Source organism: Equus przewalskii, chromosome 9, assembly GCF_037783145.1.
Source record: "Equus przewalskii isolate Varuska chromosome 9, EquPr2, whole genome shotgun sequence".
NCBI lineage: Eukaryota > Metazoa > Chordata > Mammalia > Perissodactyla > Equidae > Equus > Equus przewalskii.
The window spans coordinates 10,512,482-10,581,014 of NC_091839.1; the positions used below are offsets into that span (position 1 = coordinate 10,512,482).

The 68,533-nt window shown below is 54.6% G+C and overlaps 3 protein-coding genes and 3 long non-coding RNA genes across 13 annotated transcripts in view; 2 read left to right on the top strand and 4 right to left on the bottom strand.

Moving 5' to 3' along the window:
- Positions 1–1,360: 1,360 nt before the first annotated feature.
- Positions 1,361–7,058, top strand: LOC139073493 (uncharacterized). Its single transcript, XR_011522290.1, has 2 exons — positions 1,361–6,040; positions 6,473–7,058. It is a non-coding gene; the product is annotated as an uncharacterized lncRNA (long non-coding RNA).
- A 2,673-nt stretch (positions 7,059–9,731) lies between these two features.
- On the bottom strand, positions 9,732–12,698 carry LOC139073492 (uncharacterized). The gene is made up of 2 exons (XR_011522289.1): positions 12,513–12,698; positions 9,732–10,100 (listed from the first exon to the last, which is right to left on the bottom strand). It is a non-coding gene; the product is annotated as an uncharacterized lncRNA (long non-coding RNA).
- An 857-nt stretch (positions 12,699–13,555) lies between these two features.
- DYRK1B (dual specificity tyrosine phosphorylation regulated kinase 1B) lies at positions 13,556–22,204 on the bottom strand. 7 transcript variants are annotated; one of them, XM_070557743.1, is made up of 12 exons: positions 21,982–22,174; positions 19,753–19,916; positions 18,617–18,736; positions 18,328–18,516; positions 17,810–17,957; positions 16,486–16,772; positions 15,667–15,813; positions 15,448–15,588; positions 15,113–15,148; positions 14,833–15,028; positions 14,388–14,494; positions 13,556–14,288 (listed from the first exon to the last, which is right to left on the bottom strand). In XM_070557743.1, exons 2-12 carry the CDS (start codon positions 19,813–19,815, stop codon positions 13,917–13,919), a joined length of 1,806 nt encoding a protein of 601 aa, XP_070413844.1. In that variant the 5' UTR covers positions 19,816–19,916; positions 21,982–22,174; the 3' UTR covers positions 13,556–13,916. The 7 variants fall into 7 exon arrangements, with proteins under 7 accessions (XP_070413844.1, XP_070413840.1, XP_070413845.1 ...); XM_070557739.1 differs by lacking the exon at positions 21,982–22,174 and adding an exon at positions 21,202–21,482; XM_070557744.1 differs by lacking the exon at positions 15,113–15,148 and having other exon boundaries at positions 21,982–22,204.
- A 213-nt stretch (positions 22,205–22,417) lies between these two features.
- On the bottom strand, positions 22,418–31,754 carry FBL (fibrillarin). 2 transcript variants are annotated; one of them, XM_008532083.2, is made up of 9 exons: positions 31,622–31,754; positions 27,065–27,220; positions 26,858–26,959; positions 26,658–26,752; positions 25,634–25,804; positions 25,031–25,163; positions 23,885–23,997; positions 22,624–22,769; positions 22,418–22,519 (listed from the first exon to the last, which is right to left on the bottom strand). In XM_008532083.2, exons 1-9 carry the CDS (start codon positions 31,629–31,631, stop codon positions 22,495–22,497), a joined length of 951 nt encoding a protein of 316 aa, XP_008530305.2. In that variant the 5' UTR covers positions 31,632–31,754; the 3' UTR covers positions 22,418–22,494. The 2 variants fall into 2 exon arrangements, with proteins under 2 accessions (XP_008530305.2, XP_008530304.2); XM_008532082.2 differs by having other exon boundaries at positions 26,858–27,220.
- An 8,684-nt stretch (positions 31,755–40,438) lies between these two features.
- Positions 40,439–68,533, bottom strand: part of FCGBP (Fc gamma binding protein) — a 40,948-nt gene continuing 12,853 nt past the window's right edge. Inside the window, exons 6-20 of the mRNA XM_070632771.1 lie at positions 67,123–67,690; positions 61,768–62,360; positions 58,922–59,504; positions 58,614–58,813; positions 57,285–57,426; positions 54,839–55,176; positions 52,522–53,095; positions 51,692–52,308; positions 50,723–51,266; positions 49,079–49,650; positions 48,202–48,775; positions 47,000–47,199; positions 45,183–45,566; positions 40,742–41,013; positions 40,439–40,617 (exon numbers count right to left, since the gene is read on the bottom strand). Coding sequence (XP_070488872.1) covers positions 40,608–40,617; positions 40,742–41,013; positions 45,183–45,566; positions 47,000–47,199; positions 48,202–48,775; positions 49,079–49,650; positions 50,723–51,266; positions 51,692–52,308; positions 52,522–53,095; positions 54,839–55,176; positions 57,285–57,426; positions 58,614–58,813; positions 58,922–59,504; positions 61,768–62,360; positions 67,123–67,690 — 6,171 coding nt within the window. The 3' untranslated portion in view covers positions 40,439–40,607. The remainder of the gene's footprint in view (positions 40,618–40,741; positions 41,014–45,182; positions 45,567–46,999; positions 47,200–48,201; positions 48,776–49,078; positions 49,651–50,722; positions 51,267–51,691; positions 52,309–52,521; positions 53,096–54,838; positions 55,177–57,284; positions 57,427–58,613; positions 58,814–58,921; positions 59,505–61,767; positions 62,361–67,122; positions 67,691–68,533) is intronic.
- Positions 50,101–51,431, top strand: LOC139085458 (uncharacterized). The gene is made up of 2 exons (XR_011543763.1): positions 50,101–50,177; positions 50,586–51,431. It is a non-coding gene; the product is annotated as an uncharacterized lncRNA (long non-coding RNA).

Genomic DNA, 68,533 nt, shown 5'->3' on the forward strand with positions numbered 1-68,533 from the left:
AAATCCAGAGGTAGAGTGTTCCAGGGATCTTAAATTCAAACATTTACAAAATTTTAATTAAATTATACTTCAATAAAAATTTTACTTAAAAATACATATATTTATGGGTGCCCACTAATTGCAAGGCACAGTTCCAGGAGCTGAAGATATAGCAAAGTCCTTTAGGTGGCTGAGTGACATTATCAAGAACTTAGGTCCTTTTTCTTTCTGCCCTGCCATGCTCAGCCTGGCAGCTGAGTCACCAGATGGTGGCATCTACCCTGACATCACCTCCTTACACAGCATGTCCAGAGGCAGAACAAGAAATTTATTCTGGCTTCTCTTTTTTTTTTTTTTGGCGAGGAAGATTTGCCCTGAGCTAACATCCGCTGCCAATCCTCTTTTTTTTTTTTTGCTTGAGGAAGATTAGCCCTGAGCTAACATCTGTGCTAGTCTTCCTCTACTTTGTATGTGGGTCGCCACCACAGCACAGCTGATGAGCGGAGTGGGTCTGTGCCCAGGATCTGAAGCTACAAACCCTGGGCCACCAAAGCGGAGTGCATGGAACTTTAACCACTCACCCATGGGGCCGGCCCTCTTGTTCTCTCTTTAATTCAACTTTATTGAGGTATAATTTATGTGCAACAAAATATACCCATCTTAAGCATATAATGCAACAAATCCTTAAGGATCCGTTGCCCCTTGCTACTTTAAGATAGTTTCATCACGTATTTTTGTATGCCTAAACAATGTTTTGAGCTTTATAAAAATACTATCATTCTATATGGACTCTTCTGAATTTTGCTGTATTCATTCAACATTATTTTCTTGAGCATTTGTAGATCCTCCCTTTTCACTGCTGTATAATACTCTGCTGTGTGAATATACCACAATTTATTTATCCATTCTCCTTTTAATGGATATCAGCTTTGTTTCTTTTTGCTGTCAAACAGTGTTATTGCACACTTTCTTGGACATCTCACCTGGTGCCCATGCTCAGGATTCTCCCGGGTAAGTACCTGGGGATGGAGAGCCCGAGTGCAGGAGACTCATTTCTTTAATCCCAAGCTATTCTCCAGAGGGCTGTAGTAATTTGCCTCCCCCACCAGTGGACGAGATGTCCTGCTGATCCCCATCCTCACCCACAGTCATCTTAACTGTTGTCAACTTGAGGGTGTAAAGTAGAATCTCAGTGTGGCCCTTTTTTTTTTCCTCTAGATGTTTACATAAGGAGGGGCTGGCTTTTAGTCAGATGGGTGGGATCAAAAGATAGAGCAGGAAAGGAACACAGAGAGAGACTGTAATTACGACTGCATGATGGGTAGGGACAGTGGGCAGGCGGGGATGAAAAGAGGCGGCATGTGACGGACAGGAGGGCGTGGGAACCGAGGCGGAGACGGTGCTGAAAGCGCAGAGGGCAGTGGGGGCACCTGAGCAGCTGGCGTGAGAGGCAGCTGACCTCCGCGTGCACTTAACGTCTTTCCCCGCTGACTGACGAGGTCCGGCATCTTTTCCTATCAGATTAATCACAGAGCTAGGGAAGCAAGAGAATCTCAAAGGAGAAGACCAACAGACTGTTTCTTCATGACTATTTCTTCAACGTTTCTATGCAATTGAAAGAAAGAAAAGAATACGGGCAATCTCAGACTGGGAAAAATCTTCACCAGAATCTGTGTTGTCCTAACAGCAGCTGATAGAAATGAACAAAGAAAAGGTAAGTCCCCACTCAGACATCCGGTACCAGCAGAGGACGAATCCCGAGAGAGGCGCTCTGGGGCAGCTCAGGGCCGAGGCAGGACGATTCTGCAGAGACTGCGGAGAGCACTGCACGTCTCCTGAACATCCCGTGAGACGCTTCAGGCAGCCCCCCAGGCTCCGCTGGTGTCAGGGGACACAACCCAGGCCTCCACAGCTGACCTCACAGGCCGGTTCAAGAGCTGTCGGATTTGCAAGACCCACATCTTACTTGTCGTTTCTTAAGTCAGTGAATGGAGATTTACCGACTCTGTGCCGGATGCTAGAGGTGAAGTGGCGACCAGGACAGACTTTGTTCCCGTCCTCATGGAGATGTCCACGTAAAGAGGGGGACAGATATTTAGATGCTGACATCACAGATGGGCAGGGTTAGGCTGGAGGAAACCCAGAGAGCTGTGGAAGCCCACAACAGACACCCGACCCCAGCCCCCCGGGGGGATCCCGGAGGGCTTCCCGGAGGAGGAGACATTCTAAAGGAGGCCTGAAAGATGTATGGAATTAGTTGTGAGGAGGAGGTTGGGAGAAAGAAGAGTGCTCCAAAAAGCATGTACAAGTGCGCAGAGGTGAGATGGAGTCTGGAATGTTCTAGACCAGCACGATCCAACAGAAACATAATGAGACCCACAAATGTGAGCCACAAACATAATTTTAAATTTTCTGGTAGCTACATTAAAAGAAAAAGAAACAAGTGAAATTAATTTTAATAATATATTTTATTTAATCCGATATATCCAAAATATTACATGTGATCAGATTAACATGTGATCAATACAAAAATTATTGAGATATTTTACATTCTGTTTTTTGGACTGAGTCTTTGAAACCTGGTGGGTATTTTACACTTAAAGTCATCTCGGCTCACATTAGCCGCACTGCAGGTGCCCAGCAGCCACGGGAGGTAGGTGGCTGCTGTCCTGAACACAGCAAGACCCTGGCTACTCAAAACATTGGCATCACTGGGGCGCTTGTCAGAGACGTGGAACTTCAGGCCCCTCCGACCCCTCCCGAGACCCAGTGACTCAAGAATCTGCATTTTAACAAGCCCCCAGGGGATCTATACACATGGCAGTTTGAAAACAACGGGTCCAGTCCTGCCCAAAACACTTCTGTCGCTTCCTATTGCCTTCATGATAAATGCCCAGCTATTGACTCTGGCAAACACTCATTCATTCATGCCTCACTGGGACTGAGCACCTGCTGATGTGGGGCCCTGTGCTGGGTGACGCAGGGGACACGGCGGGGATGAAGACAGACCTGATTCCTGCCCCATGGAGCTCCCGGGCAACTGATAGATAAGTACACAAATCTCTGTTTCGTTTTGACTCTCACACGTAACGTGCCTGAGGGGAAGCTACAGCGCGCAGTTGGTGGGACAGGAGGCCTGACCTGGTTTGGGTGGCGGGGGCATCCAGAAAAGAACCCAAATAAGGGAAGAGGCTACAACCATGGCAAGAAGCCACTGCAGATTAAATGTCCCGCTGCGGGTGACGGGGCTGCCAAGCGGCACCAGGCTGGCCACAGTCACGAAGAGGGATGGTTTTCAGGCTTCAGAGCGCCGGGGAGAAAGGCCTGGAGGATGGGGTTACAGGAAAGGGGCCAGGGAGAGCCAGCGGATGGTGTCCCACACGCACAGATCCCTCTGCTTCTGGAAACTGGGGGAGTGGGAACAGAGGCTCAGGGAGGACTCGGAGCAAGGAATTGTGGGTTACCTTTCCTTTAAAAGAAACTGTCTTAAAAAGATGTATCTAGATTCGCTTCAAAATAACTGAGCAGGGAAGAAAAATGTGCAGGACATGGACGGCACAGAAATGGCCCCCTCACAGTGACTGTAGCAGCTGGATGATGGGGACGTGGGCGTTCATTACACTTTTCTCTCTGCTTTTGTGTACGTTGGAAATTGTCCCTAAAAAAGCAGTTAAAAGTGTTTTTCTTTACAAATAATTGGGGATGTCAAAAAAGATTTTTAGCAGCTGGAGAGGAAAGTAATTGAAGCCCTTCTTCCAAAAAGAAGCGACTGCACCAGCAGCAACGTGAGCATCTCCTTTGAGAACGGAATCCAGGGGAAAGGTGCTTAAAGGCACAGACAGTGGAAGCAACCAGGACCCGGGTTCAAGCCTCAGTGCTGCCACTGTCTAGCGATGGAACCTGGGGGAAGGGCCTTCAGTTCTGAATGCCGCACGGACCACCTGGCACGACGACAGCAGCTCCGTCCTGAGGGCTGGGTGGGGACCACGGAATCAATGCACGTCAAGAGCTGACGAGGTGCCTGGCGCGAAGGTGGTGCTGTGTAAATGTTGCCATTTATTATTAAAGCATGTGCTGGTCAGATTTAAAACTGCAAAAGGTCTCGAAACGGATGCATTCACGGCTCCTTTCCACGGAATTCACCGTCCCGGTAGCCACTTGTATCAGAGTAGAAGCCAAGAATTCTCCCAACACCAATGTACCGGAGGAACCTTCCTTCACACGGATGAAGTCCTTCTATGTAATTTAGTTGTTCCTAACGCTTGTAAGATACCATTTAGATAAATCACATGAGTCATGTTTACAAAAACTGTGAAAATTAACGGTAGAAAATTCCCTCAGTTGGCGTGATTTAAAAGGAAGCTTACAGGCACCCCTTAAAGGTCACTGTGGCGTCGCGGTCACCGTGCCCAGAGAAACACATCTCTACTCTCTGCTTGCTGCTCTGGAATCTTGAAAGAGATAAGATGATTCCTGAAAGTCTTTTCCTCTTAAACTCAAAGATGATGTGACTGTTTCTTGTTTACTTAACTTCTTCCCCCACAACAGCTACTGGTGTCACATTACTGTGCGATGAAAACATGTTCCCTGCAAACATTTTTTAACAGTAAAGCTCCCCCCGTGCTTCCTACACTCAGAAATGCCCACTGCTGACATTTACTCGCCATCCCTACAGAGGATGATGTCTGGGACTGTCTCAAAACAATGTGAGCGGGGAGAAAGTGGGCGGGCGCGGACTGGGCAGGGCCGGCAGGGCTGAGGGTTGCTGGCGCAGGGTCCACGCGGAGGCCCGGGTGGTGCACGGGTCACGTTCAAGGAAACAAGAAGTTCAGTGTCTGAAGCTTAGGCAGTCAGGACACAGGCCGAGGTGATGGTCAGGGGCCAGTGGCACCGAGCCTTGGGTTAAGGAGTTAGGACCTTGTCCTGAGGACACTGGAGAAACACGGGAAAGCTCCAGGCAGGAGGACTTGATCAGATCTGCGTTCCACAAAAGTCCCTCTAAGGGCCAAGTGGAGGTGGGTTACAGAGAGACGGGAGGCCAGGGCCCGGGAGGAGGCCAGGCAGAGACAAGGTGGGAGAGGACAGGGTGGACCAAGGCAGGGCCATGAAAGGCGAGAAGGGGGCAGATGGGGGAGACAGCCAGGAGTCCTGGTGGACAAGCTAGGGAGACTGACGGGTGGAGCTGGTGGCCGGGGTGGGGAGCGAGGCATCAAAGACGGGCTCGGGGCTCTCTCGTGAGCCTGGGGTACGGAGGGGCCACTCCTGAGACAGGGGCCGAGAGGAGGAGCAGGTTTGCAATTTGGGACAAGGTGAGTGTTCGGGGCACAGGGATCATCCAGGGCTGAGGGCAGGAGGGGGCTTCGTGAGGCCTCAGGACCCCCAGGTCTGGGGCTCAGGGAGCAGGTCAGAACTGAGGGCAGAGAGTGGGCGCCATCAGCACAGAGACAGGAAAGAGACCATAAAAGAGTGTAAGATGGCCCAGGGGGGAGGACAGAAGAGCCCCCACATTTAAGGGATCCGTGAAAACAGGAACTTCCTGCAAAGAAGCAAGACAGAGGAGAAAGCTCAGGGGCCAGCATCATCACAGAAACGGAGGGGAGACTGTCCTTATAGAAGGCGGGAACGGCCAGCGCTGCTAGCGTCTGCCAAGGGGGCCCACAAGACAGACACGAAGAGTGACCACAGAGCCAGGCTTCTCACGGTCGGAGAAGGAAGTCACTAAGTAAGCCAGGGAGAGGCGAGGACCAACCCTCGGGCTGGTCAGAGCTATCAGTACAGACTCACGTTTCTCTTCATGCACAGATGTCTGTATCTATCCACATACAGAGTATAGACATGGGTATACTGGGTTTGTACACAGACATGTATTTCCCAGCTCTGTCAGCTGACGGGGACTAGAAACAGTGACAGCCCAGCAGCAATGACCACGCTCAGTGCCCAGACCTGGGTGTCTAAGTCCACCTCCAACAGAAGGAACCAGGGCCCCCTGGAGAAATGGCGATCCCAGGGCCGGAGCAGGGAAAACACAAGACAAGCCTGGAGCATCTCACAGCGCCAGGAGGTAAGGAGGTGCTCAAGGGAGGGAAAAAAAAAAAACACAGGAGGAAACCTGAAAGAGCCCCATGGCCCAAACTGGAACAATCTGACTGAAAAAATTAATTGCGATATTCTTGGGTTACACCCAAAGAATAAAAAAAACATCCGTGAGTCCAGACTGATATAAATTAACGACTGTACAAAGAAAATAAACAGGGTAGTGGGGACAAATCTTCCTACAGAAGAATCCCAAATAATAACTGCAGAAGAAATGAAGGAAATAGGAAATCGCCACTGGAACACCACAGTAGTAACTGCCGTGGACGAACGCTAAAACGAGCCGTGGAACTGAGGACAGCAGGGCCTTTGCACGGCTGCCACGTATCTTCCCGTGTTTATTAGTTACTGTGGTGGTCTTAACACATGCAGACAAATTCTTTGATATTTTTCCCTCCAGGAGCTGGAGCTTAATTCTCCTCCCTCCGAGTGTGGGCTGGATTTCGTGACAGAGTAAAGAGAGGGAAAAACAGCGATGCTCCAGCCGAGGAACCCGGCAGACGCCACCGGAATGAAGGGAGCCAGGTCAACACCAGCTGAGGGGTCCTCCTCCTCACACCTATGATCCCGATCTAACCGCGAGGAAAACGTCAGACAGATCAGACTGAGGGACATTCTAGAAAACACCTGACCGGTACTCCTCAAACTGTCACGGGCATGAGAAACAAGGAGAGACCGGGGAACTGTCACAGGTTGGAGGAGACCAAGGAGACGGGACGAATAAACGCAGCGTGGCATCCTGGATTGGATCCTGGAACAGAAGGAGGACGTTGGCGGAAAAACGGGTGGAAGATGGATAAAGTCTGGAATCCAATTAATAGACTACTAATTCATGCTAAATTCTTTGTTTTGACAAAGGTACTGTAATTATGTAGGATGTTAATAAGCTGGGTGTAGGGTATAAGGGAAGTCTCTGTTCCAAATTTGCAGCTTTTCTGTAAATCTAAAATTATTAAATAAAAACAGCTTTCTTAAGTGCCTACCAACCTGGCTGCACGCAGAGGCCTGCAGCGCCCGCCCCCTCCCACATCTGCCCCTTTAGCTCTCGCCTCACGTGTCCTCCACCCCAGGACGTCCTTCCTGTTACCTTGAATCGTGCCAGGCGCTCCCTCTGGGCCCCACAGCCTGTCTGGCGAGGGTCTCCGCTCGGGCTGTGCTCTGAGGGTGGCGTGGAGGCTGTCTCAGTCATCGCTGTGTCCCTCGAGAGCGAGGAGTAATGAGTGGCTCCCCGGCCGCTGTGGGGGGACCTGCGGCAGGCAGCGGCCGTACTGGCTCCCGTCACTTCCCCCGACTCGACGCTGCCCCTCTGAGCCCAGTGCCGCTGGAGCCCACCTTCCTGGGCTCCCCGCCCCCAGCCACCCAAGGCAGGGCGCATCTGAGGCTATGTAAATGGCCTGTCCCCCCTAGCCATGAAAACAGGGTCAAATCACCCCCCCGCCCCACGCCTGCCCCCACTCCGCCTGTCAGCAATGCTTTGTGACTGCGACTATTTGAGACGTCACTGCGGGAATCCTCCAGCTACAGCAGGTTGAGCACCCCGGCTGTGCGACTCCTGTCTGAGGAATTTCAAATGGGGACAGAGGGGCTGTGGGGCACAGCACTGGAGGGGCACCCAGAGTCGAGGCAGGAGTCCACCCGGGGCCAGGCCAGTTGCCTGCAAACAGAGGAAGCAGCAGAGAGGCGGAGAGCACAGAGCCCAGGGAAGGAGGAAAGCAGAGCCCCTGCCCCATGTCCCAACGCTGTCCCATTCTCACGAGGCCCTCGTCCAGCCGACCGTCCTCACCCACCATCAGGCTGCTGGGGACCTGCCCTCGCAGCATCTCCCGACGACTGCCCCTCTTGCCCCGCCCTGCTCCAGGCCACTGCCATCTCTCTCCTGGATCGCTCCAGCACCGCCTCGCGGGCCCCTGCTCCCACTCCCTGACCTCGTTTCCATCTACACTCCCCTCCTTAGTAACCTCATCCTGGGCCTTAACGCTACGAAGATGAAAGTGACTCCCAATCTGCATCTCCAGCCCAGACCTGGGCCCTGAATGCCAGCGTCGTAGGCCGCCCTGCGGGCCCAGCGAGGCCACTGGGAGGCTCACACCACAGCCCTAGTCTTCCGCGGCTCCTGGCCTCCTTCCTTCCCGGCGCAGGCTAAACGCCTAAGGGTTGCTGACTCCCCCTCCGCACCCCACGCCTATGCCCCCCAATCCTGCCCACTCTTCCTTCAAACTACATTCAGTCTCCGACCGTGTCTCCCCACCTCCACCGCGGCCACTGCGGCCAGGCCGCCACCGTCCCTCAGCTGCACTAGTGTGGCAGCCTCCACACTGGAGTCCCGCTCCAGCCTGGAGCCCACACAGCAGCCGGCGACGCGAGACCGCAGCACTGTGGAGTTCAGAAGGCTCCGACTGCCTGTCCTTTCACTGAGAAGCCACTGCAAGTCCTCTGGCGGCCCAGCCAGCCCTGCGTGCCTGGCCCTCGGCTCCACCCCTCCCAGCTGCTCACTCCGGCCCAGTTCACTCCTCCAACACACCAAGCTGACCTCAGGGCCTTTGAACTCGCTGTTTTTTTCTACTTGGAATGTCCTTCTTCCCAAAATATACACACAGCTGGCTTCCTCCCTTTGTGTCAGGTCCTCTTCCATCGACACTTTCTCAAAGATGTCTTATTTGACTCCTCCACCTAAAATGGTAGCTCTGTCCCTCTCCAGCCCTCCTCCCCTCAAGCTTATCATCAATATTTATTTTCTTATCACCCACCTTCCCCACTAGAACGTAAGCTCCATGAGGACAGGGCTTTTGAGGGGTTTGTTTACTGTTATAACAGCAGCACCTGAAACAGTGCTTGGCATGGAGTAAGTATTCAATATCTGACGAATCAACAAATAAATGAATAAAACCGTGGAATCAGTTAGGATGTTGGTTCCAAGTAATAGAAAGCCTGATTCAACTTAAATGATACAAAAAGACTAATGATACAAATTAATGGCTTAAATGATGCAAAAAGATTTATTGTATTCCCTAATGACAAAGTCCAGAAGTAATCTCACTTCAGGTAAGGCCTGATCCAGCACTTCACCAGTATCACCAAGGACATTTCTGTCTTTCCAGTAGGGCTTCCAAGAAAATGGCTTCATCCTTGTGGTGCTAAGATCGCTGTCCACACAACCTGGATGCATGCTTCATAGTAATTATCATCCCTGCCATATAGTAGGTATTTGCTCTCTGTCAGACCCTGCCTCCTGACAGTAACCCCGTGAGATGAATAGTACTATACTCTCCATTTCACAGTGAAGAAACTGAGCCTCAGAGAGGTGAAGTCACATATCTAAAATCATACCACTCGTAAGTGGGTTAATAATGCTTTTATTTGCCCTCCTACCACTTCTGTAACAATCACAGAAATTTTAATACAGAGGAAACGATGCTGATAACAGCAGCTACCACGTACTCAGCCCGACGACGTGCCAGGATATCTTGCTAATGAAGTTAACTTCATTAACTTCTCTGTGCCCTCGTTTCCTCATCAGAATAATGGCAGTAACAACATTACCACACAGGCTGACCATGAGGATTAAATGAGCCAACACATAAAATGGTAAGATCTCAAAAAACGTTAGCTTGTTTCAGTCAGCTATTGCTGGATAACAAATTATCCCAAAACACAGTGGCTTAAAACAGCAACCGTTTATTTGCTCTCGATTCTGTAACTTGGGCAAGGCGCAGAGGGTGAGGTGACTCGGGATGGCTTGTCTCTACGCCACATGTTTTCAGCTGGGAACCAGGCTGGAACATCCAGGACGGCATCACTCACGTCTGGCAGCTCAGCTGAAACAGCGGGACAGCTCTCCTTCCGTGTCTCTCTCAAGCCAGGTAGCTGGACGCCCTCACACAGCGGCCCAGGCCTCCTGGAGTGAGAGCAGAGCTGCCAGGCCTTTTGTGGCCCGGGCCCCCAGCCTGCACAGCATCACTTCCACCACCTTCTACTGGTCCAAACAAATGACAGGGCAGCCCAGGTGAAAGGGGAGGGGACTCCACCTCCTGACGGCAGAAACAGCAAAGAGCGTGCGGCCTTCTTTAGTACCAGCTGTGTCAGTCTCATGCTAACAGCCTCGTCACGGGTCTCTACGTCAGTCCTTCAGCCCCTAAAGTTAACTCCATACGCAACAGCCAGAGGACCTTTCAGCACACGTAACTGAAAACGCCTCCTTCCACTGCCTAGAATTCCCTACAACCTCCACTCCCCAGGCGTAAGGACCCAAACTCCTTCAGCATCTGCGTGGTGCAGCCCTTGGCTCCCCCTCGGCCTCTAGGTGCCCCCCCGACCCTACATCCTGTTACCTCTTAATGGAGCTAAGGCCTATTCCTTCATCGCCTCAAACCTCACTTCCGGGGGCCACGTCAGACTTCCTGTCCAGCGTGTTCCTAGCGCCCTCCCCCTTTCTTCGTAATTTCATGTGTGTGTGATGAGCGCGTGATCTGAACCCCAGCCCGAGACCGAGAGCTCTCTGGGGACAGGGAAACCGTTTTGTTCTCTGCTGTGCTCCCAACGCTGAGCACAGAGCAGAGGCGAGATGAAATATTTGTTGAAGGTCTGAGACCTCAAAAAACTGGAAGGCAGCCCCTTAAAGTTCTGTGGAAAGAAGATCAACAGAGTCCCCAGGATGCCAGGTCAGGGGCTGTGCTCTGAAATCATCCATCCATCCATCCATTCATTCAACAAATAGTTACTGAGCCTGTGTGTGCCAAGAGCTCTCCTAGGTGTTGGATACAAAGCATGAAGTAGTCAACAGCCCCTGCCCTCATGAAGCCTGTGGTCTGCTGGACGAGAGGAGAGACAGACAATAAGTAAGACAGATAAATCAACTATATAGTGTGTTAAGTAATGATACGATAAGTGCTAAGAAAGAAGTTAACGGGAAGTTAACAGATGAATGTTAGTCGTACCATTACAGAAGGTGGTCAAGGAAGATCTCAAGGAGAAGGTGACATCTGAGAAAAGATCTAGAGAAGGTGAAGGGGAGCCTTGACTATTTGGGAGAAGAGTGCTCCAGGTAAAGAGAACAGCAAGCGCAAAGGCCCTGAGGCCAGAGTGGCTGGAGCAGAGTGAACAAGGAGAGAGGAGTAGATGATGTCAGAGAGGTAACGGGAACGGATCACGCAGGGCCTTGAGGCCATGGAGAAGACTCTTGCATTCTCTCTCTGTGACATGGGGCCACATGAGTGTCCTGAACAGGGCAGAGATGTGACCTGATGCAGGTGTTCACAGCATCCCTCTGACTGCATGTGACAAACTGACTGTGAGGAACAAGGGGACCACCGAGGAGGCTGCCATGATGGTCTAGGCAGGAGATGAGGATGGACAGGACAGGGTGACAGGAATGAGCTGGGAGGAAATGGACAGGTTCTGAATATACTTTGAAGGTATTTGCTGATAGACCACACACAGTCATAAGACAAAGGAGAGTCAAGGACAACTCCAAAGCTTTTGGTCTAAGCAATGACAAGGATAGAAGCGGCATTTACTGAGAAGAACGTGGGAGAAACAGGTTTCGGGGAAAAGACCAAGAGCTCAATTTGGCCAAAATAACTCTCAAGATCTCTCTGGACATCCAAGCGGAGATGCAATGTAGGCTGTCAGTGAGCAGGTCTGGGGAGAGGCTCTGGTCTGGAAAGAGAAATTGGGGATAAACGCTTCCATGCTTATCCCACATTTTTTACAGGACCTACACGATTTGGCTCCTGCTGATGTCTTGAGGCTCATCTTGCACCCTGCTAAGTCAGTGGATCACATACACACACACACACACACACACACACAACTCTTGAGCCCTGCACCTCCTAGCTATGTGATCTTGGGCAAGTTACTTAACTTTCTCTGCTCTCAGTATCCTCATCTGCAAAACGGCGATCATAATGGTACCTGCCTCCTAGGACAGTTCATTAAAAAAAATTTTTTTATTAAGCATCTACAGTATGCCAGGCACTGTTCTAGGTGCCGGAAATATTCTTTTCCCGCCTCTCTCCGCCGCGTCCTTCCACACAGCCTGTCAGCTCGGCCTCTTGCCGAGGAGCCTGCCGCAGCCGCCACCCCGGGCTCCCGACCTAGTGTCTCTCCCCTCAATCCACTCCCAGATGGCAGCAAACTGGGCCAGGCTCCTTCCCTTTAGAAACCCTCCCGTGGCTCTTCACTGCCATCAGGACAAAGTCCAAGCCCTCTAAATGGCCAACAAAATCTTCCACGATCTCATTCATACAGAACTTTCAATAAGATCTCCACCGACACCAGATCACCTGCAGCTCCCATCCGCACCGCAGGCTGCTCCGCATCGCACCCCCGCCACCCCCGGACACCCTTCCGTCTTCGGCCTCTGCTCACAGCTCCCCTCCTCCGGGAGCTTCCCCACCGCGCGCGGTGCGGGGTCCCTCCGCGTCCCACGACGCGTCCGTTACCTCACACACGCAGGGAGGCAGCGGGGCCCTTGCCTGTCCCTCCTGTCGACCGGGCTTCCCGCGAGCCGGGCCAGAGCGGCTACCGATGCCTCTCGGAGCAGGGCCGTTTCCGGCCTCAGCGCCTACACTCCGCTCGGTACCCACGAACGCCGCCGGCCTGCTCTCCCGGCACGGCCCGGAGACCCCGCCCTCCGCATGCCACGAGAACGCGACACCCGAGCTGGCCAGAACCACCCAATCACGGCCTTCTCCTCCTCTACAGCCCGCCTCCTGCATCCGGGCCCCGGGCGGCTTCTGACCACTGATAGGCTGCCTGAGGGCCCGCCCCTAACACGTGGGCGCGAAGAATTCTGGTCTTTGTAGTCCCCAAACGAAGGGCCAGAAAGCCACTGCTAGGCGTAACTCCGTTTCCCAAGAAGCGACGCACCCCGATGCTAGGAGATCGTGCCCTTTGAATCAGGCAGCTCTGGATTGGCCGGTTGGGAGACAGAAGTTTCCGAATTGCCATTGAAACAGGCCCACTTACCTGCAACCTTGGGAATATCTTTTTGCCTACGAGTCTCGTGCTTCGCAATGGTTCCAAAGGTGAGACCAGACGTGTGGGGTGTAAGGTCTGTGCCCATGGCCTGCCTGCCGTTCCCCAGATGGCACCACTGAGGCCTGCTATGTGCATTGAGCACCTTCTGGATGTCTGCCTGGCATAAGGGACACTCCTGTGCAGACTCTGTGGAAGCCCTGGCTTATTAGGGTAGAACCTGATGTTTCCCAGAGACAGGCCAGAGCTGGGCCTTTACCGTTTCGGGGTCTCAGTTGACCCTGGAAAAAGCAAATGTGGGCTAGGGTCCTCTCCAGGATCTCTGTCCAGGACTCCACAGACCCCAGACCTGCCGCAGCCCCGTTTCTGCACCAACAGCCATCACTTCCTCAGGGACGCGTCCCACACGACCAAGCTCTTCCAGCACCCCTTCCCAAATACCGTTCCCTGCCGTGCCTCTGAGGGCCAGGTGAGGGGGGCCGAGGGCCTGCAAACGCTCAGGCGGGCATGTGAGAAAGCTCTTTACTGGGGGGTACAGCAAGGAGGAGCAAGGCCATCTCCCCCTACCTGCCCCCACCCCCTCCTAGGGCCCTTGGGTGAGGGGGGTCTCCCCTCACTGGACCACCACTGTCTTTGGTACAATAAATAGAAAACAAGGGGGGAAGGGGGCTAAGGGTCCAGTCCTTAGTGGGGAGGGTGCGCCTAAACCCCTCTCCTTGACCCCCTGCCCCAGGCCCCAATCAGTGCAGGCCTCACCCACCCCAGCTGGGTAGCAGCAATTCCAGTCAAGGGGAGAGATGAGGATGGGAGCCCAGGGCCCCCAGATGGGGGGGTATGGCTTCAGGAGGGGCCCCAGGGAGGGGGCAGGGTCATGAGCTGGCTGCCGTGCTCTGGGGTACACCACGGAGGCCCAAACGAGGCCCCAGAGTGGCAGGGTCATCAGGGGGTGGGAGGGGTGGACGACCTCCTGTCATCCGAGTCCGGAGGGCTGAGGCAGCCGGGTGCTGAGGGGCAGGCGCTGGGTGAGGCGGGGAGCAGTCCGGAGGGCCGCCCACCAGGCTCACATCCATCAGCTCTGGGGGTGGTGGTGAGGTTGGTGATGGGGGACGGCCAAGGCATCGGGGTTGGGGGGGTAACTGGGCCCCGGCCCCGGGCAGTGAGGAGGCGGAGGCAGGGGCCTGATGCGTCTTGTGGGGCACGTCACCTCCTGCCCAGGGGCGCAGCGGCTGGGAGGCTGGGACCTAAAGGAACAGAGGAACAAGGAGTGGGTGATGGAGACCCCGGTCCTGAAGCCCTAGACACCCTGCCACCCACCTTCACAGTCCCCAAGGCCCCAGTACCTGGGGGCTGTTCATCTCACAGTCAGTGATGGGGGGCCCAGGGCCCCCACAGTATCGGTTACTGTAGCGGTAGGTCCGGTTGTCACTGGAGGAGCCACTGGAGCCTCCTGGAAGTGCCAGAGGAGGAGAGAAGAGGCCGTAGGTGAGGAGAGGCCTCTGGGTTTTTGGGTGGCTGAGTCTGGTATGGCCCAGGCCCAGGTTTGGGCTTTGGGATGAGTGCTCATTTGAAGGTTTGTGCTCAATTTTGAGATCAGGGGTCAGAGTTCGGTTTTGGGTGTCAGAGTCAGAACCAGTTTTAGAGGCCTGAGCCCAAGCCCGTCGGAGCTCTCCTGCCTCACTCATTTTGGAGTTCAGATCATACGGTTTCAAAGCAAGTCCCCCAGGTCAAGGCCAACTAGAGCTGCCCCCCCGCCCTGTTCTGCCCCACCTGGCACTGGGCACCCACCAGAGCTGGAGATGGAGCTGGCGGTGCTGGAGGAGGGGCAGGTGTCGAGGGGCGCGGGCGAGGTGGAGGCACTGCTGCCTGCCGGGCCCGTGTTGGTGGCCTCATCAGCCGTGCGGCGGAAGAAGCCGTGCTGCAGAGCCCCCAGCGGGCTGATGCGGGCAGCGGGCTCATACTCCAGCATGCGCAGCACCAGGTCCTGGAAGCGGAGGTAGTCGGCGGGGCTGTGGCCCGGCTCCCCCGCCCGCCGGCCCCCGGGCCCGCCCGTCTGCACGCCCAGCACCTCCTGCAGCCGCCGTGTCCCGGGGCCCTGGTAATCCTGGCAGGGAGGGGGTGGGAGGGGGGGCAAGAGAGTGGCCGTCAGTGGGCGGGAGGGGCAGGGAGACACACACGGGGAAACAGAGGCACAAGAGAGAAAGTGGAAAGAGAAAAGCTAAGAAGAGCTGTGGGGTGGGTAGGAGAGAGGGGGTGGGCTGGGGAGGAAGGAAAGGACAGACAAGGGGGAGAGGAAGGAAGGGAAAGACACAAGGGAGAGGAAGCAGGGGGAGAGGGAGGCCCAAGTGCGAGAGAGTGAGGGGCCACCGGGGTGGGAGGAGCAGCGTGGGGCAGGGGCCGCACCTTCCTGAGTTCCTTTGTCCTTCGTAGGGTCCAGCCACCCCCAGGTAGCCGTTCAAAGTACTTGCGAGCCTTGGGCGCCTGGTCCAGCATGGGGGCTGGTGGGATGCCCAGCACCTCCACAATCCGGCTCATCTGGTCCACCTGCGAGCGGGCGGGCAGGCTCAGCAGGCTGCCAGGCGTCCACCGCCTCGGCGCACCCCCACCCCCCCGAGAGCACACCTCATTGGAGCCACTGAAGAGGGGCTCTCCGGTGTGCATCTCCACTAGGATGCAGCCCAGGGACCACATGTCGATGGCCAGGTCATAGGGTGTGCCCAGGAGCACCTCAGGCGACCGGTAGAAGCGGCTCTGGATGTACTGGTAGATCTGGGGGAGGAGGGCAGGAGTCAGAGGTCCTGGTCTCCCCTACTGCTGCCACGGACACCCCCAGGCTAGGACGAGCCTCCTGCCTCCACAACCTCGGATGGGGCTCCAAACCCTGAGAACAGCGCCAGCTTTTCAGGAGCCACCACCACCATCTTAGTTATCGGTCTCAGGAGTCTGCTGGCCTCGTCTGACCCTGATCTCCAGCCCCAGGCTTGACCCTGGGCGCCTCTTGGTCACCAGCAGCTGGCAGTCTGCAGGCCCAGGCCCTTCTCGCCCTCCCAATCCAGACCCTCTTCAAGCCACTACCAGCGTTATCCAATGCCAGCTGACATGAAGCTGCGGCGTTCCCCGCCCATCCCCAGCTTTAAGAGAACGGGGTGGACAAAACTGAGCCAAGTGCCACCCAAGGCTCAAAGCCAGCCCAGCTTCCCCCTGCCCACAGCTGGCAGCCTCAGCTGCACCCTTCTCTTTCCTCTGGGCAGGATTCCTTGCGGCCCTCTCCTTCCCCCGCCTCACCCACCGGCCCCACCCTCGCCACCCGCGACACCCCATCCCAAGCACCATCCCTCAGGCATCAGCCACTCGAGGCTGCACCCGACAGTCTCATCGCAGCCTAGCCCACCCCTGGGCCCCGCCGCCCCGCCGCTAGCCCCGCCCCGCGCAGGGCCGCACCCGCTGGCCGAGCTGGCAGGAGCTGCCGAAGTCCACGATCTTGATGGCGCTCCGCTTGGGGTTGCAGAGCAGGATGTTCTCGGGCTTGAGGTCGCAGTGGATGATGCTGAGCTCGGGCGTGGCCAGGAAGAGCAGCGCCGTGCAGAGCTGCTGCGCCAGCTTCCGCGTCAGGTTCAGCGACACGCCGCGGAAGTGCGTGTTGCGTAGGAGGTCGTACAGGTTGTAGGAGAGCAGCTCGAACACCAGGCACAGGTGGTTCCGGAACATGAAGTGCCGCTTCAGGTGCACTGCGGGGAGGGGACGGAAAGGGCCCGAGGAGAGGAAACCGGGGCTCAGAGAGGGCCAGTGGTGGCGCGGGGTACACAGTAATAAGGGGAGAGGCTGGAAGCGGCCTGTGTGTCTGCCTGTCAGCACTGGCCAAATTGTGGTGGGCTAGTCAGGATGTTTTTATGTGGTCTGTAACTTGAATCAAACCAAGAAAAAGTTGGTTTTTTGATTTTTTTGCTGAGGAAAATTCGCCCTGAGCTAACGTCTCTGCCAATCCTCTGCTATTTTGTATGTGGGCTGCCACCACAGTATGGCTGTGCGAGTGGTGTAGGTCTGCTCCCGGGAACCAAACCTGGGCTGCTGGAGTGGAGCATGCCGAACTTAACCACTATGCCACCAGGCCAGCCCCCTGACTGATTTTCTTGATTAAGAAAAGTTAATTCTTTTCAAGTCTCCGTCAAACTTTCTGATTGAACCAGAAAGTTTCCATTTGGTGCTGCAGGCTCTTTCACACCATTCTACACTTCCTCATTTAATTTGATCACATGGTGTTAGTCTCGGTTCTGTTTATTTTTGTGGTGAAAGAGACGTTTTCCGTTTATGGTAAGGATGTATATTCGAAGAAATGCACTCTTTAAATCCACTTGCTTTTTCTACGAGGAATAAGCGGAGGAGAGAGGAAGACGACGGCCCAGGTGTCAAGAGGAAAGGCTCTGGGGCCCACTGCTGGCTCAGACTATGCTCCACCGAGTACAAACTCTGCCACCTTAGGCAAGGACGGCACCTGAATGCCCCCCTTTCTTAGTTTCCAAGCTGTGGACAGTGATGCCCCTCCCTCCGCGGGGCCGTGGCGAGGCTTCAACTAATGGAGGTGTGTGAAGTGCTTACAATGAGCCTGACCCTTCGTGAGCACCCGCTAAACTCGGACCAGCAGCAACATGTGCGTAGAGCAAAAATCACGGAAAAGGCAGGAGACGCACTGATGTCAGGGGACACCAGCCCCTCCCGGATGGGGGGGTGCCCCATCCCTGAGCGGGTCCGCTGCCGCGGGCCTCACCTATGTAGTACTTCATCTCCGTGTCGTGCCGGTTCATCAGCTCCAGCAGCCGCAGCTCGATCTGGGCCTGGTTCAGGAAGGCCTTTTTGTTCTTGATGATCTTGATGGCCACCAGCTCCTGGGTCTGGTGATCATAGGCTTTCACCACCTGCCAGAGCGGGGCACGTCAGAAAGTGGGGGGAGGAGGAGGAGCGGGACAGAGCCAGGCACCAGTCTTCTCCCCCCAGCCAAGGTGACCCCCCAGTATCACTAACAGTAATTCAAAACTGAGTGCCCACCAACAGCCAGGCACTAGTGTAAGCAGTGGACGTGAGATAATAGCATCTAATGTGAGAGTCCTGTTATTTGCACTGTTCTACAGAGAAGGAAACTGAGGCACAGGGAAACCTAGTGACTAGGCTAGGGTGAGTGGCCGAGCACAGAACCGGAAGCTGCTGAAGCCCTGGCTGTGTGGGTCGATGTCAGTGGGTGCCCGTGGCCCCAGTCCCTGGCTCAGGGTGGGGGAGGGCGTCCCGCACCTGGCCGAAGGAGCCTTTGCCAATGAGTGAGTCAATCTCGTAGCGCTCCAGCCAGCGCTCGCCACTGCGCACGATGTAGTCGTGGTTGTCGTCGTCATAGCCGTGGTTCAGGACCTTCTTCTCCTTCTTGGTGCTCGAGTCCTGAGGCGGTGCCTGCTGGGCCCGCCGCTTCTTCTTTGCGTAGTATACCTGCCCAGCCGGCCGGCCGGGAGATGGGGTCTGGTGAGTGGCCTGTCCCAGCAGCCAGGTCCCCTCAGCACCCAGCCCGGGTCCCCCACCGCCTGCCCACCTCATTGATGTGCTTGTAGGTCTTGATGAGGTCCACGGAGAGCTTGCGCAGCGGGGCCGAGGTCGCGTCCCGGAAGGCCAGGGGCAGCCTCCGCGGCAGCAGCCGCACATCAGGCAATACCTGGGGGCGGGGTGTGGGTGGGCACTGAGGACGGCCTTTGCCTCTCACCTCAAGGGGGAGAACTCTGGGCGGCTGGCTCATCATTATCGCGCTCACATTTACGTGGTCACTGTCTCACAACCCAACTAGAACGTACACTCCCCAGTGGCAGAGATTGATCTTGTTCTTGCAGGAGCTCCAGCGCCTGGAGCAGGGCCTGGCACACAGTGGGTCCATGGGAGATCTGCTGAGCGACTGAAGGAGTGCGCTGTTTAACCCTGACCTTTCCTCCTTCACCACACCTTCACTCCTTTCAGAACCTCAGTGGGAGAGATCAGAGAGGAAACCTGGGCTCTGCCCCTCCCGATCCTTTGGCTTGAGACTGTCCATTTGGGGTATCCCATCTTGAGGACCCCCCATCTTGGGGGCCTTCCCAACCCTTGCGCTCACCTCCTCTGTGCATCTTTGCGAGTGTTTGCACCCAAGTCTTGGATCTGGATCCAGCAGCCTGGACCTCCCGCTCCCTCCCGCTTCAGGCTGTGCATTTCAGAGCCTTAGGGATCTCCCCCCTTGAGGATCTTTACCCTGTACCCTTGGCTCTGCTGGCTCTGAGGCCCCTCAGGCTCAGCCTTCCTCCCTCTCATGCCCTCCAGATCTTCCACTCTGGACTTGTTTTGCTTAGTGCACATTTATTGAGTGTCTACTATGTGCCAGGCACTGTCCTCAGCATTGCACAGGCATTTCGGTAACTCATTTCCTCCTCACAACCCTGGGAGGCAGGTATCCTTGGCCCCATTTTAGAGAACAGCAAACTGAAGCGCGGAGAACCACAGCAGTTTAGCACCAGGTCAGGATTTGAACCCAGGCTCTCCAAACCCTGCCTCTGCCAGCCACTCCTCTGTTACCTCCCACCCCCATAGGGCCCCGCATGTCCCCAGAAGATGTCCTGGGCAACCACATTATCTTCGGGCCCCAAGACCCGTCTATCCCCTGTCTCCCCCTGCCCCAGGCAGGTGAGAAGCCAGCCAACCGCGTACCTGCGTGTGCTCCTGGGGCCCCGGGAAGCCAGAGAAGGGACCATGGCCTGGTGGGACGGCCATGGTGGGCTCAGAGGGCCGCAAGGGAGCGAGGCCTGGAGCGGGAGCCCGGCCGGGGGGCGCCTTCTCGCATCCTGCACCTCGGCTGCCACCGCCGCTGAGACCTGAGAGCAGGCGGGAGGCGGGGGCACAACAGAGAAGAAGGGGATGCGTGGGACAGTGCCAGGCGGGAAAGAGGTGGACAGTAGAGAGAAGGCAGGGTACAGAGGGAGGATAAAAAGGGTGCAATGGAGCAACAGGTGGCAAAGAAGAGAGGGGACAGAGAGAAGCGGCGGGGGGTGGGGGTGGGGAAGGGGAGGAGGGACACAGCGGAATACCTCAACAAATGATTACCAGATAAATGAAGTAGGTGGCACCAAGAGGGGAACATGTGAAGGGAACGATGGGGAGCCAGGCAGGGGTGTGGGTCATGGCAGGAAAGGACAGAACGACACCAAGAATTGGGGGAAGGAAGAGGAGAAAAAGATAGAAACCACACATGGTATAGGGAGAAGGGCTCACTCTTTTCTTCCCATGTCTACTCCTGGCCCTTCCCAGGGCCCCTCACACTAAATGCTGCCCTCCCGCAGTCCCCCCTGAACCCCAGAATCACATCTCTTGTCACAGTAAGGTCCCTCCACTTCAAGATCTACCCTTCCCAGTATGTGCCCCAAACCCGAGAACTCTAGGATCCCCCCAGACCACATGAGAGTCCTCTGGGCCCCCTCCAAACCACATCAGGGTCCTTGAGGACCTCCTGACCAGACCAAGGTTATCTGAGAACCTCTCATATATCAGAGTGCCACCGCCACGGCACTCTCATCCACCAGAGCACACTACTCCCAGGGAACTCTCCCCATATCACGCCAAGACCTCTTCAGTATCTCACTTCCTCCCATATCGGGGACCACCCCTTCAGGTAGAGTCCCCATACCGTATTCCAGTTCCCCCAGCCACATCAGGGACCTTCCTCATATTACTCCAAGGTCCCCCTCCCACTCAAGGCCCACTCTTCCAGATGGGCGCAAAGGGGAGGCGTCTCTTCCCATGGTTTAGAGCAATCGGCCTTCTCTCCCCTACACTGGACTCTCCTCCCCTCCCCACCATCCAATATGCCTACCGGAGCCCTTTCTCCAGTCACTTCTCTCTACACCAGGGTCAATCCACAACTGTGCCCATTCCTAGAAGGCGTCCCTAGCCAAATTCCCAAAATATCACAGAGTTCTCCCCTCCAGAGTATCGGCCACACGAAAATCCTCTCCCCATGGGCCTTCTCCCATGGCAACCCTCTTCTGTGCCAAGCCTTCCCACTCCACGACCCTTCCTCTCTCTTGGAGCTCCCCCCCAAAACCACTTCTTCCTCGGGGCCCTCCCACACCAGGACCGTCTCTCCCAGCCGCCACCCCCTACCCGGGTCAGGGCTGGCGCGGGGCCCACGGGGGGCTGGGGCGCGGTGGGGCCCCCAGTGGGGTGGGCGAGCGGCCAGCATGGCGGCGGTGGCGGCGGTGCGGAGACGGCCGCCTGTCCCGGCCCGGCCGGCCCGGCAAGCCCCGCGGCGGGGAGGGCAAGCGGGACAGGCGGCCCGGTGGGTGACAACAGCAGCCGCCGCCGCCGGGGGCGGGGAGAGGAGGGGACGAGGGTCAGCCCGGGGCACGCGGGGGAAGGGGAAAGCAGGTGGACGGGGGAGGGGCGGCTTAACCCTCGCCCCGCCGGCCCCGCCCCGCGCAGCCACCCGCCCCCGGGGACCCCGGCGTCCCGCCCCCCACCCTAGAGGCCCGCCCCAGCCCGCGGAGCCCCGGCGGGCGGGGTCCGACTGAGTTTGGCAGTCCGCACCTGCCATGGCAACAACCGTGCCATTGGCCGCTGCTGCCAAGAGCTCAGCCAATCACAGCTCAGGACAGCTGTTGCTAGGCGACGACGAAGCGGCCAGCGGAGCCGAGCCCAAACAAAGGGCGGGAGCGGGGCCCCGCTCCCCCCCTCCCGGCCTCCCTCCTAGGACTGCTCCCTCGGGCTCGGCCCCTTCCAGGAATCCGACTATGAATAGCCAGGCACGGCCTGCACTTGCCCGCCGCCCCCCTCCTCTCCTCCCTCGGCCTCGTGCTAAGTCTCGCGGCGACGCGGGCAGGGCGGGTCCCGTACTGCCCCTGTCCCCGCGAGCGCGTGCCGCCCCGCCCGCAGCCGCGTCGTTACCTGAGGGCGCGGGCAAGGGGACTCAAACTGCTCGGGGAGCCCGAGCTCAGACCTGCCCACGGGCTGAAGGTATCCGGCGGACGCGGCGAGCCAGGGCCCCGATTACCCAGTAATGCAACCAGCAAAATGGCGACCACAACAAACCGGCCCCCCCGCCCCGGGCTCCGCCCCCGCTCCCCCCGATCTGTCCCTCTCACGTGACCCAGGGCAACACTCCGCGCCTGCGCACAGCGGAGCTTACCGGTGGACATGCGCAGCGAGCTACCAACCCCGCCCAAGCGCCGAAATCCGGGTTGCGGCTGCGCAAGTGTCAGCTAAGAAAGGAGCATGCGCCGTGTGACCGGAGGAACAAATCCTCCCCACCAACGCGAAAGTGGACCAAAGGCGCATGCGCCATGTCTCTAGCGGTCGCCAAGCAATCAGCGGCAGACAGTGCGACGGAGGAGTCTTTTAATAGAAAAACACACGCGGAACAGTAGCAACACAATTTCGCAGTCCAGGCGGCGCCGGGCTTCAGTTCTTCACCTTTGGGGGTGGCCTGCGAGAGGAAGGAGACGAGGGGATCAGAGTCTCTCCCCACTTTGGGGCAACGCTAACAGGACCCGTGCGGCTCCGGGCGGGCGCCTCCCGGCCCCTGCTCACCTGTACACGCCCACGACCACGGCGTGGTCTCTCTCGTAGGGCTCCAGCGTCAGCTGCTCCTGCGGCTTCATGTTCTCCTGCTGCATCTTCTTCACCTCCGAGGCAAACACGGCCTCGGCCGAGGCGGTGGAGTCGATGCAGTTGGCCTGCGGAGGACAGGGGATCTCAAGTCTGCAGCGAGCCTTCGGGCCGCTTCCCCTTTTTTGTGCTCTTTAAACCAGACGTATTTGTTTTTATTGGCAACTCAGTGAAACTCAGGCTTTGGAAATGTAGGGAGAGACTTCCTTAGAGGAGTTTTCGGTTTGGTTTGGATTTCGAATAGGAAGCTTCAACAGAGCCCTGTTTACGTGAAAGCCAGTGTTTAAACTGTACACCCAGAGGGTTTTCTTCTACTTCCTCTTAAACAAGCGTAACAATGCAGCTGAGAATACCAGAACAAATGTAGCAAAAGGCTAACACACGCTGAGAATCCGGGTGAAGGATACACAGCAGAGGCCTCTGTATTTCAAGATAAAACGGTTTTAAAATGCACCTAACGTTTATCCAGGATTTATTTGACACCAGGCTCTGCTTAAAACACTTCCTATATATTGATAAATTCTTTTTTTTTTTTTTGAGGAAGATTAGCCCTGAGCTAACATCTCTGCCACCAATCCTTTTTTCTTTTTTGCTGGGGAAGATTGGCCCTGAGCTACTATCTGTGCCCATCTTCCTCTACTTTATAAGTGGGACACCTGCCACAATACGACTTGATAAATGGTGCATAGGTCCATGCCGGGGATCTGAACCAGTGAACCCTGGGCCACCAAAGCAGAGCATGTGAACTTAACCACTCTGCCACAGGGCCGGCCCCCCTATATATTGATAAATTTAGTCAATATATAGGATTAAATTTATCAACACTAAAAGAGATAGGACTAATATTTCTGTTTGACAAGTAAAGAAACAGGCAACATAGCTTGTCTTACTCAAAGTCACTTAATTCAAGCTGGCGTGCGACATTAGCTGGCCAGACTTTGCGATCATTCCCTTGGCCACTGCATTCTACTGCATTTTAAAATCTGCAGCTTTTCAGTTTTGCAGACATTTTTCATCACGCGCTATTTGATTTGGGGCAGAGGTGGCTTGTAGGGAGCTGGGGAGGGGTAGAGGCCTGGAACAGACTGCCTGGATTGTGGGGGATGGAGGCCCCCTTGTTTTGACTGGCTGCTTGGCAGTCACAGAGAGAGAAGATACCAGCACCCCATCGTGGACCCCGCACCTTAATGGAAATGACGAAGTGGCCGCCGTTACGTAGGAAGGTGTGGGCATTCAGGGCTACGATCCGGGTCTGGTCTGGCTGGGCCACGTCGGCAAAGATCACATCCACCATCGCTGGGGAGGAAAAAGCGGCAGTTGGAACCCACATCCACTGCATCTTCCCAGCTCCTCCCATGGGGCCTGTGCGCCTTCACCAGCAGGTTTCTGGCAGTCTCCCTGCCTCCAGTCTCACTTCCCCCCGCTGATCCCCCTCCCTCCACGGTGCCCCCAAGATGGGTCTAAAACCCACAGTCACACCATCCATCCACTCCTCTTGTAAACCATGTTTGCCACCTACTCTGTGGCCAGCCCTGGGCTGGGCGTGGGGAACACAGAGACGAGTCAGACCCGGACCCTGCCCTCGAGATGCTCCCGGGTCTGGGGGGGGAGACAGACACATCATCAAAAAGGCAAGTAAAGGTGAGCACTTAGAGGCAAGAGCGTCTGCAGGTTTGTCAAATGCAAACAAGTTGCAGGACAAAGGATACGGGATGAGGGCATGAAAAAACTCACAGAAAAACCGGCGGAATGCAAAGTAACATTTTTAAGACTGTGATTAAAAAAAATAACAACTTAAAAAAATGAAAAGACAATGTAATGAAAACGGACTTTTCAAAACTGGGAAAAGCAGACAGCAAATGGTTCGTATCAGTCCCCTCTGGGGGTGGATTATAAGGCGTTCCATTTTTACATTATGCTTTTGAATTTTTAAAAGTCATTAATATTCACCTGGGCCCCTCTGGGCCTCAGGCTCTGCTTTCTGGGTATGAGCTCCCCAGGTGATGAGGGGGACCACTGAAGGAGGCTTTCACACTTAAGCCAGTGTAAAAAGGACCACGTTTTGGAGGGAGGCAGGAAGTACAGGGGGCCTAGGGAGAGGGGCAGGAGACCGGAGGAAAGGAGGCTGGCCCTCTGAGGGCGCGAGACCCCCAAGACCCTGAAGTGGGAAGTGGGGCTATCACCTCCACCTCACCTGGCTCCCCCTACCCTTCTCCACACTGCAGGCTCATCCACTCCAGGGCCATCCGAGTCAGGGCTCCCGCGGCCTCTTCCAGGGAGCCCGGAGCAGCCTGTCCTACCCTACCTGGGCCACCCCTAGACCCCTCACCGATGAGCATGCGGTATTTGTGCGGGTGCCGAGCATCTTCAATGACAGGAATGATGTTGGTCCTCTTCTTGGCCAAGTTAATGAGGTCACGGCCGGAGCGGTGGGAGAACTCAACTGCGTAGACCAGACCGTCCTAAAAGAAGTCAAATAACAACGACAATGACACCAGTCCCCATGTACGGAGCATCTACTTTGGGGCCATACACACTGCACACGGCATCTCTTCCAATCCCCAAATCAAAATCCCACCGTTTAACCACTATCGTTATGTCCATTTTACAGAGGAACACACTGAGGCCCAGTGATGGGAAGTCACTCAAAGAGGGCGACCAAATCAAACAGTGTGAGATCTAGCCTCTCAGCGCTGGGCCCCGCTAACACTAGTCACCTCGATGCCCACGCCCCTTCCCTCCAGGCCAAGAACTCAGGAGTGAGCTGAATCAGGCTTCGGAGACCACGTGGTTCAAGCTGCTCCTTTCACTCAGAGGGAAGGGCCTGGCTCCAAGCCACGCAGCGCAGGGAAGCAGCCAGGGCCTTTCCCTCCCTGCCACCTCGCCACCCGCCCATACTCACCCCCACCCCGACCCCTCCCCGTCCACTCACTGGGCCGACGATGTCAGAGACGTGCGAGACTGTGGTGCCCGAGGCAGCCCCGAGGTAGAGCACCTTGGCCCCTGGCTTGATGTGGATCTGGTCCACGCCGCCCAGGATCGCTGCCGCCAGCTTGGAGCGGAAGGGGTTCCAGGCACGGTACTCGATTTTGTCATCTCCCTCCTGGGCCCAGAGAGATAGGGATGGAAGTCAGGGCAGGGCTCTTCTGCAAGACCCCATCGCCCTTAATCCTCGGGCCCTCAAAAGGGACCGGGCACTCAATCATTGAACAAGAAATGAACGTGGGTATATAGCAGTGACCACAATGGATGCAGTGCCTGCCCTCTCACGTAGGTGAGTAACTTGGGGAGAAGGGGCCGTGACAGACAGTGAACAGAGACAAGATCATACCAGGTAATGGCAAGACCCATGCCCTTTTCACCAGGCAGCTGCTGTGCTGGCACATCCGTGCCAGGCCCTACGCTAGGCACTGGGGACACGCAGCGAACAGGGCAAAGTCTCTGCCCTCAAGCAGTAAGTGCACACGGAACTGCGTGACACGGCCAGCACAGGAGCCAGCGACAGGCGCGAGGAGAAAAGAGGAAGCCGGAGGCAGACCTGGAGCAGACCTGAAGGAGGGGAGGGGCCACTCAAGTCACCGGGGGAAGCACATGCCAGGTGCAGAAAGGCCCCGAGGCACAAGGGTGCCCGGTCCTAAGGAAAACGATGCAGGCTAAGAGGGCGGAGTGTGGTGGTGAGGGCTGCTTTCCACAGACAGGGTGGCACACGGTGGCCTCGGGAGAAAGACAAGGCCAGGGAGTGGGGAGGGGAGCAGAACCCGCAGGGCCTTCCAGGCCACACTGAGGACTTGGGACTTTAACCTGAAGGCGCTGGGGAGGGGAGCGCACAATCTGACTTATGTATGGAGAGGTCCCCTGACTGTCATGTGTGGGACACATGCTGGGGGCAGAGAGAGCAGACTGTGGGTTACGCCATCAGCTGGGGCCCTGTGGCTTGGACGGGGTGCCAGTCTCACCGAAATCGAGACTCTCTTCTCTCCATAAACTGATTCTCCAGGGACCAGATTCTTGGTGACTAGTGCATCCTCCTTTCCTCGACAGATGAAGACTCCTGAGTGAGGGGACCAGTGCAGGGGTGAAGACTCTGGCCACAGCCCACCCCACCTCGCCCCACCCCACCCCTCCCCTCAGTGGGTCCCCCGCCTTCCTCACTCACCCTCATGCCGATGAGGTTCCACCATCACATTCTTCCCCGACTGGTTTCCTCTTTTTCCTCCCCGGCCACGACCCCGGTTGCCCCCAGGATGGAACCCTCCACCTACCAGGCAGAGATGCAGTGAGAGAGGGAGACCCCACATCTCTTCCCTCCCGGCTCCCCCTGCCCAGGCCTCGTCCATCCCATTGCCCCAACCCCATTCAGTACCTCTTCCACCTCCTCCTCCTCCTCCTCCTCGGCCACGGCCCCTAAAGCCTCCGCCTCGACCTCGGCCCCCGCCAAAGCCTCCTCGGCCTCCGCCACGACCGCCGCGGTCACCAAAGCCCCCTCGGCCACCGAAGCCACCCCCACGGGGGCTGAAACCTGTGGGGGAAACAGAAACAGGAATCAGGGCAACGAAGCTGGAAAAGTTACTCGTACACCTCGTCATTCCGTTCGGGGGAGAAACTCGAGAAACGTGTGCAGCAGCAGACGTGTCCACTGGCACGAGAACTCAGGGCTCGCCTGAATGTCCACCGGCAGGACGGACAAACGCTATGGGGAAGACTCCTAGTCAACAGTGGGAAAGATCAACAGTCACAAGAGATAAATCTCAGAATCGTGACGTTCACTGAAAAGGCAAGTCCGAGAAAACCACGCCACACTCCCCCCAAATAGAGGCAAGGGAATGATAACGGTGAAACTCAGGACCTCGGGGGTTGGGAGGGAGGAATGACGGGCTTACGACAGGGGAGGAGCATACAGGTAGATGAAAGTTACTGTCAGTATCCTGCTTTCCTTGGAGAGCAGAGTCACGGAAGTCATTCTATTTTCAATACTGATTAGTCTGGAGAAGAGTGAACAGTGCATGTGTGCGTGCAGCATGGCAGGAGGGTCCCCCAGACTCTGGAAACATCCGCGTGCCCTCCCACTCCTGACCTCGTGCCTGGAAGAAAAGCGCCCACTCCCCAAAGAGAGGGGAGTCTGGCAAGACCTCTTTCCTTCTAACTGATCTTCCAGCTCAGGGGGAAAACAAGAAAACACCCCGAACTGCCCCTCACAGATGGACAACAGTTCTTAAGCAGTTTAGGGCTTGTCAACAAGATGGAAAGTTTAAGGAAAACAAGAGATTCAGAGAGACTTTATTCTCATCACTTCAGGAGAGAGGAGACACTGTTCACTGCCCTGAGCACCAAACAATGCTGGAAGCAGACGGAATTCTCCTGGGGCTAAGAGCTTCAATATTTGACTTTCTGTGTGGGCTTCAACAGCTCTGCAGCACGGTTCAGAAAGATCACGGGAGTTACAAAGCAAGTTAGTGTGCAGATTAGTGATGTTGAAAATGATCTCACTTGCTGTAACCTACTCAGCAGCAAACAGGCTGCAGTTTTTCTAAAGGTGCATTATATGCACTCTGTGAAAGTTTCATGCCTCTTAACGGCGTTCAGGAAAGAACGGGAGAACTAATCGCTAGTCCCAGTGTAATCGGTAAAAATGAACAGTTTCAAGCTCCTCCATGTAACCAAGAGCTGTTTCCCGCGACCGGCTCCTCTGCACAGCCTGCCGTCCAGAGCAAGTGGGGACGGAGCTTCTTAAAGCAGCAAATCCGATCTCAGCACCCCTGCCCGAAGCCCTTCCCTGGTTTTCCATCACATTCACAATCAACTCAAGATTCCTTTCTCTGGGTTCCAAAGCCCTAAATCGGCGGCTCTCCCCTTTGCTAATCCAGACAACCGAGAGATTCCGATTTAATTGTCTCGGGTGGGCCTGGGGCTTCTCCAAGTTCCTCCAGTTATTCTACCATGTAGTCTGCCATCACAAGGCTCCAGCTTCCGCTGACTTCTGACCTCGGGCCCCAGGCTCTTCCTCCCCAAGAACAACCACGCTCTCCGGCTTCTAAACCTTGAACATCTGCTGCTCCCCCTGGCTGGCTCCCGTGGACATCTGCTAGGCCCGCCCCTCCTTCCCTGCACTCAGGTCTCTGATTCAATGTTTCTTCCTCAGCAGGGCCTCCTCCGGCTGCATCGCCTTTCTTTTCTTCCTGTCAACAGCCATCCATGCATTTTTCATATTGTCACTGCCTACCTCCCCCGCTAGAATCAAGCTCCAAAGGGACAGGGATGTTGAACTGTTTTGGTCACCACTGCATCCCCAGCATCCTGCACAACACCTGACACCGAGTATGGGCTCAGTAACGAGTCCATGAGATGTCCGCTGATGACCCTTAAACCCCTGGGCTCTGCTCGTGGAGAAAGCAGCCTCTCTGTTCATTCAGAAAGCGGGTGATCGGAAGGTGACGAGAGCCCAGGTCCTTCCTCTCGAGCAGCTCTTGGAGCCCATAGGGGAGGTGGCCACGCCATTCACGACCCTAGGGAGCAGGGAAGGTCCCTGGGAGTCGTGACAACTTTACCTGAAAGAGGAAGATACGGAGGTAACACGGTGCCCACCTCACAGAGTTGTCACGATTAAGTGACTTCATACACACAAGGCGCTTCACTTACTACACTGCCCGGCACACAGTTCGACATTATCATTCAAACTCAGGGTAACAGTCGCCCCTCCCTCCTACTTGGGGAGAAACCACGAGCCTAAGAGGCTCTCAACCCAGGCCGGAGGAACAGAGCCCTGGAAGTGTGGGCATGGCAGGGGGACAGGGACACAACGGTAAACGTCCAGTCCAATACTCCAGGCACAGCTTCATCCGCTTCAGGTCCTGGGGCTCTTAGAAAAATGTACTAGGAGTACCCACTCCTCAGAAAAACACGTTTACGTACACTTTTCTAGAAGTGTTGGGTGGAGGGCCCACAGATGCCCTGGTTTAAAGCTGCTCTCCTCCCACTGCCTGTTCCATCTCAAAAACAGCAACTCTCTCCTTCCAGTTACGCCAAAACCCGTAGTTGTCCTTGACTCCTCTCGCTCACACCCACATACAAACTGCTGGCTCTGTCTTCAAAATATACTCCCAAATTGTGACGATGTCAGCCAGGTGCACTGCGACCACCCACATCATCTCCAAGTAGATTACAGCACCCAACTTCCCAGCGCGCTGCCCGCTTCCACTGTTGCTCCCCTCGAGTCTTTTACACACAGAAGCAGGAAGGATCCTTTTAAAGTGTCAATCAAGTCTGAATGACATCATGTCCCAGCTCATAATCTCCCAAAGGCTTCCTCTCTCAAGCCACCAGTCCTTCTTGAAGAGCTGACTCCTGACACCTTTTGCAACTTTATATCCTAGCGCAGCAGGGGAAGGGTTGGGAGGAAGGTGTACCCTCCATGTCTGGGGGAATCAGACCACAGGGTGCCCGCAGGCATGCCAGGGTCTCAGTCCCAGAGACACAGCCTGGCACCTCCCACCCCACTTCCTCAGTAGATCCCCGAACACGGAAGAGAAAGGGAGTTCGGGAGGGGGCGTGGATTCACACACACACCCATCGCCATTCTCCACCCCATGACCCCATCTCTCCACACGCTGAGAAAAAAGAAAACCTGTACCAGGAAACAGACCCTTTTAGTCTCAGTAGACATTTCCCCAACCCCAGTGGAGCAAGTTGTGGGGAGGGGTGCAGCCTGATTTAAGAAGCCCTGAGACACCAGCATTTTGTTCCCCTTGAGAATATAAAGATAATTTTAGCCAATACTATTATGTCAAGCACTGCGCTATTTTTTTGCAGCTTTACTGAGATATAATGGACATACAACATTGTGTAAGTTTAAGGCGTACAACCTGTTGATTTGATATACTTACATATTGTAAAATGATGACCACTATGTGCTGTTTTTTCTTAACATGATCTCACTGAATTATAACTGGGCGCCATTTTATTGATGAGAAAACTGAGGCTCAGAGAGATAAAGCCATGGGCCCAAGGTCATACAGTAGGTTAAGAAGCAGAGCCAGGACTGACACTTTGCACTGAGACCTTCTGCTGTCAAAGCCAGGGCTCTCATCATTCCACCACGAGGGAGCGGGGCTGAGTTCATCAGAATCTCGGGGAAAATCGAAAGAATAAAACCACTCATGCCCTGTGACTCCCTCCCTCCCCCCACCCCAGGCTAATCTTATCCTGGGCCTGTGAAGTTTCATCTCACCGCGGAGTCGAGAATCACTAGGCCCTCGATCTCTACTCCATCCTCAGGGACCCGCCCCCTCGGAAGAGCAGAAAGCGGGAAAGCGGGCCAGACACGGCCACCAGCCATCAAGCGGGGAGTCCTCATCCACTCCGGCTATCTCTGCAAAGCTAGGCTGGGGGCTAAGGGGACGGTGGGAGCGGCGGCGATACGGGAGGAAATCGGGGGGCCTCTCAGACCCGGGTCCCGGACCCAAGATCAGGGACTCTCCGCTTCCAAACCAAGACACAGCCCCCAAACCCACGCCCCGAGAGCCAAGACCCCAGATGCCTAAATCCAGACTCTGGGTCAGTACCCCCGACTCCTGACCCCGGCCCAACATACAAGACCCCTAACGACGGCCTCGGTGAGATGAACCCCAGGTCAGGACACCCCAACCCCAGGCCCAAGACCCTCGAGTCACGGCCGTGACCTCCGAAGCCAGTCACACACCGCCAGACCAGGAACCCGAACCCGGGGCTCAGCATCCATCATAGGGCGGAACCGAGACACCCTTCTCGCCCGAGACCGGAACCAGGACCCCCTTCCCGCCCGAGACCGGATCCGGGCTCAGAACCCCCACCCCAGCCCAGAGCCCCGCCCCTCCGACTCCGGTCTGGCACCCCAGTTCCCGCCGGGGCCCAGTCTCCGACCCCCGACCCCAACCCCGGCGCGCACCTGGCCTCATGGCGAGAGCGGAGCTGCGCGACTCTGGCGTCTGCGGCGTCCGGCACTCCACGAGTCCGGGGATTCCGCACGTGGAAAAGAGCGCACGCGCGCGGCGACGTACGGCACGTGACGCAAGCACGCAGCCCCGCCCCTCTGAGCCCAGCCCCGCCCGGATTCCCGCGCGTGCGCTGTGGGCGGGGACTCCTTCCAGCTTTCCCATCACCGTTTCGAGTGCCCCAGTAACGGGGATCGTCCCCCGGCCTTCGCACGGGCCGTGCCCTCTGCCCCTCTTCTCTATTCCTTGTTAACTCTAAGGTCCCCTCTACACCTAAAAGCCTTCCCTGATCCATTTACACCCCCCAAGAAGAGGGACCGACCGACTCTGGCCTCCATTCATACATTCGAAAAGCATTTATTGTGCGCCTTGTATGTAGCAGGCACTGTGCTAGGCGCTGGGAGTGCAGCAGTGAACAAGACATAAAAGTCCGCACTCTTCTGAACTCATCTTTTAATGGGGGAAACAGATACCAAACAAGCTGTTAGAAGGCAATAACTGCTTTGGAAAAAATAGCAGGGAAAGGAGATAGGGACCATTGCGTGTGTGTGGGCGGGTGACATTTCTCACAGGGTGGTCAAGGAATGCATCAAGTGACTCTTGAGCAAAGAGCTAAAGGAGGCAAGGAGTGAGCAGATTCTGCGTAAGTACTGAGAATTTTGTGCTTTGTAATTTTATAAATTAATATTCATCCCTGTGTTCATTCCATAAACAAAACAAGTGCTACTATGAGAAATTACTAAAAACCTCCAGGAGAATCCACTGGTCTGTTCCATGCATTGCAGTATCACTCAGTACCTAGCACAGAGTAGGTGCTCTGTAAAGGTTTGTTGAATGAATGAATGAACCCATGCTGTTTTGTATTCTCTCTGCAGGATATTCCTGCTGCACAGAAACATTCCCGAAAATTTGTTGAAATGTCAAGATGGGAAATCCGCTGAGTCTATTCTGGATTTCCAGGAGTTGCGTAACACTTCAAATGGCTCTGATTCAGGATAATGTTACCTACTTCTTACGGATTTTTCTGTTTGCCTTCCAATTAAACATTTTTTTTTTTTCTAAAGGACAACAACAGAGTACACAGCAGATTTAGGGTTGCCAGTCCTATTTTCTGGAATCCTGGCACCATCTCCTGGCTCTGAGGTTTTTCACCTGGCAACTTGCTCTGCAGACCTGAAATTGGCACTACCAGTGAGCAGTTAGTGGGTGCTGGCTGGTCTTGTGCTGGCGACACGGTGGTGACTGAAGGAGTCCCAGGCCCTGCCCCCCTGAGCTGCCAGTCCAGTGGGGGGAGACAGACCAGCCTCAGATACTGCCAACCCAGGGTGGTGAGGGCCAGAATGGGGGAGGTACTGGCAGAATGGTCAGGGCTGGGAGCAGGAGCCACTGAGGTCTTTTCCTGATACCCCCCATATCCTCAGCTCCTTATGAACCTTCCTGCTCTAACCACAACCTACCTCTCCTGGAAGACATGCCTTTCCATGCAGCCCTTCCAAGAAGGGGCTGTTTTCTCCTCCTTAGCCTTCAGGCCTGCTCAGCCTGTAGATGGGAGAAGATCCTCCTTGCTCTTCATTGCCACTTCCAAACCTTTCTCTCTGCCTCCTCCCTACGCCCCTAACTTTGAAGCTTACACTACAGCACCTGCTCCTGTTCTCGTTGCCAGCTCTGTCAACTCCCACATCGCTGCAGCTCCCTTTGTCATTTTGGCTCCAGGCTCACCGTCACTCAAGCTGCCCGGATCATAATTCTTGGTGAGCTCCAAATTCAGGTAGATGATCCTGGGACCATTTGGGCCTCTCGATGCCTTGACTTTCTCTCTCTAGTGATCTTGTCCTCCACCCAACTCTTCCTTCCCACGGTCACACCTAGACTTTGTACTGAGGACACAATGGTGATTGTTCCAGCCTGGTGGGGGAGAAAGACTCGTCCCCAGACGGTGACAGCCCCCAAACTGCAGCCCCTTGTGGAAATTAATAAAGGAAACCTCAACGAAACTGGAGTCGGGAAGGCCTTTAAGGGAGCACTCTCCTGCCCTGTGGTACATCCTCAATTACTCCAAACAGGAAAAGACTCAGCTTGCACCTCCCGCAGGAAGTGCAACTGCTTTACCACGGAGGGAAGATTTCTCTCCCTGCCTGGCAACAGCCCAGCCAATGGGAAGCCCTGTAACTCAGCCAATGAGAAGCCACTGCCGCCCTGAACTGTTACTTTCCCCCAATGGACTTTCATTTAGAACAGCCCCTCCCTACTACCCCTTTTTCTCTATAAAAGCAAGTTTTCCTGCTTTGTTTTCCCAGTTTGCCCGTGATTCCCCATAGCCTGCAGGTAGTAAGTTGCAATTCTTTTGGCTATTCCCGAATAAACTCATTTTGAGGGTAAGATAATAGGCAAATTGGCTTTTTAAGCTGACACCCTGCAGAATCTCAGGTCTATGCGTCTCGCTGTCTGCCCATCACCTCCTGTCTCTCTAGCTCACCCCCTCTAAAGCTATTGTTCCAATGATCTTTCAGCTCCAACAAGTCGTTTAGCTGACCACCTTTTCCCTGCCCCTCACCCCCTCGTGACCACGTCACTCCCGCCGCCCAGCCTGAGTCCCCAGCCAGCATGATCACCACTCCCTTGCTCACACCCTCACACTATGTGCTCTTTTCTAACTGCCTTTTTCACCCAACTGAGTCCACTGTCCAGCTCCTCTGCCCCTGCATCCTGGCAGCTGAATGTGGATGGAGAAAAACACACACCCACTCTCGCTGGTCTCACTTTGGATTCACGACTGCAAACCCAGTGGCCCCCCAGTGCTGCCCAGCCATCCTATCACTTGTCCGGAATCCATTCATTCTCCCATTTTATTTTTTTTTCCTATTAGTAGTATTAGTAATGCGTTAATTTTTAAATGATTTGTTAAGGCATAATTTACATACCATAAAATCCACTTATTTTAAGTGTGCAGTTCAATGAATTCTAGTAAATTGATACAGTTGTGCAACCATCATCACAATCTAGTTTCAGAACACTTCCATCATCTCATTTCACACAAACGGAATCATACAATGTGTAGTCTTCTGAGTCTGGCTTTTGTCACTTAGCATCATGTTCTGTGTTGTCGCATGTATCAGTCATTCATTCCTTTATAAAAATTTAAAAAAAATTTTTTTGCAGGGGAAGATTCACCCTAAGCTAACATCTGTTGCCAATCTTCCTCCTTTTTCCCCTTCAAAGCCCCAGTACATAGTTGTGTACAGTTGTAAATTCTTTTAGTTCTTCTGTGTGAGCCTCCAGCATAGCATGGCTACTGACAGACAAGAGATGTGGTTCCACACTTGGGAACCAAACCTGGACTGCTGAAGTGGAACACGCTGAAATTTAACCATGAGGCCATCAGGGCTGGCTCCATTCATTCCTTTCTATTGCTGAGGATTCCATTGTATGGCTATACCACATTTCATTTATCCATTCATCTATTGATGGACATTCGATTTGTTTCTAGTTTTTGTTTATTGTGAATAATGCTGCTATGAACACTCATGTACAAATATTTTTGTGGACACGTGCTTTCATTTTTCTTGAGAAGAGTCCTAGGAGTCAAATGACTGAGTCATATGGTAAGAGTATGTTCATCATCTTAAGAAACTGACACACTATTTTCTAAAGTGGCTGGACTTGTTTTCCTGGAGGGTTATTTTACACTTACCCCTCTCTCATCAAACCTCAGAACATTCTCCTCCTTTCTCACTCCTAGCTAATGACCTTGCTTCCCACTTGAATGAAAAGATAGAAACAATCACAAGAAATTAACTGCTGCCTGCCACCTCACATGCTGTAAAGGAAAATTGTCTCTGTACTCACACCCTGCACTTTTGATACCAAATATATGAGTTTTCCACACCAAGCAATTCTCCAGTTCTCTGCGGGCTCCAACTGGTGTCCTACAATTTAGCTCAATTTGGACACTACCCAGAGTTAGCGCAGACCCCCCCAAGTTAAGGGCTCAGTCCCACAAGACTGCCCCCACTTCAGACTCCAGTGGCAAGTCCAGGCCACCCATACTTCTGACCGACTGGCTGTAAATCGGGAGAGCCTACGCCCCTCTCCTCTGGTCAATAATTTTCTAGAACATCTCACAAGACTCAGGAAAAAGGATACAACTCAGTAACAGCCAAATGGAGGAGACGCATAGGGCAAGGTATGGAGAAAGCGGTATGGAGCTTCCATGCCTTCTCCGGGCCTGCCACCTTCTGAGCACCTTGATGTGTTCACCAACCCAGCTCTCCCAACCCAGTTGTTTAGGATTTTTATGGAGGTTTCATCACACAGGTATGATTGATTAAATGATTGACCAATTGATGATTAACTCCATCGCCAGTCCACCTCCGCTTCCCAGAGGTGTGGGGAGGTGGTGCTGAAAGTTCCAACCCTCTAATCATGTGATTGGTCTTTCTGGAGCAATTTTCAGCTTAACACAAGATATCTCAAATTTAACATGTAGTCGGTGCTCAAAGCCATTTATGGAATGAATGAAGGAATGTCCACAGCGGAGTCATGAGGGCCAGTGTTACATACACCCTTCAGTGAAAACCCAAATTAGGACCAAGTGTGCTGAACTCTTCGGAGGCTGTTATGACTGAGACCTTCACGACTCAATTAATCAAAAAAAAAAAAAAATTGAGGGGCCCGCCCGGTGGCGCAGCGGGTAAGTCTGCACGTTCTGCTCCTTGGTGGCCCAGGGTTCGCCAGTTCGGATCCTGGGTGTGGACATGGCATCGCTTGGCAAGCCATGCTGTGGTCGGCATCCCACATATAAAGTAGAGGAAGGTGGGCATGGATGTTACCTCAGGGCCAGTCTTCCTCAGCAAAAAGAGGAGGATTGGCAGCAGTTAGCTCAGGGCTAATCTTCCTCAAAAAAGAAAAAATTTGATAACAAAATTTTAAATCCTACACAAAAGTAGAGAATACAAGAATTTCCCATTTACTCATCACCCAGCTTCAACAACTATCAACACTTTGTCAGCCTTGTATATTACCCCACCTTTTTTTTCTGCTAATTTTAAAGCAAATCTCAATATTATGCCATTTCATCTTCATATGCTTAAGTATGCATCTCTTAAGAAAGAGAAGACAGGGGCTGGCTCTGTGGCCGAGTGGTTAAGTTCGCGCGCTCTGCTGTGGCGGCCCAGGGTTCGGATCCTGGGCACGGACATGGCACCGCTCGTCAGGCCACCTTGAGGCAGCGTCCCACATCCCACAACTAGAAGGACCTGCAACTAAGATATACAACTGTGTACGGGGGGGTTGGGAAATAAAGCAGAAAAAAAAAAAAAGATTGGCAACAGTTGTTAGCCCAGGTGCCAATCTTTAAAAAAACAAAAAAGAAAGAGAAGACATTTTCTTACATTATCACACTTAAAATTAACAAGAAGTCCTTTATCTAATCTAGTGACACATGCATATTCCTATTTCCTCAATGGCCTAAAAATGGGATTTTTAAAAATTGCTGCTTGATCAATTCAGAGTCCAAACAAGTTCCCCTAGTTTGGTTGTTCTCTCTCTCACACACACATACAAACATTCATTTTTTTGGCTAAGAATCTTCAGGGAGTATAATTTATTTTTTTAAAATTCTTTTTGAGAGTAAAACCTGCTTACAAAAAAACGCACAAGGGGCCGGCTCCGTGGCCGAGTGGTTAAGTTCACATGCTCTGCTGTGGCGGCCCAGGGTTCGGATCCTGGGCACGCCACGCTGAGGCGGCGTCCTGCATCCCGCAACTAGATGGACCTGCAACTAAGATATACAACTATGTACAGGGGGCGTTTGGGGAGATAAAGCAGAAAAAAAAAAAAAAGAAAAGATTGGCAACAGTTGTTAGCCCAGATGCCAATCCTTAAAAAAAAAATTGCACAAAAGTGTGCCACTTTAGGAGTTAATCTCAAAGGGAACAACCCACATAACCACCACCCAGGTCAACAAACAGACCAAAGCCCCCTTGTGCCTCTTCTGCTAGGTCTCTTTTATTATGTACATGGTTCTAACCTTCCTTTCTTTGCTTCATAACATGTCCTGGAGATCACTCCAGAACAGAGTAGAGCACTTCAGTATTTTTCATTCACCTGCAGAGTTGTCCATCACTAGATGAACCATCGTTTACTCAACCAGTCCCCTACTGACCGACAGCTGAGTTATTCCGGTCTTGTCCATCCTGCAGCACGCTGTGAGGAACAGCCTCGGGCTTACATCCTGCCATTGTATCTTTGGGTTGGATTCCTAGTAGCGAGTTGCTAGGTCAAGAGAAAAATGCATCTGTAATTTTGCAAGATACTGCCAAATTTCCCTGAATTGGACTTACACATTTTTGCATTCCCCCTGGGAACACGTGAATGTATTCTTGTCCTCAGAGTCTTGTTAATAAATTAGATTGTCGAGTTTTTGTGTTTTTGGCTATCTGATAAGTGAGGAGTGGTGTCTTGAGGTAATCTAATTTGCATTTCTCTTAATATGGGCAAGACTAAGAATTTCTTATCTTTAAGTGCCATTTGTATTTCTTTTTTCTAGAACCATTCAGATCTCTTGCCTATTTCTATTGGATTATTCGTTTTTCTTCTTTATTTTTAGGATCTGTCGATTCTTTTTCTTGGAAGGAAATTGAGCCTGGGTGAGACTCAACAGCAAGATTCAGAGGGAAGGGCTGGCTTTAGTGACAGACATAGCTGGACTCAAATCTAGGTCCCATCACTACAAGCTGTTTGCCCTTGGGCAAGTTATTTAACCCCACTAAGCCCATTTCTTTATATCTATACTCTTTTGCAGGGTTGTTGTGAAGCTCAGAAATACTTTTCATGAATAACCTGACATACTGATTGCTTTCAACATATTTAGATTTCTTTTTCTGTCAATTGTCTGTTTATGTCCTCAACCCATTTTTTTCTAATTGGGCTGTTGTCTTTTTCTTATTGATTTGAAGGAGCTCTTTGCATATTGTGGATATTAATCCTTTCTTAGGTATGTCACAAATCTTTCCTCTACGTTTTTGGTTGGTCATTTATTCATTCAACAAATATGTACTGGGCACCAACTATGTGCTAGGTTCTGGGAATAAAGTGGTGAATGAAGCAAATACAATCTCTGCCCTTGAGTTATTTCTAACTGGGCAGAAAGTCAAGCAAAAGTAATTTTAAAGTGTAATAAATGCTAGGGAGGAAGGAGGGAAGCAAGTGTCTGGGACAGAGGGAACCTATTTTAAGTGAGGTGGTCACGGAAGGCCTCTCTAAGGTAGTAACACGTAAGCTTACATTTGAAGGATGAGAAGCAGCCAGTCACGTGACGAGTGCAGGGAACAGCATATTGCCAAGGACTGAAGTGGGGAAACTTGAGACGTTCAATAAACTGAAAGATCAGATTCCCAAATCATAATTGGCAAGGAGGACAGCGATAGGAAATGAGTCAGAAAAGGTGGGCAGGGGCCTTGTAGGACAAGGTGAAGGAATTTGATTTTATTATAAGAGCAGTTTATAGCTAATGGTCCTATTTATACATTAAGAAGAGTTGTCCAGTGGCAGGGAGGATGGATTACAGAAGGAGAAGGGCAGAGAGTAGGCTACTGGTGAGGTCAGCAAGAGTGAGGATGGTGGCTGCACCAGCTGGGCAGGATAAGGAAGCCAGGCAGAACCCAGGTGTATTTCGATACAACCCAACAGGATCTGTTGATGAACTGAATGAAGCACAAAGGGGAGAGAGGAATCAAGAATTCCCCATTTTCCGGCTGCCGGACTGAGTACTGGTAGTGCTGTTCACTGAGGCGGGGAAGACCATCATGGGAAGGGATGGGGACAGGTTTGGAAGTGGATTTTTGACTTGTGGATTGGATGAACACATTAAGTCCTCACTCCAACTCCGTTAGGTAGGTACTGTCATTAACTCTAAAGATGATGCTATTGACTGAATGTTTGAGTCGCCTCAAAATCCACGTTGGAACCTAATCCCCAATGTGATGGTATTTGCATGGTATTTTACGGTACTTGGGAGGTGATCAGGCCATGAGGGTGGAGTCTCCATGAATGAGATTAGTGCCTTTAACAGAGGTCCCAGAGAGCTCCCTTGTCCTTCCACCCCGTGAGGACACATAAGACAGCCATCTGTGAACTAGGAGGCAGGCTCTCTCCAGACATGGAATCTGCCGGTGACTTGATCTTGGACTTCCCAGTCTCCAGAACTGTGAGAAATACATTTCTGTTTATAATCCAGCCAGGCTAGGGTGTTTTGTCACAGCAGCCTGAATGGATTAAGACATATGAGGAAGCTGAGTGACAGAGAAATTAACTTGCTAGGGTTATAAATGACAAAGCTAGAATCTGTTGATCTCTCTTCCCATTTTGTACTCCTTCCCTCCATCCAATCATTTATCTTCTCATCCATCCATTCTTCTAATCATCCATTTCCCCACCCATCCCTCTCCCAATACACCCATCTATGTCTTCATCCATCCATCCATCCATCCATCCACCCATCCACCCATCCATCCATCCATCCAACCATCCATCCATCCACCCATCCATCCATCCATCCACCCATCCATCCATCCAACCATCCATCCATCCAACCATCCATCCATCCATCCACCCATCCAACCATCCATCCATCCATCCACCCATCCATCCATTCATCCATCCTTTCACCCCCTAATAAACACTCATCATGTGCCAGATTCCCCAGGCATATGACATCTGCTGTGCAAGAAGGAAAGTCAGGGACAAGAAGGCATAAGACAGACACATTGGCATGTTGCTTAGCTTAAGATATTTATTCAATGGTCTCACAGTTGGTCTCAGTGGCTGAGCAAAGGGGTAGAGCAGGGTAGGGGCACAGTGACACAGTGCATCCTTCAGTTACTGCAGCCTCCAGGGGAATCAGGTCCTGAAGTCCTCATTCCTGGATGACTGGATGACTGATCAGTCGTGACTGCAAGAGACAGACACTTAGCATTTCCTCTTGCAGACGGAGCACCCATCCCAACTGTCCCCTTCCCATGAGGACCCAGGTGCCCCTGCCCCAAGGAGCCTGGCTTTCATGCTACGCCCCTCACCATGGGTAGAAGTCTGGCGCTCTCCAGCTCTCCACTCCTGTCTTCCCCTGAGAGCCACGCCCATCATTGTTCTGGTCCCCATCAAAGTTTCCGCAGGCGCCACACAGCTTCCCAGCATGCTCATCGCTGACCATCACAGCCAGCTGCCCGTCAGTGGTAAGCCACACGCGGACTCCTGCCTTCTGCTGGACTAGCACGGAGCCATCGGGATTCTGACTCACGGACACAGATGTTAACACCTGGGCTGGGAGATCCACTCGGAGGCCATTCACCTGGGGGAGAGGGGCAGGGACACAGAGGTGAGGCCAGAGCCACAGAATAGCTGGGCTGGTACCAGGATGGAGGCCCCAAGCAAGATAACAAGTTCGACGGGCAAAAGCAGAGAGGCAGGTGCTGAGAGAAATGATGACCTGGGGAGGAGCATATATAAGATGGTTGGAGATCTGGACGGATGGATAGAAGGACAGAGAGTGGATGGAGGGAGAGATGGATCTGTGGATAAATAGGCATGCACACAACATTCCAAGGTCGGCCAGGGCGGAGAGGAAGCACTTCGAACCAGACAGACAAACAATCAAACTTCAGTGTAATTCCGTCTGGTTCTAGCTTTCAAACTAAAAGAATGCTTAAGGATGTCCTGTAAGTTACTAGTCGCCTAAAATGGCAACTTGATGCCTTATTTTTTCAGTGCTGATGTCTGAAGACAAGTAATAGCCTAGCAAGTATAATAACCATGTGAGAAAATTCTTGTTTCTCTATCATAGGCTGTGGACTCAGTAACCTTGGTAACCTTGTGAGTTTTTTCCTTTAAATAACTTGTCTGTTTTCATTGAAGCGTTAATCCTTCTAAAGTTAGACTCCCTAGCTAATCTTCTTTGAAAGTAGGGTTCTTTTTTCCTAAATGCTTTTGTATCTGAGTCTTCCTCTGCCAGATGATTGGAGAGATAAGGAGATAGATAGGTAGATAGATCTGAAAACATGGATGGATGGGTGGGTGGATGGATGGATGGATGGGTGGGTGGACAGACGGACAGGTGGGTGGATGGATGGATGGATGGATGGATGGATGGATGGGTGGGTGGATGGATGGATGGATGGGTGGATGGATGGATGGGTGGGTGGATGGGTGGGTGGGTGGGTGGATGGATGGATGGATGGGTGGATGGATGGATGGGTGGATGGATGGGTGGGTGGATGGGTGGGTGGGTGGATGGATGGATGGGTGGATGGATGGGTGGGTGGATGGATGGGTGGGTGGGTGGGTGGATGGATGGATGGATGGGTGGATGGATGGGTGGGTGGATGGATGGATGGGTGGATGGATGGGTGGGTGGATGGATGGGTGGGTGGATGGGTGGATGGGTGGGTGGATGGATGGATGGATGGGTGGGTGGATGGATGGGTGGGTGGATGGGTGGATGGGTGGGTGGATGGATGGATGGATGGGTGGATGGATGGGTGGGTGGATGGGTGGGTGGGTGGGTGGATGGATGGGTGGATGGATGGGTGGGTGGATGGATGGGTGGGTGGATGGGTGGATGGATGGATGGGTGGGTGGAATAAAGGACGGAAGGAAGAAGGGAGGAGAGAGAGAGGGGGGAAAAAGGAAAGAGAGGTGGAAGAATAGATGGCTGGAAGGATGGAGAGAAGAAGGAAGGATGGATGCAGTAAAGGATAGCTGGAAAAGTGGATGGAGAATTTCACCAGGCTGCAAGCTTGGAAAGAGCTGAGTCGGAGTCATCTGTGTTACCTAGCACACAGCCTGGCGCAGAGGGAACAGGGATGAAATGCATTCACAAAACCGAACTTTTCCTGGGTACCCTTTAGGCACCAGACCCTGATCTGGGTCCTGGGGACAAGGTGATGACCAAGACGGACAGGATCCCTGTCCACCTGAGGATCATACTCTACTGATGGCTGCTTCCAGCAGGGCTGAGTCTGGGACCATCCCCACACAGTGGTGGGAGGATGAAGAGCATCCACTGGGGGAGGAGTGTGCGGAGCATTGGCTGTATCTTCCCACGGGACCCAGAAGACACCCGTGGATGTCTCTGCAATCAAGCAATAGATCAGGAAAATAGAGACACGCTCATCTGGGGACGTCAGTGCAGCCTGACATCTGTGTTTGGGTCTTGGGCTCTACCACACAGGCCATGGCTCATTGCACTGATTCGGCATCAGCCCTCAGGGAGGCCAAACAATTCTCTCTCTCAGAAATTTGGAACTGGGGTGGTGAGAACCATGGGGATTGTCAAATGCAAAGCAGTTGTAAGTGACACGAAGTCAAGGGGCAGAAGAGAGGGGGCACTGGCTGGCGTGGACTCATGAGGCAAACAATGAAAGGCCTGAGGAGGTCTCTAAGAGAAAGCTGGAGGACAGTTGAGGGAAGGGTCAAGTGGCCTGGAATTGACAGAGGCCAGGGGAAGTTCCCACAGAGCACTGCACTTGGAATCCATGTTGGTCTCCATGTCCACACAGTCAGCACCAGCACCCCGTTCCCATCAAACGGTTAAGAGCGTGGGTGCTGGTGGGTTCAAAGCCTGGATCTCCTAGGCACTCTCTGAGTGACTTGAGAAAATGGCTTCACCGTCTTGGGCCCTAGATTTCCCTCCCTGTAACATGGGGACAATAACAGCCCCTGTCCTGTGGGTATATTGTGGGGAGTCACCAGCCTTGAGTGTGACTGGCAAAGAGCCTGGCAAAGCCTAAGACTCCAGTAGTTGTGGGCTGTGGTTGCCGGCCTCCAAAATGGCCCCCAACGATCCCACCTCTCCTCCCACACTGGGTGGAGTTTGGTCTGCATGACTAACAGGATAAGGAACAAAGGATGGGATGTCACTTCTGAGATTGCAGGATATGAAGACTTCTGTCTCGGGGGCGCTCTCTCTTTGGGTCACTCACTTTGGGGGAAGCCACGTTGCGAGCAGCCCATGTAGAGAGGCCCACGTGGCGAGCAACTGAAGCCTCCTGTCAACACGCATGTGAGCGAGTTTGGAAGTGGAACCGCCAGCCCCAGCCCCAAGCAAGTCTTCCGGACCCGCAGCCCAACTCAAGAGCTTGGTTGCAACCTCACGAGAGCCCCCAAGTCAGAACCCCTTGTGTTCCTGACCCTCAAAAACGGTGTGAGAGAATGTGTGTAGTTTTAAGCTGCTAAGTTTTGGGGTAATTTGTTAGGCATCAATAAATACTGAATACATCAGTTATTATTAATACTCATATTGTTGTTGAAGTGGTCAGCTGTTGCTTTTGCTCATCCAGCATCTACAGCACTCTCATCTGGTCGGAGAACTTCCCTCTGACATTCCCGTGGGTGCCCAGCAGCCTCCCACTCTCAGCCCAGCAACATGCTGGGTGTGTGTGCGGAAAAGCGTTCACACAGCAGGCCTGAGGCCGCTGTCCTGAGAAAGGCTGCTGGCAACGCCGGCCCTTGGCTGAGATCTGGGAACCCGGATTGTTCATACGATCAGTATGGTTTACGCTGAACGCCTGCTTTCCTTCCGGAGTCTGAAATTTCGGTATGCCGGAGGCAGAGGGTGCCCACGGGACCAGCCCCCCACGAGAACCCTGGGCGCTGAGTCTCTAATGAGCTTCCCCGGCAGAGAGTCCACACGTTTTGTCACAACTTACTGTGGGAGGCGTTAAGCACGTCCTGGGTGACTCCATGGGGAGAGGGCTTGGAAGCCTTACCTGGTCTCCCTGTACTTTTTCCTGCTGCTGATTCTCCTCTGTTTCCTTCCAGTGTAATAAATCTTACCCAAAGCATGATGATACGCTCAGTCCTGCGAGTCCTCTTAGTGAGTCACTGAACCCTGGGGCAGTCTTGGGGATGGTCAGCATTCCATCCCTAAGGTCACAGGGATTTGCTCCACAGGTGGGTATGTGACCCAAACTAGCCCAGTCAGAAATAATCCTGGGGCTTTGGTTGGACCACTTCCTGCTGAGGTAGCTAAGTGGCAGGATGGGGCAGCTGGGGGTTGTCTCTGTCCCTGTGAGGGGAAAGCCTGTCTGAGAATGAAGCTGATTGGGTGAACAGCAAGTCTAAAAGATAGAGGTACAAATCCAGATAATACTGCCAGGGCACCTGGATCCAGCCATTCCTGAGGCTCCATCCTTGGATTTTTCTAGTTATGTGGGCCAATAAATTCATTTTTGTTTAAGGCAATCTGAATTTGGTTTTCTTCCACCTGCAACCAATAGAGTCTTGATTAATACTAATATCAAAACTAGTAAGTTACTTGAGTGTGTTTTTGCTCCTCAACAACTCAGCCAGAACAGAGGGACTAAGCTGGAGATATTGAGACAAATACAAATCCAGAGACCAAACTGCAGAGATCTGGATCACAAAAACAGACAGCAAGCCAGACAGGCAGCCAGGAAGGCAGGGACACTGCAACGGGAAGAACAAAGCCCAGAGGAGACAGCCCCCTGTGCCCAGGCTTACCCACACGCCGTTGTTTGGGGTCACAGTCACCAGCCCGTCCTGGAAGAAGATGTGGGCCTGGCCTACAGCTTTATCTTTGCCATGGCAGGGCCAGACGCCAGCGAGCACACGGTACCAGGGGACGGTCGCCCGTAGTCCCGGGCAGCGGGAAGAGACCTCATAAACGCCGGAGGAGCCGATGGCACTGCGGGCCCCGTCGAAGGTGGTGAGGTTGGCACCCACGGAGAGGGAACAGAGACCCTGGCGGACCCAGCAGTCTCGGACGCCACTCTGAACATCACACACGCGGCCTAGCAGGCAGCCGGCCGCCTGACACGTCAGGCCGGCGCTGGCGGAACAGGAACAGCGCTCGCTGCAGTCTGAGCTCAGCAGGGAGGAGTTCACCTGCGCAAAGAAAGGGGCCGGGTGAGGGGGGCGTGGTGGCCTTCAACCCTCTGGAGCCACGCAGAGCGACTCGGCAGCGACTCCCGATAGGAAACCTTCTCGCACGGCCAGAGTGGTGAGGGCTGTGCTGGGGAGGCCCAGGGGATTGTGGGAGCCCAGAGGAGACACCTAACCCAGCCTCAGGGATCAAGGAGGGCTTCCTGGAGGCGGTGAGATTGGAAAGAAGGAGCAGAAGTTTGGCATCTCCTTCCCGAGAAATCCTGGACTGCCAGACCCTCCAGCCCACCTCTTTGCCATGAATAAAACTGGGCCAAATGAGGATGGGGTGTGGTTAGCTACCTTTCCTTGATTTGAGAAATATGCTTTTGAAGAAGTGGGACGCGTCGCAGTTCAGAGGGTGTGCCCAAGGCTGCTGGGGTGTGAACCCCCATCACTCCTGGCTAATGCGGAGCCTAGGGCTGACTTCCCTTTGTCACACTTTCCTGATCCGTAAAACGGGGAAAATAACAACAGTACCCATCTCATAGGACTGTCGTGATTATGAAGGGAATTAACATCTGTAACCAACTGGGTGCCTGGGAAGAGCTCAAAAAATAACAACAAAAAAAGTCAACTATTAACTTGCAATTCACATTATTACACGATTGTTAGCTGAGCTAACGCTGCGCTGTTGTAACTTGCTATTCTTTTTACTGAGCGTGATGAATGTGGAGGGCGAGGCCCAGTGCCCAGCGGGTGCATTTCATGCACAGCCACACCCGGTCCTCAGACACTTACGGCCCAAGATGAGGTAAAGGCGGCTCAGGGAGGGGACTGTAATAGGCCGAATGATGCCCCCTCCCAAGATATAGGTCCCAATGCCTGCAACCAGTACATGTCACCCTATACGGAAAAAGGGTGATTATAGATGTGATTAAATTAAAAATCTTGAGATGGAGAGATTATCCTGGATTATCTGGGTGGGCCTTAAATGCAGCCACATGTATCTTTATAAGGGGGAGGCAGAGAGAAATTTTACGTCACACAGATGAGGAGGGGAATGTCACACGGAAGCAGAAACTAGAGTGATGCGGCCACAAGCCAAGGAATGCCGGCAGCCACCAGAAGCTGGGAGAGGCAAGGAATGGCTTCTCCCCTAGAGCCCCTAGAAGGAGTGGGGCCCTGCGGACACCTTGATTTTGGCCCAGTGATACTGATTTCTGACGTCTGGCCTCCAGAACTGTGGGAGAATAAATTGCTCGTTTTAAGCCACACAGTTGATGATCATCTGTCACAGCAGCCGCAGGAATCTAATACGGGGACATGCCCAGCGTTGAGCCACAGGTAGGAAATGGTGGCAGCTCCTCTGTCCTCCCCTTGAGGGGGTCACACAGCAGCTCCGAGTCCCCGCTAAGCTCCTCCACCCTCCCTGCCCACCTCCAGCCCCGGCTCACCGGCAGGTATCGGCCAGCATGGGTGCAGCCGCAGTCCTGGATGGGGATGCAGACACCGTCGGACAGCAGGAAGCGGTCGTCGCACTCACAGCCCTCAAAGCAGCGGCTGGTGCAGCCCGTGAGGCCAGAGAGGGCGGCGCAGGAGCCCCGGCAGGAGCGCGTGCAGACGGAGTAGTGGCTGTGTGCGGGGCACTCGAGCGCTGCAGGGAGAGGGGGCGGGTGGCGTCACACGGGCACCCACTAGTGAGTGGGCTGGCGGTGCTGGGGACAGAAGCCATGAAGACAGACGCAGGCCCTGCCCTACGGAGCTCATACCAGCGGACAGACAGTGACGTCCCAGCGTGATCAGGGCTGCACTGGGGACCTACAGACAGGGTGGTGAGGACCAGGATGGGGGAAGCACAAGCAGAGGGTTTGGGGCCGGAGTGGGGCAAAACAGGGAGCTGTGAGGACCGGCGGTGGGGGAGGCGGGCCCTGGGCTCTGGCTGAGCCATTGGTGGAGGGTTCGGCTGCCCAGAGATGAGGACCAGCATCCAGGAATAAGAGGATGAGATTTTGGGTGAAATGCCGGTGTCATATGGGGACACAGCAGGTGTGAGGGACCCTAAGGACACCAAGCGAAAGTGTCCAGGAGGCCACTGGACCCCTGAGGCTGGCAGTCAAGAGAGAGGTCAGAGCCGGAGACAGACAGTGTCCACTGTCAGCACTGAGGACAAATCTAAGGCTGTGGAGGTGGACGATGGCCCTGGACGTGGGTCCCACCCTGAGGACAGAGAAAGGGACACAGCCCTGCCCCGGGGGATGAGGGGCCACTGCCTTAGAGAGCCTGAGGGGACGCGGCCCCGCCATGGGGGTTTGAAGGAAACAGATACCCCTAACCAGGGGTCTCTGAGGGGAACAGCCCTGGGCTGGGGGTCTGAGGGGCTGCAGCCTTGTCCTGGAGGATCACAGGGGATGGTGGTCCCACTCTGGGGGGTCTGGGGGAGCCACAGACTCAGGCTCTGTGGTTGAGCCTCTGACCCACTGGACGCGCCCTCCCGGGTCCCCACAGAAAGGGTCCAGGATGAGCCCTGAGGAAGAGCTGCATTGGAGGGTTCAGGACAGCGGGCCCCTGAAAGGGGTCTGAGAAGGGCCAGTCAGCAGGCCAGAGGGCGCCCCCCCAAGCCTGCTCTGGAGTCCCCTGAGGGCCCAGGGACACTCACGGCAGAAGCTGTCTGTCCTCCAGGACGTCACGGCACCGCCGGCCGCCTGGCAGGCCGCAGTGTAGGCTGCCATGCTGCTGCACAGGAAGGCCCTGTCACCCTTGTGGGCGCACAGGTCGTACACGCACTGGCGGAAGTACTCGGAGGGGCTCAGCTCGGCATGGCAGCCCGCGAAGGGGCCCTCGGGGTCCCGGAGGCGCCCGCAGGCCTCGGTGCTCTCGTAGGCTGCCGTCTCCTGGGCCAGGCACACGGGGCAGCCCTGCGGCCCGCAGCCCTCGCCGCAGCCCTGGAGGGAGCTGGGTGCCCGCCATGCGGCTCCGAAGGCCTCCACGCTGGGGGCCACGGTGCCACTGGGCAGGACAAAGTCGTCGCTCCAGTTGCCATTGAAGTTCCCACAGAGGCCGCAGAGCCGGCCGCGGAAGGGGCTGGGGACGGATATGAGGATGTGGGCATCGCCATCAAAGAGAAGTCGCAGCCCCTTGGTCGTCTGCAGAACCATGTTCCGGCCCTCGGCGGTCACCCGCACGGCGCCCACAGCCACAGGCAGGGTCACGGCCTCGCCGTCCACAGTGACCTGGGTGACAGGGTTAGGAGGCGGTCAGGACTCACAGGACCACAGGTAAGGTAGTCCCCTCAGATTCTCAGGGTGGAGCTGTGTCCCTCTCAGTCCCCTTGGGGTGGGGCCATGTCCCTCTCAAACCCCCAGGGTGGGCCATGTCCCCACAGACTCCCCAGGGCAGGGCTGTGTCCTCCTCAGATCCCCAGGACAGATCTGTGTCCCTCTCAGTCCCCTTGGGGTGGGGTCACATCTCCCTCAAAATCCCCAGGGTGGCGGGTTACCCCTTCAGACCTTCAGGGCAGGGCCATGTCCACCTACCTGCGGCCCCTGAGTCAGGCCCACAACCTGGTCAGCCACGATAACCAGCAGGCGTTGGGGATCTCCGGCCTCATTCTTCTCAAGCATGATGGCAAAGTCCTCGTCTCCAGGCTGCGGGTGGCAGACTTGGGCCAAGACGTAGGAGCAGGAGCCATGCAGGTCATAGACACGTCCATCGAGGGTGACGTAGTGGATGCCCCCATTGGCCAGGCAGCGGCCACAGCCTGTAGGGTGACAGGCCTGGACACCGTCCTCTATCCGGCACTCCTCGTAGGGCCTGCAGGCCGCGCCCTCCTGGCAGCTGACGAGGCCGCCCTGTCCGCACTCACAGCGCCGCTCGCACTCAGGGCCTGGGTAGAAGGCCTCGCCCAGCGGGTAGTAGCGGCCGTTGTACAGGCAGCCACACTGGCCCACAGGCACGCAGCTGTCACCGCTGAGCACGAAGCCGGCATCGCAGACGCAGCCCTCACGGCAGGTCGGCTCACAGTCCTCAGGCACCGAGAGGCTGGGGCAGCTCACAGGGCAGGAGTTCCCGCAGAGCTCGTAGTGGCTGTGGGCAGGGCACTGGACGTCTGTGGGGACAAGATGGGAATGAGCCAGGCAGGAGTGAGGGTGGGGGACAGGGGGAGGCACGCTGCGAGAACCTGCCTAGTGAATCTGTATGTTCTGCCTGAAAATACTCCATGAGTGAGTGTGCCCAGGGATCTGAGCCGGGTATCTGATCCCCTACATGTGCCAGGGGGTTTAGGGTGGGAGCTGGGTACCAGGTCTCTCTGGCCAGGCTGCGTGTCAATCGGATGGAGCGTTTCTAAAGATCAAGTGACTGAATGGGCGAATTTGACCATGTGTATCTGACCAAGAGATGCAGGATTAAAACCAGCTGTGTCCGAATCTGACTGGGGTATGAGGCTGGATATATCTTGGGGTATGAACCTGTCTGAGTGTGCCCGGCTGTGGACGTCTGACCTGGAGCCTCTGACAGGGTCTGCGTCAGTGTGTGACTCTGACCCTGTGTATCTCATAGATGCAGCCGACAGGATAAATCTAACAGAGGAGATCAGCCTAAATGGACCTGCTGGGACCATCTGACCATGAACCGGTATGTATCGGCCTGCGGCTAAGTCAGGGTCATGATTCTACCTGGGCACCTCTGCCCAGGTGTGTCTCAGTGCAAATCTAACCAGAGGAGTCCCCGTCTGAGGTTATCGGACCAATTCTATCTGACCCTCTGTATTTCACTGTGTGACAGTCTAGGGGCATAGGGCTAGGTGTGACTCACCAGGTCTCTCTGAACAGGGGTACCTGACAGAATCTAGTTGACCAGGGCCATCTCGCTGTGTACCTGTGACAGGGTTAGCCGCCCCAGCCCAGGATCTCTGAGCCGCATGAATCCCCAACAGCGGACTGGACCCAGGGTTTCTGACCCAGTGTATCCCAGTGTGTCCCACTGCATACTATGTGACCTGGTGTATTTCAGTGTGAGAACGCAAAGGTGTTTCTTTGACAGGAGACGTCTGGCTCACGGGATGCAGGGTGGTGACTAAGCCCCACGGAGCGGGAGCAGGCTCTTGTCTCAGAGTCCCGGGAAGGGGGCGGCGGGGACCCCCCAGTGTGCGGACCGTGCATGCACGCATCGGTACTCACGACAGAAGTCCGGCCGCCTCCACTCGCCGAGCTGGGCCCCAGCGGCCTGGCAGAGGGCCACGTAGGCGGCCACCGCGGGGCAGAGGGCCCCGGGATGGCCCTGAGCCTGGCAGGCGTCCAGCAAGCAGGCCTGGAAGTACTCCGCGGGCGGCACGAGGGAGTGGCAGGGCGCCAGCGGGCCGTCAGTGGCCGAGATCACGCCGCAGGCGTCGGGACCGCCGAAGGGCTTCTGCTCCTCGGGCGTGCAGGGCTCCGGGCACGGCCCGGGCACGCACTCCCCGCAGCCCGCGGCGCCGCCCACCTGCCAGCCGCTCGGGTCCCCGCCCACCGCCGTCAGGTCGTCGGCGGGGTCCCGGTTGTAGTTCCCGCACAGGCCGCAGAGGGCGCCCGCGTAGGCCGAAGACACGCGCAGGCGCACGTTGCTGTCCCCGTCGAAAGCCAGCGAGAGCCCGGCGGCCGCGGTCACCACCACGTCCGCGCCGCTCACGTACGCGCTCAGGCGCGAGTCCGGCTGGAAGGGCAGCGCCACGAACTCGCCGTCCACCTGCGGGCGCGGGGGTGGGGCTGGGGGTAGTGATCGGCGGGGACACCGGCTCGAATCCGGGCTCCACTACCTCCCGGGGTGGGCGGCGGAGGGGAGATGGAACCCTGAGCACGTGACCTCCGCCCTTGTAATAATAATAGCAGTAATAATAATAATGAGCATCTATAGACACAGAGTCACTGGCTCCTCACTGTACCCTCTGAAGCAGGCGCTTTTCTCAGACCCATTTGACAGAGGAATAAACTAAAGCTCAGAGATGGGGAAGCCGCTGCTCCAAGCCACCGAGCTCCAAGGCCTGTACTCTGAACCCCTGCATCATGCCCGCGCTAACCTGTGAAAGGTAATCAGGGCAATGGCAGACCCCTCCCTGTCCCAGGCAACCCCAGGGCCAGCACGTGCTCCTGCCTGGCCCACAGACCCCTCACCTGCAGCTTCCGGGGCCACTGGGCGCTGAGGGTCAGCCTGTGGCCGTAGATGTGCAGGGTGACGCTTCGGGTGTAGCTGACAGCCTGGCTGCCCCGGTGCTCATTGGTTACAGTGACCGTGAAGTTCTCAGCTCCCGCGGGGGGTGCGTGGCAGGGTGCACTCAGCAGGTACTCGCAGCTGCCCTGGAAGTCGAATCGGTGCCCGTCCAGGGTGGTGTAATGGGGGTCGCCCCAGGCCTGACATTCAGCTGTGCTGACAGGCTGGCAGCCATACTGGCCCGAGGGCAGCAGGGCACACTGTTCACCTAGCCCACAGCTGGCAGGCTTGCAGACCAGCGAGCCACCGCCAGGCCCGCAGTGGCACCACTGGGAGCAAGTGGCATCCGCCCAGAACTCGCTGCCTGCCTCGTGGTAGGCGCCGTTGGCCCAGCAGCCGCAGCCGCCATCCAGGGGAACGCAGCGGTCGGCACTGAACACGAAGCCCGAGTCACACTGGCAGCCCTCGGTGCAGGGGCCCTCACACAGGGCTGTGGTGGTGGGGGGCGTGGGGGACGGGCAGCTGGCCGGGCAGGGTGGGCCACAGAGCTCGTAGTGGCTGTTCTCAGGGCAGGGCATCACTGCAGGTGGATGAAGGAGTGGAGGGAGAGAAAGAGAGAGAATGGTGTCAGGGGGTGGGGTCTGACCATAGGGTGGGAGGAGCCAGAGAGAGAGACTAAGAGGGACAGACTGAGTGGGTGGGGGGGCGCCCGGAAGGACTGGATTGAAACCCCAGCAGCCCCACAGGGACAGGACCCGGCCCCCAACTCCTGCTCCGCTCCCCTGATACTCACTGCAGTCAGTCTGCTCCCTCCAGTCCTTGATGACAATTCCAGCGGCCTGGCAGGCGGCAGCATAGGCAGCCAGAGCCTGGCACAGGATGTCATAGACCCCACCGCCCAGGCAGACATCCAGAACGCAGCCCTTGAAGAAGGTCTCCGGGGTCACGTGGGCATGGCAGGCGGCGAAGGGGCCTCCTGAGCCAGGGGCCAGGGGGCCACAGAAGCCAGGGCCCTCGTATAGGTCCAGCTGGTCCTCGGGACATGTCGGGCAGGACCCCTGACATTCGTGCCAGCAGAGTGGGTCCCAGTCTGGGACTCTCCAGCTGCCGCCCCAGACGGGTATCGAGGGAGCCAGCGTGCCGTTGGGGAAGGCTTGGTCATTGCTGGGGTTGCGGTCCATGTTCCCGCAGAGCCCACACACTGCGCTGTCATAGCTACTGGGCAGCGTCACCTCCACTCGCCAATCCCAGTCATAGGTGACCGTCAGCCCAAAGTCAGTTGTCAGCACCGCTTTTGATGCGCCCTGGGTCACCGAGAGGCGCCCACCAGCCACGGAGACAGGCAACGCTGTTAGCACACCGTTCACCTGGGGGAAGGGAGGAAAGGAGGCAAAAAGAGGTCACTCAAGGTGGAAAGGCCCCTGCTCTTGTCCTGCCATGGCTGGGAGCTGCCAAGGCCTTCCTTACCACTGATGGTTGTATAGCCATTTGACAAACATAAACATGTGCTCTAGTCCAGGACTTGGGGGCTGAGACCTCACACTGCTTCTTTTTCTGGTTCTCTCTCTCTCTTTTTAAATTTTATGTTATTTTATTTTTTTGAGGGAGACTGGCCCTGAGCTAACATCCGTGCCCATCTTCCTCTACTTTATATGTGGGACACCTGTCACAGCATGGCTTGATAAGTGGTGCATAGGTCCATACCCGGGATCTGAACCGGCAAACCCTGGGCCACCAAAGCAGAGTGCATGAACTTAGCCTCTCACTTTTTTTTTGTGAGGAAGATTGGCCCTGAGCTAACATCTGTTGCCAATCTTCCTCTTTTTTTGCTTTCCTTCTCTCCAAAGCCCCAGTACATAGTTGTGTATTCTAGTTGCAAGTCATTCTAGTTCCTCCATGTGGGAAGCTGCCACGGCGTGGCTTGAGGGGCGGTGCACAGGTCCACGCCTGGGATCTGAACTGGTGAACCCCGGGCCACCAAAGTGGAGCGCTGAAACTTAACCACTGGGTGGGGCCGGCCTGCTGGCGCAGCGGTTAAGTTCGCACGTTCCGCTTCTCAGCGGCCCGGGGTTCGCTGCTTCGGATCCCGGGTGCGGACACGGCACCGCTTGGCATGCCATGCTGTGGTAGGCATCCCACATATAAAGTAGAGGAAGATGGGCACGGATGTTAGCTCAGGGCCAGGCTTCCTCAGCAAAAAGAGGAGGATTGGCAGATGTTAGCTCAGGGCTGATCTTCCTCAAAAAAAAAAACACAAAACTTAACTACTGGGCCACAGGGCTGGCCCTCTGGGTGTCTCTCTTGATCTCTGTCTCCCTCTGTCTCTCTCTGGGTCTCCCTCTCTCGTGCACTCTCTCCCTCTGTCTGCATCTGTGTGTGTGGACTTACTTTCTGGGTCTCTCTTGATCTCGGCCCATCTCTCTGGCTCTTTCCCTGTGTCTCTCTCACTCACTTCCTCCCTCCCTCCTCGTTCCCTATGTATCCCTGAGGGTCTGGACATCTCTTCCTCTCCTCACCATCATTTAGTGAGCGCCCCCTTGTTGTTCCACACCTCACTCTCTTCCTGTGAGCTGCCATTGATTTGCATCTCCATGACCCTGGGCAGGAAGAAGGGCCCGTGTCTCTTTCTCTCTCTCTCTCTCTCTCCACCTCCCGGAATTTTGCTCCACGTCGGAGCCTCTGGGCCTCTCATTTGTTTCCTCACAAACATTCACGGGGGGCGGGGGGGGGGCTCACCCGGTCAGCCAGGCCCTTGACAGACGCTGCCTCCCTGCGGGGCAGGGCCTGCGGATCCCACTTTCACCGATGAGGAGGCCCACCACGTAAAGTCATGTGCCCAACATCACACGGCTCAGGAGAGCCTGGATTCAAACTCAGGTCTCCACAAAGGCAAATTCTGAAGTGCTATGGTCAAGCCCTTAGCAAAGGCCTAGGTTCGCTTAATTCCCAACAGAGGGGTGATGTTTTTGCTGTAATTATTGTTGTTTTTGCTGCCCTTTTGTTTCAGGCCTAGACAAAGACAGAGCGCATTGAGCTCCTAACTATGGCCGGCAAAACCCCTCCTGGGTGGGGGGTGAGGGGGGCTCAGGGGACCATTCCACGGGACTCACCCGGACTTTGCCGATCTCGCCTTTGTGGATGGAGATGTTGGTGCCGAGGGCAGCCACAGTGACTAGCCTCACGTAGGATACAGCGGGGTTGCCCCGGTTCTCATTCTTGGTGGTGACGGTGAAGGGTGGCAGGCCCTGGGCGCTGACCCCAGGGCAGTCGGTGGTCACCAGTACGTAGTTGCAGGTGCCCTGGAAGTCAAAGTTCCGGCCATCGAAGGAGTGGTAGTGTGGGTCACCCCACAGCCAGCACGTGACCTCATATTTGGGCACGCAAATGGCCTGGCCATCCTTCTCCTGGCATGTCTCCTGTGGCCGACAGTTCACATCTTGGCATGGGTCTGGGGGTGGAGGAGACAGGACTTTGAGGGGCTGCCCAGCAGAAGGCCGGCTGCTCCCCAGCATCTGCGTCAGTCTGTGCCAGGGATACTGGCTCTGAGGGCTGCCAGATTCCAGGGTCCTCACTCTGAATCCCAGACCCCCTGCAGTTTGCTGTTTCTGAGACCAGGCCCTGGGGGGCCCCATGTTTGAAATTCACACCCTGTGGAGGACTGTGTCTAAGACCCCATCAAAGGTCCCCACATTGAAGACCCACGCTCCCAGGTCCTTCCAGCCAGAACCTGGGCCTAGAGGCCCTGCATCAGCACCCAGCCTCGGGGTCCCCTTGCTTGAAATCTCAGCCCCAGGGAACCCAGGTCTGAGACCAGAGCCCCAGGGGTCCGCACCTCTATGATGCCAGCCCAGAGGGCATCCCTGAGGGCATCCACAGCCCCAGAATTCTCTGTGCTCTAGACCTGGGCCCCGGGTTTCCCAAGCCTGAGCTCCCAGCCTCCCGGGGGCCACCACATCTGACACCCAGGTCCTGGAAGTCTCTGTGCCCAAGACCAAGGTGCTGGAGGAACTTTCTGGCAAGAACCTAACCCCAGAAGTCCCAACACTGGAGACCCTGACCCTGAGGACTCCGTATCTTAAGTCTCACGGCCACGTAAGACTCCAACGCCGGGATTACTGCATCGGAGACCCTGCCTTGGGGATCTCATTTCTGCCCTAACTTCGAGGGTCGCTTTCTCCACAACTCTGTTCCTGGGGCCACTCTATCAGTGACTGCAATGTTTGAAACCCCTACGTCCAAGACCCCAGCCTTAAAACTCCCTCCTCTCCTCCGGTGCTGTTTTTCTGTTGCTTGCCTCTGAGCTCCAAACCCACTCATAGTTCGGCTTGGTCAGTAGAGGGCGCTGGAGAGTCACTGCAGGAGGAAGGGACTCCCAGGGCCTCTGCTCCCTGGCTCCTGCTGGCCCATGGGGCGTGGGGCACTGGGACACCCACTCCCTGAGGTCCACCGGCCCCAGCTGGCTTCCCAGTGAGTCACTCGGGCGCCCTGCCGGGCGGCTTCTCAGTGAGCTTCGCCAGCACCCCAGTGGGGGTTTCCCCAGCACCAGCTCCAGCCTGCACAACCTCTCTGCCTCCAGGGAGATGGGCCTCTCAGCCGTGGGGTGGGGCCCCTCTTCCCAATTCCCTCCTTCCTTGGGGGCTCTGCTGTAGCCCGAGGGGCAGCGGCTGCTCCCTGCATCTGCTTTTCTTGTGTCCTGTCACATTCTTTTTACCCCTTTGTAGATAATCCTCTATTTCAAGTAAAGAATTTTTTCTATTAAACTTTCCTTACTCAAGCTACTGTGTGGTTTCTGTCTCCTGGTTGGACCCTGACCGGTGTACCCCCAACCCTTGGAGTCCCTCTTATCCTGCCCCTCGGCTCAGAGGGTCTCAGTCCCCCACCTCTCAGTCCTGGAGGTCCCCTTCACTTATCCTAATAAGGGAATTAATTATTCTCTGCCTTTCACCCTAAGAAACCAGTTCTGGGGGGCGGCTCTGTGTCTTTGACTTAATCTGGGGGGTCCCATGTCTGAGACTGATCCCCTATTGAGGAGGGCCCTGTATCCAAGACCCTGGCCTTGGCGGGGTCTCTGCCTGAGACCTCAGAACTCTGCTTTCTGCTCCTGTCCTGGGGGTCCCAGTCTCCCTACCCCTTGGGATGGCGTCTGAAGCCCCGAGCCTATTCCCACACACCAGTGGTCAGCAAACGATGGCACCGAGGCTGCCTCTTATAAGTTTCATCAGAGCCACGCTCCCTCACTTACACAGCCTATGCTGATTTCATGCCACGATGGCAGAGCTGAGTAGTTGTGACCGAGACCATACGGCCTGCAAGTGTAAATATTTATCATCTGGCCCTTTAGAGAAAAAATTTGCCTGACCCTGCCTTATGCTGAGGGTCTCTGACATCTGCCCTGAGGCCTGGATTCCACTATAAGGGTCGCTGCCTCCCAGCCCAGGGGTCCCCAGGTCTGAGACCTCAATCCTCCCGTCATGAAGATCCAGTCACGCCACCCTCAGCTCCACAGTCCCTGTCCTCTGTTGCCAGCCACCCAGGCCCCCTGCCCCAGCCCAGCACCTTTGGTGACGCAGCTCAAGACGCCTTTCAATGGCTCGCACACCTGCCCCGGCTTGCAGCTGTGGGCCTGGCACACCATGCTTCCTCCAGCGTGGCATGTACACTGCTGCCGGCAGCTGTCGATGAGCACCGTCTGCCCTGGCTGTGGGGACAGAGGGCACAGCCATCAGGGTGGGAGCTGACGCCAGCATCTCCAGTGTCCCAGGCACAGAGGGGTTGGGAGGACATGAAAGGGACATCTTTCAGCAGAGTGGCCCCTTGTCTTTGAAACTAAGGCACGGGACGGCCTTGGGGTCCAATTCACTCATTCATTCATTCACTTTCATTCATTTACTCATTCCTTTATCCAAAATATCGATGAAACACGTGCTGTATAGGAGAAAGAGTGCTCTGGAGCAGACGGCCGGGTCTGAGGCCTGCTTCTGCTATTTCCAAACTATATCTCTCTGCACAGATGACTTAACCTCTTTATGCCTCAGTTTCACCATCTGTACATTGCGGATAATAACAGCTCCTACCTAGGAAAGTATACTTGAGCCCATAAGACGTACAAAGTACAGGTGAAATGAAAAAGGATTTCCTGTAAACAGTCCAGACTGGGGAGGAGACGGAGGCAGAAATGAAACAAGACTGGGAAAATGATGATTATTTTCAAAGCTGAGTGACAGGGACGTGGAAGTTTATTATACTGTTCTCTTGACTTTTGCACACTTAAGAATTTCCATAATAAAAAGTGTATATATATAATGCAATATATATGTATATTGCAATGCGTATATATCTACACGTAGGTATATGGTATTGTCTCTATATATGTAATGCATATATCTTGTACGTATAACGCTTGAAGCAGCAGCCAGCACATGGTAAGTGCCATCTCCCTATTTGCTGTTATTACTATTATTATTCTGATGAGGAGAACAGCAGAGGGTCCCTGCCCTCAGGGAGCCCACAGCCCTTTGAGGGAGACCGACCTTAGACACACACTCAGATCAGAGGAAAAGGCGTAACCGAGAGGGTGGCAGAGAGAAGCACAGGGAGGGAGCCGCTGGTGTAACGGAGAAGAGTCTGGACCTGGGTTACAAAGCCAAAACTTGACCTGGGAGCCAGGGAGGGCTTAAGGTTGCATGACCCGTGGTCATATTTAGAAAGGTCTTTCCCACTGCTGGGGGGACGGTGGACCCGAGGGAGCCAGGTGGAAGACGACAAATGAGACCACGGTGGGGCCTTGGGGTGGGTGGGAGAGACATGCGGGAGGCCAGTGGACAAGGCTGTGGGGCCGATGGGCTGTGGGAGGGGGGTCCAGGATGAGGATGGCTGGGTCCCTACCTCGTAGTAGGCACCGTTGTGGTAGCAGCCGCATTCCTGGATGGGCACGCAGGTCTGGCCATTGTTGAGGAAGCCAGGGTCACACTGGCAGCCTTCAGCACAGCTATCCGGACACTGTGAGGGGGCACTGAGGGCCGCGCAGCCCACGGAGCAGGTGTCTGCACAGACCTCATAGTGGCTGTTGGGAGGGCACGGCAGCGCTGCAAACAGGGGGTGCCAGTCAGAGCCCCCAGAAGGGAGGGGCTGCAGGGCCTGACCTTCCCCTCTCCCTGCCCCCGAGTGTCCCCTGCTGTCTGCCCCTCACTCACGACAGAAAGATTCGGTCCTCCAGGGCTTGACATGGCCTCCAGCCGCCTGGCAAGCGCTCACATAGGCGTGAATGTTGTTGCATAGGATGCTCTCGTCCCCGCCACCCAGGCAGAGATCAAAGACACAATCTTCCAAGGGACCCTGGGGATCCAGGAGCTTGTGGCAGGCAGCCAGCGGCCCAGTGGGGCTGGCGAGGAGCCCACAGAACTTCTCCTGCTTGTACTTGTCCTGCAGCTCGGGTTTACACGTGCCTGGGTCACAGTCCTCCTCACAGGGGGGCGGTGGCACACAGGGAGAGTCGGGCACCTTCTCCTCCCAGGAGTTGCCGAAATCTTTGGGGTCACTCGCCTGCGAGCCGTCGGGCTTCTGGAAGTCATCCTTGGGGTCGCCGTTGTAGTCCCCGCACAGGCCGCACAGCTGCCTATGGTAGTTGCCGGGGACGGTGACCCGCACATTGTACACAAGGTCGTAGGCCACACGCAGGCCAAAGTCAGTCTCGATTATGACGTCAGAGCCGTGCTTGGAGGCGCGGACCCGGCCCTGGTCCAGCACCACGGGCAGCTTCATGTCCACACCGTTCACCTGGGAGGGGGGAGATGGTGCACGTCAAGAGGGCAGACCCAGTGCAAGCGCCTGCCTGACACTCAACATCTGTGTGACCCCACCTCTCCTGGCCTTAGTTTCCATAACTGTAAAATGGGCATAATAATAAGATATTGTAGTGGGTTGAATGGTGGTCCCCAAAAGATATGTTCACCAGAACCTCAGAATATGACCTTATTTGGAATAAGGGTCTTTGTGGATATAATTAGATCTCCAGATGCGATCACCCTGGATTAAGGTGGCCCCTACATCCAACGACAAGGGTCCTTATAGGAGCCAGAAGAGAAGACACAGAGACACACAGAGGAGACAAAGACACGGATGGGAGTGATGTGGCCACAAGCCGAGGAACCCCTGGAGCCACCAGAAGCTGGAAGAGGCAGGAAGCATGCTCCCCAAGGGCCTGCAGTGCTTGCTGAACTTTGATTTTGGACTTCCGGCCTCCACAACTGTGAGAAAATAAATTCTGTCGTTTGAAGCCACCAAGTGTGCATTAACATGTCGCGGCGGCCACAGGAAACTAACACGGTACCCACCCGTTACTGGGGGGCTCAGTGATGCAGTCACTGACTCCAGGGCTGCCTGCCTGGGCTCAAAACAGCTCTGTCCCTGGTTCTCTCTGTGGCCTTGGGCGGGTGAGTCACCTCTCTGTGTTTCTGTTTCCCCAGCTCCTGAGTGGGAATGAGGTACCTACCCCAGGGAGCTATCGGGAGGGCGAGATAAGTTAAACTTTGTAAAATTCTCGGAAACGTGTATGGCACGGAATGAATGCACTGGGAGCCTTCCGCCATCATTATTAGCTACGATTGGAAGTTTTTATTTCGAGGAGTTAATGGGTGCTAAGGGTTTTCGCTTTAAGCATCAGTGGGTGGAAAAGTCAGGCTAAATTCCTGGGGAAATGAACTTCTTGGCTCCATGACCCAAGACCCAGTGGTTTCAGCTGAAGGCTGCTGGGCACCCACACAGCCTTATCAATGCCCCCCTGATGAACACGCTCGCTCGGCCTTCTTGAACGCAGACACGATGAGTGTCAGATTCTTTTGGAAGTGTGAGGACTCAGAGGAGAAGGCAGGAGAAAGACATGCTCCTGTCTGAACCTCCTAAAGGCACAGTCAACTGCCATACAGCCCAAGAAGGAACGGGGAGTGGTTAAGGACAAGTGACTTAACCTCTGTGCCTCAGTTTCCTCATCTGTAAAGTGGGGATAATAATAGTTTCCACCTCATAGAGATGCTGAGGGATTCAGTGGGAGGCAAATAACAAGAACACCAACAACTCCTATGTACTGAGAGCCAACTATATGTCAGGCGCTGTTCCAGGAGCTTGCACGACATCAGGGACGATATATATTAAAGCATCTAATGCATGTTCGTTGGGTAGTGAGCACCTGAAAAAATCAGCTATTTATCAGCATCCTCATCGTCAATTCTGTTACTAGTACAACGGCCACGTGCCTGCATTTTAGTGGGTTCGCTGGAGAAATCCCTCTAGTGTAAGTGAAATGCCAGTTTCCACATGAGACCAAATCCTTCTCTGTCGGCAAAGCACCATGGAGAGCGCCCAGGGTCCAGGGCGCCTTCTCCTGGCACGCCGTTCTGGCTTCAAGTCCTGCCTCACCTGGGGAACTTTGGGCCAATGAAGGGACCTCCTCCTCTAAAACATAAAGCCAGTCATGGTACTTCCGGCTTCTGTTGTGAGGATAAAATGATGCCATGGATGTGAAGTGCCAACAAGGTCTGGGGTCAGCCGTGTAAAAACTGTGGCTGCCATTGTCGCTGTTGGTATGGTTGTTAAGGGGTGATGGGGTCACCCATAGATTGTCCTCTGTCCTTGAACCTTTCCTATCCCTGAACTTTCCCAACCTCTGATTGCATCACTGGCTGGGAGACCAGGGGGGTGGCTGGAGCAGGAGCCAGGTGGAGAGGAAGATGGAGTGGAAGGGAAAGGGGGTAGGAGAGATGTTCAGAGGACAGCTGAGGGGCAGGGAAAGGGGACACTGAGGAGCAGAGAGAGGGGGAAACTGAGCCACATGGGAGCAGGTCCCAGGTCCTCAAGGCCGCCTTCCTCCTTGGCCCCCCACTCTGCACTCTGACCGGCACCTCCTCTCCTGGGGACCCCATGCCTCCCACATCCGCTCCGAGCTCCATGCCCCCTGCCCCTGGGCTGAGTGCTGCCCGTGTCCGACCCACAGATCGCCGTCTGTCCCAGGCCCATCCCCTTCCTGTTCTGCCCCTGAGCTCACCTTGACCTTCCACTGATTCTGCTCCAGCCGCAGGGTGAAGTTAGCCACCTGGACAGTGATGGCCTTGGTCACACTGACTTTCCCGTTGCCCCAGGCCACATTCTCCTGCAGGACGGCAAACTGGTGCAGGCCAGGCCGGGTCCCGCAGGTCCGAGCCAGCGCGTACACACAGGTGCCCATGAAGTCGAAGCGTTTGCCGTCGAAGGTGGTGTAATGGGGGTCTCCGGATGCCTGGCAGGTGGCAGAGCCCACAGCCACGCAGCCCAGGATGCCACCGGATGGCTGGCAGGCCTCGTGCGGGCCACAGGTGGAGGGCTCACAGGACACCAGGCCACCCTCCTGGCAGTGGCAAAGGGAATTGCAGTCCGGTCCTGGGTGGAAGCTCTGGCCTGGCGGGTGGTAGGCGCCCGCGTAGACGCAGCCGCAGGAGGGCAGGGCCACACAGGACTCACCACTGAGCGCGAAGCCCTCATCACACACGCATCCCTCGTGGCAGTCGGAGCCGCAGCCCCCGGGCACCGGGAGGTCTCCACAGGACAGTGGGCAGCCGGAGGCACACGCCTCGTAGTGGCTGTGGCGTGGGCAGTCCAGGGCTGCAGGGAGAGTGGCCGTCAGGACCAAGGTTCCCCACTCCCCGGCGACACAGCTCACCCCGCCCCCGCACACACGCGTGTGCACATGCTCACACACACACACGAGGGGCCCAGCTGTGAGAAGCCCCTCTGTTCAGCGGGGCCTGGGGAACAGATTACGTCATGGTTAACCCGATCTCCGTTTAACTCTGGTTTGGGGTTATCTGTAACGTCTTTAAAGACCTGATTCAAGCTGATAACAAGTTGTGGAGATGTGGTCCATGTTTTAAAATACAGACGCATGCATAGTGCGTGTGTGTGTCATCTATCTAGCGTATTTGTGAATGCGGCATTTTTCGCTTCCTCATTCTATCTCAGTAATACGTAGTCATAATAGCAATTCTATCGTACACTAAAATACTTAGCCAGTGTTGTAAAGAAAAGGAAAAATTCTCTGTTCCTCTCTCCAAACTCCAGTCACTCCAGACTATCAGACAGATGGTTTCCTCAAAAAAAAAAAAAAAACAAAAAAACAAAAACTGAACCCAATCAAGCCTCTCTATCTGCTATGTCCCATATGATAGGCACTGTGGCCACTTAAATGAAAGTTAATTAAAATGACATAAAATTGAAGATTTCGTTCCTCGGTCACACTAGCCCCACTTCAAGTGCTCAATAGCCCCATGTGAAGAGTGGCAACCACATGGGCCAGCTCAGAATAGGGCATTTCCACCATCACCAACATTGATGACAGCGCTGGTCTGGATCTAATATTCAGTTTACAAGAGAACCTAGGGGAGAGAGGGACAAGATAAGCAACACCACGAAGAAGCAACCAGCGAAATTCAGACAGCAGGAAATTCTGCAGGAGAAATGACCTGTTTTTGTCCCCAGAAATACACGGCATGAACAAAAGGGAGGGGTGGAGAGGGAGATAGATAGGCGATACGGCGGGGAGAGTAAAATAGATTGTGGAATCTAGACAGAAAGGATGTGGGTAGTCACGGTGAAATTCTTTCGACTTTTCTGTATATTTGAAAAATTTCATCATAATATGTTGGGGAAAAAAAAGGAAGGGGGCTCTTACAGGATAAAAGTGATTTAAGAAAAATCAGCCCAATGCAGTGTACGGACTTGGTCCGGATCCAGATTCAAAGAAACCGAAAAAACACATTTTTTGGGACAATTTGGGGAAATTCGAATCTAAGTTGGGTCTTAGATGATATTAAGGAGCTAGTGCTATTTTCCTTACTAGTAATAATAGTATGGTGGTCAAGGTTCTTCAAAGGCCTATCTGTTGGAGATGTTTATTGTAGTATTTACGGGAAAACTCATACGTCTAGAATTTGCTTTAAAATATTTCAGCAAAATAAAAAGAGAAAGGGGCAGTGGAAGAAGAGAAGAGAAACTGAGAATGAGAAAATATTCACAATCGTGGAAGCTGGTGCTGGGTGCGTGGGGTCAGGCCCCACGCCAGGCCCCCTCTGCCTGATGTCTGAGTCCTCGCAACCCACTCTTCTAGAACTTCCAAGAGGTGCAGGGGCAAGAGTCGTTTAAAGGAAATAAAGAGATTCTCAATTTCCACAGAGGCCACAGAATGTAGCAACGAACAGTGCAAATTCAGGAGTCAACCTGCCTGGGCCCAGATCGTGCTGCCCTGCTGTGTGACCTCAGGGAAGTAACTTAACATCTCTGTGGTTCCATTTCCTCATTTTGTAAACCAGGAACAGGAACGATCTCACCTCCCAGGGTGCTGGCGAGGATGAAATGAGAACCGTAAAGCCCTTAGAAGTGGCCCTGCCCAGTGGGAAGTGCGCCACCCGAGCACTAGCTGTAAGTACACCCACCCCTCCTGAAATGATCGGCCTGAGGATGCACCTGCCATGGAGCTGCCTCTCCCTCCCCACTGTCCCTTGTTCTTTTGGCCCTGAGCTAACATCTGTTGCCAATATTCCCCTTTTTTTTTTCTCCCCAAAGTCCCAGCACATAGCTGTGTATCCTAGTTGTAAATCATTTTAGTTCTTCTATGTGGGACGCCACCACAGCATGGCTTGATGAGCAGCGTGTAGGTCGGCGCCCAGGATCCAAACCCGTGAACCCCAGGCCACCGAAGTGGAGTGTGTGAACTTAACCACTACCCCCCCAGGCCAGCCTCCCCCTTTTTTCCCCGACTGTCCCTTTTGCAAATGTGGTTCTCCTGTTTTACAGAGAACAGCGCAGCCCCGACCCATCCCAGATCTTAACACGGTACGCTGCCCTAGGGCGTGACATGAAGGGACGATTTCAAATACTGCTGTAAGTGTGGAGACAAGGAATCACGAATCATTACTGGGTAACAATTCGGTTCCAACTCTGCTCCCGACAAAACAGAAGGAGGGCCTGAGTGAATCGGCTGCTCAGAGATCAGAAAAAGTAAGTTTTGTGGTGTCTCCTTGCGTGACCGACTTCCCTAAGACTTGAAAGGAGCTCAGAGGGTGGAGTGACGTTGCTCCACCAGAACTCCTTCCGCTGCCACCTGCTTATAAGAACATGTCTACAAAAATGAAAAATAGGATTACAATTGACGCTGAGTTCCATCCTCACAACATCCCTGAACTATTGGGGAAAATGCCCTATTCGCCTTACTAAGAGACGCCTCTCCAACACATTTCACCTTTTTAGGTTTAATATTTTTTATCAGTCGTGTACTCGGGATTCTTGCAATGATACCTCACTCCATGATTTTTTTTGATTAGCACTTAGAGTCTTATGGTCTCCTGAATTTCTAGAAATTACTGAATGTTGTTCACATATGTATATGTTTGTGGCAGAGAAGTATGATGGGGATTGTGACAGCCTGCTGATGGCCACCCCCGCCTCTGGGCTTGGCTGTGGTATTGGCTTCGGCCAAGGGGACATCAGCAAACGTGATGGTGATGGCCCAGCAGAGGCTGGAAGTGCCTGTCCACCGGGGCTTGTCTGCCCTTGTGGCTCTTCGGGAGCGGAGCGCACTGTGTGAAGGAGCCTGTGCTATCGGCTGGAAGACAAGACCAAGCAGAGTGGAGACGACCCATCTCGGCTGAGCTGCCCCAGACCAACCAGCCTGACAACTGCCAGATGCATCAGTCAGGCCACTGCAGACCATCCAGGCCCCCGTGGAGATGAGCCACGCTGGCCCAGACGAGGAGAACAGCCCAGCAGCCCACAGAACCATGAGAAATAACAAATACCTGCTGTTTTAATCCACTAAGCTTTGGGGATGTTTGTTACCCAGCAAAAACTAACTGTTGCAGTGATCAAAAAAAGAGAGTTTCAGGTATATACGTCTATTACATTAGATTCAATTCTATTGGAACTAAAAACCATTAGAACATCGGTTCGGGAGAGCAAGGATTTTTTTCCCTCCAGTGTATCCCCAGCACCTGGAATACAGGAGGTGTTCAACAAACAGTTGCTGAATGAATGAATGAATGAATGTAAGTTGAAGGAAAAAAACGAATGATGTGACATTCGTGTATTTTTCAATGGCCAGTGATGTATGCCACTGTGTTCAATATGTTTAAAAGAGTAATGTAAGTCAAGTAACAGTTTTATTTTAAAATGTCACCATCATGTTGATAATTGTGGAAGGCAGATGATGGATATTCGAGGGGCTGTTCTCCTGTTCTCTCCAGCTTTGAGTATGTTCAAAATTTTCCATAATGAAAATATTTTTAGGGGCCAGCCTGGTGGCATAGTGGTTAAGTTCGTATGCTCTGCTTTGGTGGCCCAGAGTTCGCCAGTTCGGATCCTGGGTAAGGACCTACACACCCCTCATGAAGCCATGCTATGGCGGCGTCCCATATAGAACTAAGAAGGACTTACAACTAGGATATACAACTAGGCACCGGGGCTTTGGGGAGAAAAAAAAAGAGAAAGATTGGCAACACGTGTTAGCTCAGGGCCAATCTTCCTTACCAAAAAAAAAAGGGGGGGGGCAGACCTTGAAAAAAATTTTAAAAGTCAAAAGTTATCATTTGCTAGAAATTATATCCTTTGTAATTATTTACACTTAGGATGGAAAACTAGAGATGTGTGGTTCCACTCTTATAAAGTTCAAAAGCGTGAGAAGTGAGAATAATGGCTACGTCTCGGGGCACAATGCTGGGAAGAGGGCATGAAGGGGCTTCTGAGGGGGTGGGGGGCCTGGTTTGGTTCTTGGGACAGGTTACCCAGATTTGTTCTCTTGCTGGACGCTGACTAAGCTGTTGGCTTATGACATGCACCTGTCTTTGAATATGTGCGTTCTAGTTCAGCAATAAACCTAGGCAGTAAAGTCAGATGAATGGATGCACAGCTTTTCAAACTTTTACAGCCCAGCGTAAATGCCGAAGACCATTCCTGCACCCACATCCGAAGCGAGGGCCTCGAAGTGACTGTCCACCGGGCCAGGCGGATGTCATAAAGGAGCGCAGCAGGTCAGATGCGGGCCAAGAAGGGGAGGGGAGCAGGTTCCTTCTGCAGGCAGCTCCTCTCTGAATGACAGCCGCCATAGGGGCGTCAGACCTGGGGCCGCCCGTGTGTTCGGTCATTTCAAAAACATCTATTGCATCTGTGGCTTCCTAGCTGTCATGATCCTGGTCATGGGACAGAACCTTCCTGAGCCTCAGTGTCCTCATCTGCTCAATGGTCACAACCCCAGTCCCTACCTCATAGGGCTGCTTTAAGAATTAAATGAGTTAATGATATTCAGGCGGTAATGAATATACATAAGGCTGAGCCACGCCCCCCCCCCCCCCCCCCAGTTGTCACTCCCGGTACTCACGACAAAATTCCTCACTCCTCCAGGCGTGCACGGTGACCCCGGCGGCCTGGCATGCAGCAGCGTAGGTGGCCAATGCATCACACAGTGGCTCAGTCTGGCCTGGCAGCAGGCAGCGGTCGTAGACGCAGTCGCGCACGACACCCTGCGGGTCCAGCACTTTGTGGCACTCCCGGAAGGGCCCCTTGGGGTCGGCAACGATCCCACAATCCTTCTTGCTCTGAAGCTGCTCAGCCAGCAGGGAGTCCAGCTTGGGACAGTCACCCGGCTCGGTCGCTCCACAGCCCGGCCTCGTCTCCTCCTGCCAGCTTTTCCCAAAGGCCAGAGCATTGGCCGCTTGGCCCCCGCCCCTCAGAGCCAGGTCATCACTTGAGTCCCCATTGAAGTTTCCGCAGAGCCCACACAGGGCCCCAGCATAGCTCTGAGGCACCTTGACAGTCACATGTGCATCCCAGTTGTAGGTGACAGTCAGGCCAAAGTCTGTGCTCACGACGGCCTTTTGGCCCTGGCGGAACACCTGCACCTGTCCATCTGCGGCCTGGAAGGGCAGGTGCCGAAGGATGTCGTCCACCTGGATGGAAATGCAGGAGGGCCAAGGGGTCAGGGCAGTCATGGCTCTGTGGCCCAGCCCTCACTCACTCGGTTCCAGCGATTCTGGGCTCCTTGCTAGTCTCTTGAGCATATTATGTGTGGGCCCACCTCAGGGCCTTTGCACTTGCTGTGCCCTCTTCCTGGATTACCACCCATCACTCTTCACTTGGCCATCTCTACTTCATCTTTTAGGTGTCAGCCTTCATCCAAACCCCTTGTAATGGCCTAAAAGGCCCTAAATTATCTGAGCCCTACTTCTCTCCAGTTTAATTCTCTGGTAGCACCCCGTTCCCCACCCCTGCAACTCCAGCCATGCAGGCATTTGGGTATTCTCCTGAACTCATCAAGCTCAGCCCAGCCCCAGGGCCTTTGCACTTGCTGTACCCTCTATTTGTGGCGTTCCTAGCCTCTTCCACATCCCTATTCTTTGCCTGGCTGCCTCTCCATCGTCCTTCACGTCTCAGCTTAAAATTGAACCCCTCTACCCACGAGGCCCTGTCTGTCCCCGCTTTTCTGACCTCATCTCCTACCAATCTCTCCATCCCATGTCCCCAACCTCATTCTCTCGGGGGCGGCCCCATGCTGTTCTGCGCTCGTCAAGCTCAGTCCAACCTCGGCCTCTGCGCCTGTTGCTCCCCCTGCCCAGGAACGACCACTCTTCGCCTGGTGGTCTCTTCCTCGTCCTCTCAGCTTAAATGAGAAGCTTCTATCATAGCCACCCCCTACACCATGCCTTACCTCCCCACTCCCATTCCAGCCCCACTGGTCTCCATGCTGTTCCTCTCCCCTCATGTCTGTTCCTGCCTCAGAACCTTTGCCCTTG

Coding starts and splice junctions, on each gene's coding strand:
- DYRK1B (XM_070557737.1), bottom strand. CDS start 21,280: ATGCTGGCCGCTCGCCCACCCCACTGGGGGCCCCACCGCGCCCCAGCC. Junction 19,917..21,201: donor CCGCGCCAGCCCTGACCCGG/GTAGGGGGTGGC, acceptor GCCTGCTCTCAG/GTCTCAGCGGCGGTGGCAGC. Junction 15,589..15,666: donor TCTTCAGTGGCTCCAATGAG/GTGTGCTCTCGG, acceptor GCCCGCTCGCAG/GTGGACCAGATGAGCCGGAT.
- FBL (XM_008532082.2), bottom strand. Junction 26,753..26,857: donor GGAACCTCATCGGCATGAGG/GTGAGTGAGGAA, acceptor CCCCTCACTCAG/GAGTCTTCATCTGTCGAGGA. Junction 23,998..25,030: donor CAAATACCGCATGCTCATCG/GTGAGGGGTCTA, acceptor TTTCCTCCCCAG/CGATGGTGGATGTGATCTTT.